We start from the raw sequence: 72,089 nt of genomic DNA, 5'->3' as shown, positions 1-72,089 counted from the left end.
TCCACTGAGGTTCACATACGTATACCCAATTTCAAATACTAACCATAAAGTGAAAATTATTTACCACTCTGAAAAGCCATGAGTCAAGTCAAGCAATGTCTTCTTCCACGTTCACAATATTAAACCTCTCCTCTAAATGTGAGCACGTTTTACCATAACTTAGGCTCAAGGCTGTACTTTCTCTGCATCTACTGTTAGTGGCGACAAGCGTCGTAAGACTATCTCTGTAAGAAGTTCCTGAGCTATCTTTGCAGTACTAGTGGCTCCTACAGCCTTGTGTTACTGGTCGTCCTCAGACCCAGTGGCTGAACCATTTACACAAGGCAAGAGCTACCTACAGGTAGCAACTCATTAAAGCTTGTGAGGCAGAGCAAAGAAAGAAAAAAAAAAAAGCTTTGTGCCTGAGAATCCTACAGACTACAGTAACTACTTTATTCTCTAAACACCCTCTTACCAGCAATAATCATCCCTACACCTTTTCAAGACAATGATAGCATGGAATGCAGACCCAGTTCTACACCCTCAATGCCAGAAATTTTTGCTACTTAGCTACTACTCTCTTCAAAGTTCATCTCTTGAAGCTTGGCTATCTCCCACTCATAATATTTTCTCTTGGCACAACAGAATTCCTTCTTTTAACTACTCCATTAAGAAGAGATAAAAGGGCTTTCAGCTTTAACGCTGTATCATCGGAGTTCAAATAAATATTCACTAATTGAACAAGTTGAAAAATGGGTTAAAGCAAAGAAAAAAATTTTAATTACAACTTTTTAGAAGTCAAAATTGTACACTGGTGAGTAAATATGAAAATTTTTGTTTCATATGCCTTATAAAATTCTGTCAAAGAAAAACAGTATAACTACTAGAGTGAAAAGAAAATTATCTTAATTAAGAAACATTAGCAAAGGAACAAAAATTCTCAGAATATCAAAACTATAATATATAAAAGTTCCTATCAAATAACTCAGGCCAAAAACAAAAACAAAACAAAACTTCATACATGTATTGTCACACCTTTTTACGCCGGGTGGTGTACTCACCATATGTCCCAACAGTACTGGGATCTACTACCTTCTTTCCAGCTTTCTAATATACAATGTAGGCTATATAATATGTTCACATATAAGCACTGCCCAACTACATCCACTTCTCCCTAGATGACTTATTAATACATCATATCAGAGCACATTTTGAACTGATTTAATATAGACACCAGTCTCTCAGGAGTCTCAACTAACTCACCAAGCAGGTGAGCATTTAAATAAATACAAATGGATGAAACTCATCTGGTCTTCCTCCCTTGACAAATTTCATTGTCAGTTTCCTATGGGACTCTATTGAGATAATGAATCATAGGCCAGTTTTCCAGCTCTAGCAGCTTGTGGACCAATATTTTCCATGGACAAAATCCACCTCCAATCTGACCACGAGCAAACTTCATTTTCGTATTTTCTGGCATCATTATTGGATATTCTACAGAAGTACAGCAGAAGCTAAATATAAACACCACTATAAGAAAAGTCAGAGCGTTCTCACGAAATTGTTTTCAGAACTGCAACAAGCAACTACCTACCTCCCACCAAGTACAAGAAAATTTAAATGTATTAAAAATCCCTAAACCTTCCTGTACCAAAAATGCAGGCCCTGAAATCAGTTTCCAATCAGCGCTGAAATCTCTCAAGCAAGCAAAAGTTCTCCTTACCATTAATTAGTGTAATGAGGCTGGCGTTTCTCTCCACTTTGAAGGAAACCTTCAACTCCGCAAGTGACCACCTACATTTCGGTACATTTTCTAAGATAATCTTGAGAGGTACAAGAATACATAAGTACCTGGACACACTGCCCTGGGATCAGAAACAAACTCTGTCAGTCCAGTCCCCTAGCATCCAGCCACCTTCCGCTGGCCGGTGGCCCCTTTCCACATGCTGACGCACTGCCCAGCACTGCACCGCTGGCGACCAGTGCAAAGTACTAGGCCAGTCTCATAAACTTTGACTCAGTTATCAGGACACTGAGCACCCACACCTGGACAGAGGATTTTCGTGGCCAGGCGGTCAACTCCAAAGCGGGGCATTCCCTGCAGGTAGAGATCTGCCCCGGACGCAGCCCATCCCAAACTGCAAAACCACAAGCATCAACAGCAGGAGTGGAGCGAAGCGCCGGGCGGAGGCAGGGGGAGCGCGAGGGCGAGACGCGGTCACGAACAGAAGCCTGAGTATGGGTTAAAAAAATACCCTAACCACACGCCCCCCGGACGCAGGGCTGCTAAGACCGCGAGCCCGGCAGCAAGCAAGGCGCCGCGGCGGAGGCGGCGGCAATGTCAGGAGGGCACAGCTGGGGGCAAGCGCCCAAGTCCCCATCCCGCCCCCAGGTGAGGGGCGCCCCGACTCCGCCCGTTCGCCCGGGCCAGGAAGAGCGACCAGCAGACAGAGCCGTGGGGTCCAGGAAGCGACCGACAGTCCCGAAACACCCGTGCCCTCTTCCCCATGGCTCTCGCATCCCGTCCTCGGCCCGGCCCCCACATCGACCCTCCCCCGGCTCAGCCCCGGCGCCAACACCCCGGCCCGGCCCGCGGCTCCTGGCCGCCCGGCAGCCCGCCGGCCCCTACGAGGCCGCCCTCGCCTCACCTCCTCACGTCTCCGCGGACAGGGCCGGAACAACTCTGCCGGGCGCCCGCGTCCCACCCACCGCCCCGCGCTCAGCGGCCGGGCCCGTCCCGTTCACTCCGCAGCCGCCAGAGCCCAGGGAGGGCGGAGGGAGCAAGGCGGAGGGAGTGGAGAAGTAGGGGGAAAAGAGGACCGCCCGGCAGGAAGAGGCGAGGGAGGGGGCGGGCCGAGGAGGAGGCGGATCGGGAGCGCGCGCGTCCGGGCCCCTCAGCGAAGCGTGCGCGCTCCTGAGGGCGGAGGNGGGGTCGGGGGGGTCGCGGGGGCCGGGGGCGTGAAGACCTTACAGAACCCGGGTTGTCAGCGTGGGGACCTGGGAAAGAGCGAGAAGCGGTCGCCGTCCCTCAGAACCTTCCGGAGGGGTAACCGCGCCTGGAGGGGTAACCGCGCCAGGGCCGGGTGGGCTCACGGGCCTGCCCAGCGGTTAGCGAGTTCTTAGAGAATTATAAGTTTGGGGCGACTGTGTTCCCGCTCATAAACTGGTTTACATATTTTCACTCCTAATGCCCAGTAATCCTCAAGGAAGTCACCTTAAAGAATACTAACTTTTCTCGCCAGTTACTCTTCTTTCAAGGTGTCTTGTGTGCTTGTCAGGCGCTCCCTTGCAGGTTCGTTCTGTGGGACTCGGGAGACTGAAGAGGGAAAACACCTGCAGTGTATTTATATGAAGAAAACTCAAATCTTTCTGTCCTTTGGGGTAGTAAATTTGGGAGTGCAAATTAATAAAGATAAAATATACCAACTCTTTTTCCTTTACAAATATTGTATACTGATCCTTGAATTCTCAGTATCCTCCTTCGGAGATCCTGCAGCCAAAAGTGAACTGTAAATTTTCCTAATTTCCATAGTACTTTGTTTCTATAGGTTTGAGGCACCGAATATATTCAACCTTATCTAGGTAAATCTGTGCGATATTTTATCCCTCTAGAGAATCTTTGAGGAACTGCTTCATTCATTTTTACATTTTCCACAGTGCCTAGCATAGTGCCTGACTCTAGAAAGTACTCCATAAATGTAATTACATGAATAAATGAATATAGTGCAGCAAGAGTTAAGTGTATGTCCAATGATTTAAGCTCTAGAATAAATAGTTTAAAATTCTCCCTTCTGCCCTACTTCCCCTGCAATTTCCCCAACTAGATCCAAAAACTACCCTGAGAAATACAACATTTGTCCAAAGGGCCCTCGCTCTTTTTTTTTTTTCTTTTTCCTGATTTAAATGTCTAGAGATGCTGGGACATATCAAGAATGTTGCAACTATTTTGTGTTTCCCCTATCTTCTGGGCTCCTTCCCTGAAGGTCCTCTAACTTCTGTATTCCAAGAGTTTATGTAGCTCTGCCTGACTCAATAAATGCCAGAATTTTGATATTTAATAAAATTACAGTTGGAATAACTAAAATCATCTGTATGCATTAATAAATATGCCAAGAAGTACCTATTCATAAATAAGCTGACAAGTACTGGGCCTCTACTAAATAAAGTACTAGTAAAGTTACATTGGGCACCATGAGGAAATCAACAGAGGAAAAAGACTCAAGTTTCTACCTTCTGGTACCTTCTAACTGAAGAGAAGCTTTTTGACAAAAAGGGCAAACTCTGTCCCATGGCCACACGTTACACCTCTAATCACCAGGGGTCATTGTGGAAAACTGAACTGTTCCTCACAATAGAACTTAGATAAGAGATGTCACAAGAGAACCTAGATAAAAGATGAGTCACAAGAGAACCTAGATAAGGGGCAGTGAAGGTGATTCCTTACAAACTTACCCTCATCCTCAGGAAAACAATTCTAAGTACATGCCAAAGAGTTAATAAAAAGCATTGTTCCTTTAATGAGTGCTCACTTCTCTCCCCTCCATGACTTCCTTTGCAATAAGCATATGCTAGCAGCCCTAATCCTTGAAAGGACTAAAAGCTCTCACTACACAGGAGGGTATAAAATATTCTAGCATGGCTCAGAACAGGACAGAAACTAGTGGTCTAGGTCCAGATCTAACCTACAAACATGTTTTGTTTGGCCTGCATGGTGCTTATACAAATTAGCCAAAGTTAAAAATTAAAACCAGAAGATTTCACACGCATTCCAGCTTCTCTTTAAAAAGTGAAAGGGGTAACGGGTTGTCTATCTTCAGCTCAGACCATGATCAGGGGGTCTTAAGATGAATGTCAGGCTCTCTGCTCTTATGAAAAGCAAAAGACTTGATGATAGTGGACCTCTATTCTCACATGACAACAGGCCACCTGCAGAATACTCATTGTCTCCTTCACTTTTTCTGTATTCCCTATTTTACCTTTCCCTGTTTCCCTCATGTGGGTCTGCAGCTCCCAATTTAAAATTTCATAATATCAAAAACAGGAAACAAGTTACACATTGAATAAAATGAAAGAGTTTAAATCACAGTATTTAAGGGGGTGAAATATTATATTTCTTTTATAATGGGCATTATTGGTTAACTCCCCAGCATGCATTTCTACCCCTCCGCAATTGTGACGCAGCTAATGATTTGAATAGGAAAAGGCCCAGTTCTAGTCCCGGGTGTGCGCCCTAATTGTTATCTGTAACCAGCCTAATCTGGTCTCCACCTAACTCTGTCAGTATTCAAGGATCTAATGCAAATGTAAATTGGTCCAATCATAAGGGAGACCAGATCTCAGGTTTATTTGCAGAAGGATTGTGCTCTTGTCTCTTCCTTTGGCTAGTGTGATAGGTGGATGTAAGTCCAATAGTTACTGTGGCCACTTTGCTACCATGAGGGAAGCCAGCCTGAGGATAAAGCTGACACATAATTGAACAGCTCAAACCCACGTTGCAGCCTACCCCTTCCTCCAGATTTAGTAAGTTCCCTGAGCCAATACATTTTCCTGACTATTTTTAAAAGTTCAAATTTGGCTTTTTATTGCTTGCAGCCAAAGTTAAGATTTCCATACACATTACAAAAGAAAAGGCATTACCTGATTCTTCTAAGGATACATTTTCAATGAGATGAATAGGTAACAACCTACCTGGTAAAATTGTAAAGGGTCTTGAAAGGAGCCATCCCCCAAACTCTCCCTCACTAGGTTACTTGATGCCCTGAGAATCCCTCACTACACTTTCTTTTTGTTAACTTTAACCTAAATCCTGTGCCCTCTTTAAATCTACTTTCCCTGAGAAGAGGACTTCATGACTCTAATCAGTAAACTTGTATAAATGAGTTTATCATACAGTTTTTCAGTGGTTTTTTACTAGTGGGAAGATTAGGAAAGACACCAGGAATCTGAGAGAGCAAATGTGTCATAGAGGAGACTAGAGACACAGAAGACAAACTTTGATGTTTCAGTTTTATGTGGGGCTGAATTTCAGAGTAATTCAGGCAAATCATACTAAGCCTATATGATAAAGCAAACCTATATTAAAATCACACTTTAAGACTGAATAATATATGTAGGGATCAGAAAATTTCCTCAGCAGTGGAGGAGGTAGGCAAAGCCACAAATGTCTCTGAAAAAGAACAGCTAATGTACAACTTTTGTAATTTGATAAGAAACAGAAAGAACATGGGCCAAAAACTGTTTTTCCCATACCTTGTGGCATGTATCCAACATCCATCTCATCATTAGAGCCTTTTACTCTGTTCTAGAGCAGTGGCTCTCTTTAATACATAACAAAATCACCCTGGGACTTCATTAGAAAACGTGGAGCTCTATGTTCAAACACTAAGAGATTCTGGGACTTCTTTTATTTTAACTTTTTATTACAAAAATGTTTAAGATCTTAAAAAACTAGAGAGAATGGTATAAGTCTTCAGATGCCAATTACTCAGTTTGAAAAATTATCAACACATGGCCAATCTCCTCTTCCCCACCCTTCATGTGGATTTCACCCATTAATACTTCATAACATAGTTCTCAAAAATAAGAATTATTTTTTTTTGCAGTCAATAAAATCCAGAATGTGGTAAACAGGACAGAACACCAAATTCCTTCAACAAATAAATTGCATAAACAAAAATAGGAAGAAGATGTCTTGAACTTGCTTGGATATTTTAACAGTTTCCTGAGGTATAAATGCCATACAACAGACTGCACTTTATTTATTTATTTACTTACTTATTTATTTCCAATATAGTTAATATAGTGTTATATTAGTTTCAGGTGTACAATATAGTGATTTAAAAATTCCATACATCACCCAGTGCTAATCACCACTAGTGCACTCCTTAATACCCATCACCTATTTCACTCATTCCCCTACCCACCTCCCTTCTGGTAACCATCAGTTTGTTCTCTGTAGTTAAGAATCTGTTTCTTAGTTTGCCTCTCTCTCTTTTTTCCTTTGCTCATTTGTTTTGTTTCTTAAATTCCACATATGAGTGAAATCATATGGTATTTGTCTTTCTCTGACTGACATTTCACTTAACATAATACTCTCTAGCTCCATCCATGTCATTGCATGGCTGAGTAATATTCCTCTGTGTGTGTGTGTGTGTGTGTGTGTGTGTGTGTGTGTGTATCTCACATGTTTTTTATCCATTCATCAGTCGATGGACATTTGGGCTCGCTCCATAATTTGGCTATTGTTGATAATGCTGCTGTAAACATTGGGGTGCATGTACCCCTTCGAATCTGTATTTTTGTATTCTTTGGGTAAATACCTAGTAGTGCAATTGCTGAGTTGCAGGGTAGTTCTATTTTAACTTTTTGAGGAAACACCATATCGTTTTCCAGAGTGTCTGCATCAGTTTGCATTCCCACCAACAGCACAAGAGGGTTCCCCTTTCTCTGCACCCTCGCCAGAGAACACAGGCAGTTAAGTTGTTCCCTGTGTTGTTGCTTTTAGCCATTCTGACAGGTGTGAGGTGATATCTCATCATGGTTTTTATTTGAAGTTCCCTGATGATGAGTGATGTTGAGCAACTTTTCATGTGTCTGTTGGCCATCTGGATGTCTTCTTTGGAGAAATGTCTTTATGTCTTCTGCCTATTTTTAAATTGGATTATTTGTTTTTTGGGTCTTGAGTTGTATAAGTTCTTTCTATATTTTGGATACCAGCCTTTATCAAATATGTCATTTGCAAATATCTTCTCCCATTCAATAGGTTGCCTTTTAGTTTTGTTGATCATTTCCTTCAAGTAACAGAAGCTTTTTATTTTGATATAGTCCCAAAGTTTATTTTGCTTTTGTTTCCCTTGCCTCCAGAGACATCTCTAGAAAAATGTTGTTATGGCCGACGTCAGAGACATTACTACCTGTGTTCTCCTCTATGATTTTTATAGTTTCAGGTCTCACATTTAGGTCTTTAATCCACGTTGAATTTATTTTTGTGTATGGTGTGAAAAAGTGAAAAAGACACATTCTTTTGAATGTATCTGACCAATTTCTGCACATATTTAATGTATTCAATTTGACACATTTTGAAATATGTATATACCTATGAAATCATTGCAACAGTCGGAATAATGAACCTATCCATTACCCAAAAAAGTTTCCTTGTGCTTCTCTGTAATTTCTGTCTCCTACACTCTCTCCCATCCTCACATAACCACTGATCTGCTATCACTATAGATTAGTTGGCATTTTCTAGAGTTTTCTATAAATGGAATCATACACTGTGTGTTCTGTTTTGTGTTGCTTCTTTCACCTGGCACACTTACTTCGAGATTCATCTGTGTTGTTGCATGCATCAGTAGTCAATGTGGTTTTAGTCTTCCAGTGTTTCCCACTCCTATTGGGCTTCAGCATATACTTGGAGTCATCTCCCCCTCATGCTCTGCTTTTCTGTTTTCTTTTTTATAGAACTTGGGAATTTCCCCTATCTTGCTTTCAAAATATTGAAACTGGTAATATATATTTTCTTCAATTTTTTAGATTATTATCTAGCATTCTAGATTTGATTACTTTTACTTAACAATGTAAAAAAATGGTTAAAAAGTTACTCATTTTTAACAATGTAAAGAAACTACTGAAAAGGAACTCTATGTTTTAACAATGGAAAGAAAGTATATAGTCAAAGAGGGAGCCTGCCTCTGTGTTAATGTTGCGTCAGCCATTTTCACAGAGTTCTTTTTCCCTGATGCATTCCTTACACCAAGCACACAAACAGAGCTTTGGCAGTGACCCCAAGTTCCCTTGAAGTGCTTGCCACAGGCCTAGAATTTAGATTTTGGACATATCAGAAATATTCCTTAAATACATATGTTTTGCAGAGAAGCAACTTGAAAAATTACAAATAACTCTCATGGTAAAGGGAGGAAAATTACTACTTTCCTCTTCTGAGGAAATGCACGCCCTCTCCGCCACCTCCCACCCCTCCCCCCAAGACATTTTGTAGTCCCTTTTCCCTTTGCCACATACAAAATTAGCTGCAAATTTGGGGGAAAGAACAGTTTATGTCTAAGTTCTATTGGAGTCTACCTAACCTAAAAATAAAGGAGAATTATTAAATGAAAAACACTGTTGCTTTAGAATGTATTGGAAGATCCCTAACACTTGTCCAGTTTCAGAAAGATTCTTACTACTCATTAATTCTTTGATTTAATGACAATAGCAGTTTCTTGTGGAAGATCATTAGTTTATAATGTTTATACCTACATACACCAATGCTAATAATTTCAAACTCTATACCAAAATCCAGGTTTTTGGATTATTTTTAATAAAAAGTGTGTCCTGTGATTATATTCCTAATATCTTAGCTCATAAAGTAGATGGTTTGTAAACGGATGTTCACTGTGTTATTTTCTATGCTTTTTGGTATATTTTAAATTGCATAAGAATTTTTAATTTAATTCCACCATCACTTTCTGCCTTACTTTGGATACATAACTTTCAATCTCTTTTATGGAATTAACATCTTTCTCTTCTGTGCCCCCACAACACCTGGTACATACTTTCTTACAGCTAACCTGTAACACTTTCATACATTTAAAATTTTTCATGACTACCTCCACTAGATTTTAAATCTTTGAAGACAAAAATCATGTCTTTTTCTTCCCCTAGTACCTAACATTCAGTTAATGTTTATTGTATGAGTAATAGCATGAATGAACACATTCACAAATTTGTTTTAGAAATTACTGAGATGCTTCTCTTCTCAATGAAGCAGAGAACTTAAATAAATATAATAAGTTACTGAGTTTCCTACTAATTGATCGTAGTCTTTCCTTGGTTACAAGTGACAAAAATGTTCTGTTCACAGAGAAAGCAAGCATTTATAGTACAAGTAAGGATCTTTATCAGTAATTCTAATTTGATACTAATCAAGGTTTGACCTAACCATTTTATTAGAAGAGTCCTGATCTCCCTTGCAGCCATGTATTCTGACAAAGAGAAGGAACTGAGACATTTTCTTCAAAGAGAAGGAATGGGCTCTTCTCCTTTCTTCCCGCCTGCTACCTGGACCATAGATATGATCACTGAATCTAGCAGTCATCCTGAACCAGAGTACAAGAGCTCACCATGGGAATGGTGAAATGATGAACTGGAAGGATTTAGCTCCCTTATGACTTTGTAGAAGTTCCAACCCACCTGAAATGCCAACTTCCAAAACTTCTTTTGTAGGGAATGAAACTTTTTATATGTAATGTGTTTTTATTATTTTTGGTTTTACTCACTATAACTGGACCTAATTCTAACTAGTGCTCTTACTCCTAAACCTTATTTCAAATTCATACTCCTTAATTGATACCCATGATTTTAGAATAGAGAATTAAAATAGATTCATAATAGGGTGCCTAGGTGGCTTAGCTGGTTAAGCGTCCAACTCCTGATTTCAGCTTAGGTCATGATCCCAGGGTTGTGAGATCCAGATCCAGCCCCGCATTGAGCTCTGCACTGAGCATGGCGCCTGCTTGGGATTCTCTCTCCTTCTCCCTCTGCCCCCCCCCAACATGTGTCCTCGTGCACTCTCTCTCTTTCTCTCAAATAAATAAAAAAATAATAACATAGTTTCATAATAATGTAATTCCTTTAAAATTGATATTTTTATTTGGATCTATCATATCTAGAAGGATAGCTGTTACAGAAAGTTTGGATGAGATAGCTGGTAATTATTCATCTTGATAACCTTGACTAAAAGGTATATTTTAATTTTTTTTTAAGTAATCTCTACACCCATTGTGAGGCTTAAACTTACGACCCTGAGATTGACAGTCTCATGCTCCACCACTTAAGCCAGCCAGGCACCCCTAAAAGGTATATTTTAAATACATTATGCTTTGCTAATCTTCTCACTGAAAGTACACTGCATTTTCTTCCTACTTTAGGAGGACTGATTTTTTTTCATTCAAATTTTACATTTATTTCTTCCACAGAGCTTTTTTCTACATTCATTTGTTTCAAGATTCTACTGTAGTGACTGGTGAATGAAACCAATACTGAAATTATAACATTTTCATTTTATGAATTTGGGAGTACAATGTGTAGTTCCTCTTAAGATTTGTACCTGCAAGTTCTGGAAGGTTTCCACTAATCGTACAGTGGAAAATCTATGTATTTGTTACATTGAGGTAGTGTGACTTGTGAGATATAGTCAAAACATAACTGTTCTCTTGACATGAATTCAGAGGGTAAGTTTTTCCCCCATGACCAATTTGAAAATTCCAGCAAGTCTTATGACCTTTCTGCTCCTTTATCTTAGAATCACTTTAAATCACAAAATTCAGCCTCAATTTGACATTTAGAAAGGAAAGTCTTAGAGAAAAGGAATGTGGTCAGCTGTTTTTTCTCTTTCCTATTTACTTTCTTCCCTACCCAGTAGCTGCTGTGATGGAATCTCTGGGCTGCAATTCAGAGAGGGACTAGGGATCAGGGGGCAGAAAGGTCTTACTTGGCTGGTTCTACAGTGAGATGACCTGTACTTGCTGGGACTGGCAGATGTTTAAAACTGATTCTTTGTCTTGTGGGAACTTTTGTGAGTTCCTCAGAGACTCATGCTTGGTCAATCAAGCTCTAACCCCTCCAACAACATCTGACACAGGACATATAGTTTATTCCTCTTGGGACTACTCCTCCCTTAGATGCAGATTTTTTTTCGATATCCACACCATACGGTTCTTTCTGTTAGAGACCAATTGACATATCAGGCAGTTCTCTTGGGTAGAAGTCAAAAAGATCTCTGGACTGGCTCTTTCCCCCTGTGTGGCCCACATCTGGTCTGTGGGAAGCTTTTGCATCATTTGTCCTGACAAATTCTGAGACAGCTTACTGGTCCCAGTGCAACTGGGCATATCTTCTGCAATAACATAGAGTCTGCCAAGCCATCACTTTCTGGTCCTCTGGATTTTCCGGAGAGTCAGGTATCAGTCCTTTATACCCCATCTTTTTTACTGTAGTTTTCTGAACGATCCTATAATAATCCCTACTATTAGGCCAGAGGTAAAAGGGCCAACGCCTTCCCCTGCTCTACCTTAGTGGGGGGGGTGTAGGATGCACAACATTGTTTTATCTAAAGAATACCACTCACAAAAGCAGTCTCGCTTTCCACTGCCTGACTCTTGTGGCTTTTAAGAACCATCTAACCAGTGGAAATTTGTTTTGAATTTTCTTCTGGGTGGTCTGGTACCTCACTCTGAAAAATCACACCTGTTGCATTGGAGGGGCTTCTTTGAAAATTTTCTATGCAACTTCCTTGTTACATCTGTTAACAGCTTCAGGATGCAAATAGTCAGACTTTCAGAGACATGTTTAACTAAGAGAGAATTAGCAGTTTTCCAATAAATTATGCTTTAAAATGAAATCTTTTAGTAGAATAACAGGAATACAAAATGATAAAAAAAATAAACACAAAGTAGTCACTGATATGCAAAGTAAAAGTTGGTATTTTTCTCTCTAAGCAGTAAATTTATCAATAGTTTATTTGAATTACCACATCCTCTTCCCCACTCCACAATGAATACTTTCAGACCTAGGAAACTTTCTTTTAACAAACCCTGAATTCTTCATCTCAGAGTAATAAAAAATCTTTTGGAATACATATTTGGCTCTCCTCTTTAAATCAAACACATCTTTGAAAATCGAAAGCCCTTCTAGGTATATATGTAGTTGCTTCAGTTTGTGGAATAATTCCAATGACTGACTACATTACATAGCTTGCTACTGAATTACATTTCTACATAATTTAAATTTTTCTTATCCAAAAACTTTCCTTCTAAGTGGATAAACAGAAAGAAGAAAAGGAAAAGTATAAGCACATAATAGATTTGTGTCCCTGACATGATTCCCTTATTATTTTTATCTCTAATTGGAATAATATATGACTTTACTTACCCCCAAACTCTGTCTTTTGTGGGATATTACTTCAAAGCCTTCCCCTTCCTTCTTGACAAAGCTTTCTGTATCATCTTTATTTGGTCATTTTAATAGTAAACATTCCCATTCATTCTGAACAAATATTCACTGAATACCTCTTAGGTTCTCGGTGCTGAGATATAGCAAAAACCATGAGAGAAAAAGTCCAGGATAACTTGTAGATACCTGTAGAAAACACCAGCAGTTAAAAATAACTGGGGGACGCCAGGGAGGCTCAGTCGGTTAAGGGTCTGCCTTTCACTCAAGTCATGATCTCGAGATCCTGGATTGAGCGGGGAATCTGCTTCTCCCTCTTGCTCTGCCTCCTCCCCATTGCTCGTGCTCTGTCTCTGTCAAATAAATAAATAAATAAAATCTTTAAAAATATATATAGACATTATAATGTCAGGTGTTAATAAATCCAATGAGGAAAAATAAAACTGTGTTGAATCACTATATTGTACACTTGAAACTAATAAAACACTGTATGTTAACCAACTGCAATCAAAATAAAAACTTTAAAAAAATTTTTTTAAATTTATTAAATAAAACATTGTAAAGGAATAGGAAGTGCCATTTTAGGTAAGGTGGTCAGGAAAGGCCTCTGTGGGGAAGTGTTAGAAAATCTATGATGTGGGGCGCCTGGGTGGCTCAGTCATTAAGCGTCTGCCTTCGGCTCAGGGCATGATCCCAGCTTCTGGGATCGAGCCCCACATCAGGCTCCTCTGCTGGGAGCCTGCTTCTTCCTCTCCCACTCCCCCTGCTTGTGTTCCCTCTCTCGCTGGCTGTCTCTATCTCTGTCAAATAAATAAATAAAATCTTTAAAAAAAAAATCTATGATGTGAGAGTCAGTTAATACAAATGGCCTGAAGTGGCAGATTCTTTGGTGTGCTCTAAGAACAGCAGAGAAGCCAGTATGATTGGGGCCAGTGATTGAAAGAAAAGTGGTAGGAGATGAGATTGGGGGAGTGGGAAGAGCTAGCTAGTGGCCAGGATGATAGAGGGCATTTGTAGACCATGGCCCACCTTTAGAGTGTACAACTTAGATTTCATCCCATGTTGATGGAAAGCCATTTTAAGTAGAGGAGTGACAAGATTGGTTCTATGCTTTAAAAAGATCACTCTGGCTGTAGAGTTGAGAACTGACTATGGAAGAACAAGAGTAGAAACATGGAGATCATTTAGAAAACTAGTTTAGAAGACCAGATAAAAGGTGATGGTAGCTTGAAATAAAGGTGTATTGGGAGAGATGGGAAGGGGTGATTGGATTCTGGTTGTATTTTGGAGATAGAACCAATAGGATTTGCTGATGACCTGAGAGTTAAAAAGGAGTCGGGGCTGATTTTAGGAGTCTGACTCCAGCAATCAGGTAAATGGTGAGAACATTGGGGAAGGGACAAATGGAGTTGGAAGACTGTACATAATCTAAAGTTCAATTTTACATTTTAACTTTGAAAACTATTAGCCATCCAAATGAAGATTTTGACCTCAAAATTGGACAAATGATCTTGGGTATAAGCTAGAGAGAGAGAGGAATCTCAAAGACTCATCAACATATGAGTCTTTTCCTTTAAAAAAATTTTTTTTCCTTTAAAAAAAATTTCAAACTTACAGGAAAGTTGCAAGTACAGCATAAACAACTTCATTCCTTAATTATTTGCGTCAATGTTGACTTAATAATGACCCAGTGAGAATGGTATTCCATACCCCATCACTTCCTAATACTTTAATGTGTTTTTCCTGCTTAACCACAATAATACCATTGAAATCCAGAAATTAAGGCTGCCATATCACCAACATCTAATCCTAATGACCTTTATATCAAAAGGATTCAGGGGTGCTTCTGTGGTGTAGTTGGTTAAGGGCTGACTCTTGGTTTTGTCTCAAGTCATGATCTCAGGGTCATGAGATCAATTCCTGCATCGGGCTCTGCGCTCAGTGCTGAATCTGCTTGAGATTCTCTCTCTCTCTTTCCTTCTCCCCCTCTTGCTCGTGCTCTCTCTCTCTCAAATAAATAAATAAATCTTTAAAAAAAAAAAAGGATTCAGTTCAGAATTATTTTCTTCAGTCTTTTTCATTCTGGAACAGTTTCTTACTCTTTCCTTGATTTTCATGACCTTGCTACTTTTCAAAATTACAGGGAAGGGAAAGGAGCTGAAAGAAAGGAAAGGGAAAGAGTATATGCATATGGTTTGAAAAGCCATGAAACTGGCTGAGATCTCCCAGGGAATAAGGACAAATAAAGGAGAACTGAGCCTTGGGGAACCCCACCTTTGACATTCACGTGTCCAAAAAATGAGGGGGAGCCAACAAAGTAGACTGTGAAGAAGGAGCCAAGGAGATAGGGTGAAAACCAGGAGATGGAGGTCTCTTGGAGGCCAACATAGTATGTATTCAGAAAAAATCAACTATGTTGAATACTACTAAGAGGTGAAGCACGATGAAGACTGAGAACTCAGCGTTGAATTTAGAGATATGGAGGGCAACAGTAGACTTGATGAGAGTATTTGCAGTGGAATGATGAGGGCATAAAGCCTTATTGCAGTGAATTCAAGACTGCAAGATGATTACATGGGGACAGTACACTTATAAAATTTTCTTTCCAGTTTAATCCTATAAAGAGGATTAAAGAAATGGGGCAGTGCCTAAAGAGGGATGAGAGATCAGAAGAGGGTTTCTTTTATTGAATTAGGGATATTAAACATATTTCTCTTCTTTTCCTTTCCTTTCTTTCTTTTTTTCTTTTCTTCTTCTTTTTTCTTTTTTCTTTTTTTTTTTTTAGTAGGCTCCACACCTGCATGGAGCCCAACACAAGGCTTGAACTCACAACCCTGAGATTAAGACCTCAGATGAAATCGAAAGTTGAATGCTTAACCAGCTGAGCCACCCAGGCATGCTATTAAATATATTTCTATGTTACTGTTAATGATCCAACAGAATGAGGAAATCTGATTCAGGAAAAAGATCGGATAATTTTAGAAGTGAAGTTCTTGATGGGCAAAAGGGAATAGGACCCAGAGCACTGAAGGAGGGGCTGGATTCAGACAGTAACAGGAACAGTTCAGCCTTCATGGTAGGAGGGAAGGTAAGATGCAGGGAATGGGTAGAATTAGTGGTGAGAAGTTGTGAAAGTTCTCTGCTGACTACTTCTTTTTCCTCAGTGAAATAAAAAGCAAAGTCATCAGCTAGGATGGAGAAGAGAGGAAGAGACTGGAGAGGAATGGCATCATCTGGAAAAGTGGGTGAGTCAAATGACTACAGAAATGTAAATAATGGCTGGACAACATTGAGAACCCGCTTGAAACTTGGGGTCACAATTTTAAAGTGAGTCCAGTCAGCATGATAATATTTTTCCTCCAGTTGATTAGACTGAGTAGGTGAGAAGTTGTATTATACCAGGAGTTTTGCCAAGCAAGTACCAATGGAGAAAAGGGTGAGGGTGTTGAGGGCATAAGCTCTGAGTGCTCACAGTACAAATTGTCTCATGAAAGAATTTATAAAATATTATCCACACAGTGTTAAAATGCATTTTAGTAAAATTTAAAATATTTATAAAGTAGTTTCACCATAGTAATGTGTGTGGATATATACAACACGTAAATATATAAATAAAATATTATCTTCTCAATTGCCAATTGCATTTGGAGACAATATTGTTCACGTGCACAGAAATTACAAATACTAAATAAATTCAGAAATTGATATTATTGTCATCACTGATATTTTCACTATACAACTATGGGCTCTATAATAAATGGCTCTTGTTCCTTATCTCAGAACTGAATACAGTTTAGGAAATCCTGAGCTAAATTTTTACCTTTGCATCCAGGAGGCAATTAACTTAAATGTTTTGGTCCACCTCACCTCTGTTCTGTCCTGAGCCACAAACAGTTCAAGTAGCAATTAGTTCAATAGTTTTATTTTCTCATTCCAAAGATAGTGTAACTAAGCCAATAGGGAAACCCATTGGTACTGACTATGTGAGAATAGTTACAGGTCTATCACGCATGGCTCCACTTCTGATATCCAGGTGTGCCTCAGGCCTCAGTCCTTTTCAGAACTGGATGGGTCAAGATCTTTGTATGTATATTCATTCATTCCCTCACAGTTAATTGAACACTATCTTGTATTGGCTCAGTGGAGGCAAGTAAAAATGAATATGCTATGCTTTTTACCCTCAAGAGGTTTTCCCAAATCAGCCGGATGAGACACGCACATGAAGAATTCTATAAAGCCGTTTGTGGTGAGTGTTAGGTTGTTGATACCAAGTGAATGCTACAGTTACACAGAGTGATTGTTCATTCCAAATGGAATGAACAAAGAAGACATTAGAGAAGACATGGTGTTTGAACTGGGACTTGAAGGATGGCAGAATTCTGAAAGGGAGAGAATAGAATTAGAAAGCATTCCAGGCAGAAGGCATGGCATGAGAAAAGCATGGGAGGTAAGGAGGGAAAAAATGGGTGGAAAGAATAACATGCTTTAGATATCATTGACAGTAAGACCAAAAATCCACTCGATAAACTTTAGATAAAGTAGGATCTGTTTAAAAAGAAAATCTCACAGATTCAAGAACAGGCAGGAAATTTGTCTGGGCCCCACAAATGTGTAGAATAAGGAACTGGAAAGTTAAAAGCCAAGATTAATCTTTCCTTCATTTCTATTTTTCAATCCCTACTTCTTTTCTCTCTCTCTCTCCCTGGTGTGTCAGTTTGGGGCCTCCAAGAAATCAACACCAAGATATGCACACAGGAGGGAAAAAACACCCTATCTCCTAGCCCTAGTTCCCAACAACTTATCAGAGTCTCTGTGATCCATTTCCAATTTCCTCGAACGGAGAATTAGAATCACACCGTTTGGGCCAAATATCTACACAGCTATTCCTGGGGATTATGAGGTTATGTGGTACAAACATGGGAGCTAGGCCTATAGTACAGAAGGGGCTAAGGATAATGTGTAGTTTGTTAAGAAGGAGGCTAGGCAGAGGGATAGAGGCATCTCTGTTTTCAAAAATACTTGAGTTGGAATATGAAGATCTGGGTTTGAATCACAAATCCAACATCTATTACCTATATGATTTTTTTAGCTAATAGATCCTCCCTGTATACGGTGCTTCCTCATCTAGTAAAGGAGGATTAATAATTCTTTACAAGGCGATTATAAGAATTAAGCAATATAATAAGTATGAAAATGCCTTGAAAATTGTAAAGCCCTATACAAGAACAAAGGGCAGAAGGATTAAAGAAAGAATAAGTCGTCCTGATTTGATAAATCGGGTTTTTTTTTTTTAAATAGTGGAATGCATGCTGAATTCAAGCAAAAAATGCGGAATCAGAGAATCTGTTAGGAAGCTATACAAATAATCAATCTGTAAGGATGTGGTAACAGGTCATTTCAGGGATGAAAGGCAGCCGTGGTAAAAGTACAATAGTAATAGTAGTAATAAAATTAAGATAGAATAGTATTAGAATTGAGACAGCAGTGGAATTAAGTGAGAAGGTGGATGTGAAAATAATTTTGGAACTTTATGCAATGTGAGCCATCCCATGCAAATTTACTCCTCCAGACTCTGGATAAATTTATGAAAAAGGAAAGAGACTATATTTCATTCAGTAATACTCTTCTGGGAGTGCCTGGGTGGCTCAGTCAGTTGAGCGACCCACTCTTGACTTCCACTCAGGTCATGATCTCAGGGCCCTGAGATCAAGTCCCAGGTTGGGCTGTGCACTCAGCATGGAGTCTGCTTGAGAGATTCTCTCTCTCCCTCTCCCTCCCCCTCCCCTTTTTCTCCTTCCCCTGCTTATGCTCTCTCTCTCTCTCTCTCAAATAAATAAATAAAATCCTTAAAAAGGGGGGGCACCTGGGTGTCTCTGTCAGGTAAGCATCTGCCTTCGGCTCAGGTCATGATCTCAGGGTCCTGGGATCGAGCCCCACATGGGGCTCCCTGCTCAGCTGGCAGTCTGCTTCTCCCTCTCCCTCTGCCCCTGCCCCTCCATCGGGTTGTGCTCTCTCTCTCTCACTTTCTCTCTCTCAAATAAATAAATAAAATCTTTATTAAAAAAAAAAAAAAGGAATAATCTCCCGGAAAGAGAATTGAGCTCCTTGCACAGGAAACTCATCTGAAGAAAAGAAGATTTTAAAAATGTTAAAATGATACCTTTGAGTTAGAATTAGCCTCCAGGGATAGAGGAAATTTGTTCATGAGAAAAAGCACAAGTAGATGGACAGGTATGATATAGTTTTGACTGGTACCAAAAGACTATCTTGCCCAACGATATATTCCATTGGTCATGTTATGGTGGATAATGTTTACTGTTTTGAATTAAAGACATTGAAGCTTTCTGTCTTTTTTTTTTTTTTTAATTTGACAGAAAGAGAGAAAGAGCAGCAGAAGGAGAAGTGGACTCCCTACTGGCCCGATGCAGGGCTCAATCCCAGAACCCTGGGATCATGACCTGAGCCGAAGGCAGATGCTTAACCAACTGAGCCATCCAGGCGCCCCAAGGCATCTATTAAATATATACATTAGCTTGGAATAATTCAGCAAGGAAAAGTAGATCGTTATAAGATACAAGCAGAGGAGCCCACTAATTAGAGGGGGAGATTTTTAGGGACACAAAGCTAGTTGAAAAATATCACCTTAAAACTAATCAATTTATCAGAGTATCTGTCCTATCACCTAGAAGGAAGAGAAGGAAAAGCAATGAAGACAGGAGAATTTTGCCGCAGAGGCAGGAGATCACAGATGGCCTCAAGCTGGGATTGACAACGTCTGAGAATTGTTGTACTGTCATGACTCATCTCCCACCCTTCACCCCTGGCTGCTGCGTGTCATCTGAAGCAGAACATTGGGAAATACCCCAGGAGAATTGTACCCTGGATTTTAGGCTCTTCTAACAGTAGAAGGAACTAGAAAGATGGTGCTATTATATCCTGAGATAGGGAAAATTTCAGGACTACACCTGAGGTGGAAGGAGACAGAATCAGAAATTAAATTTTGGATGCATCAAGTTTCAGATGCCTATCAAATAGTGAAATGCAGGGTCATACAGGCAGTCATATGTGTGTGTATAGAGATATTTATATAGAGATATTTATTTATATATTTATATTTATGAGATAAGAGTTCAATCAGGTGAGGATCCTGAGCCACAGATAGAAACTTGGGATTGCCAGTATATAGAGATAATATTTAAAACCATAAGAACGAGGGGTGCCTGGCTGGCTCAGTTAGAAGAGCATACAACTCTTGGGGCGCCTGGGTGGCACAGCGGTTGAGCGTCTGCCTTCGGCTCAGGGCGTGATCCCGGCATTGTGATCGAGCCCCACATCAGGCTCCTCTGCTATGAGCCTGCTTCTTCCTCTCCCACTCCCCCTGCTTGTGTTCCCTCTCTCGCTGGCTGTCTCTATCTCTGTCAAATAAATAAATAAAATCTAAAAAAAAAAAAAAAGAAGAGCATACAACTCTTGATCTTGGGTTCATGAGTTCGAGCCCCACATTGAGTGTAGAGATGACTAAAAGAAAGAAATAAACTTAAAAAAAACAAAAACATAAAAAACCAAAGCAATGAAAATGAGGTCACCGAAGGAGGGAATGGAGACAGGGAAAAGAAAAGGACCAAGCCTAGAGCCCCAGAGCAGTTCAGTGATTGGAGACTAAGAGGATGAACTCGCCAAGGAAACTCAGACAAGTGGCTTGTGAAATAGAAGGGAAATCAGTTTAAGTGTGGTGTCCAGGGAGTCAAAGGAAGACAGCAGTGTTTCAAGGAGAAAGGAATTCTTAGCTGGTATTGAATGCAGCTGATAGGGTCAAGAAGATAAGAGAATTTCAATACTAGTTTTGAGTTTCAAGGAAATGAAGGTAACAAAGCCTTGGCTTTTTAACTCACAACAATAGAGATGATGATTTCTTGCTGCCTTTAGATAAATATATGGCACTATCTTCAAGAAAATTCTAATCAGAATATTCACTGAACTTGCTGCAGTTTCCAAATAGTCACATTTACTGAGTGTCTTTTATGAAGAAGACCCTGTGCTAGTTGTTGGGGAAACAAAGATGAGTAAGCTATGGGAACTGACTTGAAAAATAATCATTGCTACTATATTCTGAATACATAAATAGGTGTTCCACATTATGTAAGGCACTTTATAAATACTATCTCATTCAATATTAAATGTGCCGGGTATTTTTACACTCTTATTTTTTGGTTGATTTATTTTTTTATTTTTTTATTTTTAAGTAGTCTACACCCAATGTGGGGCTCAAACTCACAACCCCAAGATCAAGAGCTGCATGCTCCTCCAACTGGTCCAGCCAGCCGGCCCCCCATACTCATTTTTAAAATGAGAAAACTGAGGCACAGACCAGTTAAATAATTTGACCAAGTCTCTTAGGCACTAGTAATAAGAGTAGGAACCAGGTGTGTGTATGAGTATGTGTGTGTGACTTCAACAGCCATTTAATTAACTCATGGTTTTATGGGTCAGCAGTTGGGGCTGGGCTTACATGGGGAGCTCCTCTGGTCTCATTGGACTCATTCATGCGTTTACATCAAGAGTCTGCTGGGGAAGTGGGGGTGACAAAGCCATATGTCTGTCTCTTGTCTTCCAGACAAAGTCATGTGTCTCTCAACTGGCACACAGTGTCACTTCTACCATATTTTGTTGGCCAAAGTAAGTCACGAGGCCATATCCAAGGTGTGAGGAGACTGCTCGGTAAATACGTCCACAACATCTTGCATTCAGCTGGTGTTCAGCTTATGAAGCAGACAAAAAGAAAACTTTCAATTTTAAACTATACAGACTCCATTCAATGAAATCAACAGGTAAATTTTATTCCTCATCTGCTAAGGGTCAGGAAACCTCAAACCATCCATTCTCATCTTTGGTTTCAGAATAGCAAATGAGGGAGCAGGAAGGTGGGGCAAAAGAAACTCAGCTAACCCCAAAAAATCTCCTTTAAAGAGATCCAGAACATCATCAGAGGCCTGGGCCAGATACTCAGTCACCTGAATTGAAAGCCACATGCTCTTCACTTAGGGGTAAAGAAAGACTTACAGGCCTTTGAGAGGGCATGGAGACAGCCTCCTTTGACTCTTCCCCCTCCCAAACTTAACAGCTTTTTTAAGATTTAAATGATGTGGAATGAATTGCACGTATCTAAAAGTGTACAATTTGATACCTCTTGATGTATGTATATACCTACGAAACTATTGCCGCAGTCAAAATAATGAACTTGTCCATCACCCAAGCTTTCTCATGCCCCTTTGTTATCCCTCCCTGCTGTCCTTCCTCTCCACCCCTGCCCCAGGCAACCACTGATTTGCTTTCTGTCACTATAGACTAGTTTGCATTTTCTAGATTTTTATTTAAATACAATCACACATTCTTTTTTTAGTCTGGCTTCTTTCATTCAGGATAATTATTTTGAGATTCATCCATGTTGTGTGTCTCAATAGTTTATTTCTTTTCATTGCTCAGTAATAATCCATTGTATGGGGGTGCCTGGGGGGCTCAGTAGGTTAAGAGTCTGCCTTCTGCTCAGGTCATGATTCCAGATCCTCTGCTCCGTGGGGAGTCTGCTTCTCCCCCTGTCTCCCCCACTTGTGCTCATGCTCACTCTCTTTCTCTCAAATAAATAAGTAAAATCTTTAGAAAAATAATCCATTGTACAGGTATATCACTATTTATTTATCTGTGTACCTAGTGATAGACTTCCTGGGTTGTGGAAGTCAGATTTTCTAAACTCAGTTTTGTTTTACTTGAAAGTCTGTGATTTTATCTACTATGTAATAAGTACACTTTGTTATGGACCGAATTGTGTACCTCCCCCAAAATTCTCATGTTGAACCTCTAACCCTCAATGTGACTATATTTGGAGATAGGGCGTATAAGGAGGTAACTAGAATTAAATGAGATCCTAAGTTTGAGGCCTTAATCCAAAAGAACTGGTGTCCTAATAAGAAGAGGAAGAGGGGAGCCTGGGTGGCTCAGTCAGTTAAGCATCCAAATTTTGGTTTGGGTTCAGCTCATGATCTCAGGGTCCTGGGATGGAGCTCCAGGCGGACTCTGTGCTCAGCTCAGAGTCTGCTTGAGATTCTCTCTCCCTCTCCCACTGTCCCTTCTGCTCATGCTCTCTCTCTAAAATAAATAAATATATCTTTAAAAAAGAAGAAGGAGGAGGAGAAGAGGAAGAAACACCAGCACATGCACACGCTCTCTCTCTCTGCACAGAAAAAAAAGGCCAGGTGAATGCCCAGTGAGAAGATGACAATCTGCAAGCCAAAAAAAGAGGTCTCGCCAGAAACTCGCCCTGCTAGCACTTTGATGTTGGACTCCCAGCCTCCAGAACTATGAGAAAATATCTGTTGTTTAGGGCACCCTGTCTGCGGTATTTTGCTATGGCAGTCTGAGCAGACGAATACGTACTTCAAGTGGAAAGATTAATGATTTCTCAGTTTCAACAGCTGCAAAATGAACCCAATATCTTACCCCACCAAAATCTGGTCCCCTATTAGCATGTGTGATCTCTCTGAATGGCACTACCATTTACTCTATCAGGGAAGTCCAAACCCCAGATGCTCTCGTTAACATTTCTCTCTCTCTCTCTCTCACCTGTTCCCCCATCTCTCCATTCTATTAATTTCACTTCTGGCTAGTTCTTGAACCCAGCCACTTCTCTTTTCCTCCATAGCCATCTCTGTACTTCAAGGTACCATCCTCTCTTACTTGGACTAGAGTCACAGTGCCTGAACTGATCTCTCCCTATCCACTCGGATTCATTCTCCACATGATAGCCAGAGTTTTGATTCAAAACCAAAACCAGTTATCACCCTTCTGCCACAAACAGTTTCCAAAGCTCCTAGAATAAAGACCAAGTTCCTTAACTGGTCTGTGAAGCCCTTCATAACTGGCCTCTCTCTCCAGCCTTCCTTTCACTAGTTCTCTCCCTCCTTCTCTTCAGCCACACTGGCCTTCCCATTCCCTAAATGTGCATATGCCTCCCAGCCTCAGGGCTTTTGTCCACACTATTTCCTCTACCTAGACTCTCTCTACCCTTCTGTTTGACTTTACCTCTATCCTCACTTCCAGAGAAGCCTTCTGGAACTTCTCTGCCTATGACAACTAACCTGTTATACACCTAAAATTACACTGGTAATTTACATCTGTCTGTGTAATTCTTCGATTAATGTCTGCTTCTCCAGCACCTAGCAGACATATAAATATGATAGGATTTCTTATCCTGATATGCACAAATCTTTTAGAAAGGTCCATGGATGCCCTGAAACTATGTAAAATTTTTCATGCATTAGCTAGCTGTCTATTTTTCTGCAGAGAAGGGCCACAGTTTATATCATATTCTCATCCATTAGGAGGAAATTAGATTAAGCAGTTGGTCCATTTTCTTATTTCTTGTTGACCTGGAGCTCCCTATTTAAAAGCAGAAGAGAAAGGAGAGATGAATACAAGAACTAATGCTGTTCTGCATTATAATGTAAATTTCTTTTTTTTTTAAAGGATTTTATTTATTTTTTTTGTCAGAGAGAGAGAGTGTGAGAGCACACAAGCAGGCAGAGTGGTAGGCAGAGGGAGAAGCTGACTCTGTGCTGAGCAAGGAGCCTGATGTGGGACTTGATCCCAGGACCCTGGGAACATGACCTGAGCCAAAGGCAGATGCTTAACCCACTGAGCCACCCAGGCATCCCTATAATGTAAATTTTCATCTCCATTTTTATGAGGGCTGTGTTATGTGGATAAATTAGGACAATGGTTCTTTTCCTCTTTATTGGTACTGCTCTGAAAATTGAGGTTTGTCCTTGAGACATCAATGTGTGTATATGTGCATGATCTGAGGATTATCTCCTAGGTCCTTAGAATACTGAATCTCTTTCTAGACTCTAGACTGTGCAACTAAACTTAAAATGGAAATCCCACATGGAACTCCCATCCCTTTCCCATGGTATTATTCTAGACTGAAACAACCAAGATGAGGAAATGTGCTGCTGGGGAATATTCAGATCCATAGGCTATTAGGAGGGATAAAGAGACTATGGATTAGAGTCTATGATCCAAACAATTAGCAGCAGAAAAAGGAAGGGTATTCTCTAACTGTTCAGAGAATTCCTTCCTGAGCAGCAGAGTGCAGGTAGGTGAATCCATAATAGATGCCAAGGATGGTGATTCTAATGAGTGGGCGAGAGCAATCTGTGGTTTGGGTTGTGCCCTGTGGAGGGAAGCATAGAGAGCTCTGGTGAGAGCACTTCTGAGCCACATAGAAGGAAAGAAGGCTATGAAGGAATGCTTCCCATAAGAGAAGATATCTGAGCTGTCTTTTGGATTAATAACATTTTTCATAAACTGTTTCGCAAAACCAATAGAAATCTTGATGAGCAGAATTTAGGGAACTGAAGCATAGGTAAGTGAAGATATTTCCCCAGAGAAAATATGAAGCATATGGTCTGACATCTGATTTGGCAATATGACAGAATATTTGAAATTGGGACTCTAGAAAAAGAGAGCATATGGTCACTCTAAGCATAGGGTGTAGCTTGGGAGAAGGCTCTAAGGTGTGAGAGGAATGAGCCAAAGACAGGATGACTGAATGCACTGAGATTAAGCAAATGTCTAATGTCATCAACCTTGACTGCAGAGAGTTAAAAATAAAGCTAAGATATTAGAAGGCCACCAAGATCCCCTGAAGAGTTTCCTGCCCACTATCCTCTCTCTGGTGTGACTGATATTAACAAGCCTCACCAACAACCAGCAGGTAGGCTTTAGAAGTGGGTGATGATGGATTTTGAGGTAATAAAATATATGAGGGCCAGCAAAAAGCAGCAAAGTAATAGGGAAATAGGCAGCAAATACTGCTCCAGAGATACTGATTATACTTCCTCTAAACGCTCACCTTGAGACAAATACCCGCATTGCAACTATTTTATTTAATAGCTTAATATGTTCCTAAAACTTATTTAATATATTCCTCAAATAGAAGAGGACACAAGATGTACTTTCTTATTTTTAAAAGGGAGACAATATTTTTAACCTAAAGAGAAAACAATTGGGATTAAGTGCATTTTGGTACTACCTGCTTGACTTCTTTCTACACAAGATATACATTCTTCAGCATCTATATTTATAATAAATATAAATATTGTATATTAATATGGGGAGAAAATAAATTTCAAAAATCTAAGGACTTTTTGAGAGGGGAATAGAGTGAAAATCAACTAGAAACCTATTTCGGGGAGGTAGTAATTTATAAAAACGAAACAGCTAAAACCGAACCAAACCAAACTAAACAAAATAGCTAAGCGGTGATGACGGATCAAAGAATGACAATTTTTAGAAAGGTTGGTAATTATTTTCAGAATTTGAGCTTACTTTTTTGTACTTCAAAACTAAGTGGTTAATCTGAAACATCCACCTTGAAGAAAATGGGCACTTTTTTATAGGAGCAAATAATTCAGAAATGACAGAATGCAAGACCAAAAAATATATTATAATGTGTAGCCTCCCTACTAACCAGTAAAACAATGAGACATTTCTTTGTTTACCATATAAAGATTAAAAAGAAGGGTAATACTCGGTGCTATTGAGGGTGCAAGTCTCAGAGACACCTAATGGGAGCATAAAAGGCATGACTTTTCTGGGAAGCACTTGGGCAAAATATGAGAAAAGTCAAAAATGAGCACAGCTTCTGATGTAAAATATTTATTTTGGGGAAATAATCAGAAAAACCTGCAAGGATAGGCTATATAATTTTTAATAGTATTATTGATAAAAGCTAAAAATGTCCAAGAGTTCACTGATAATACATTCTGGTACTTCTATATATTATAAAGTGTGCAATCATTTAAAATACCTATATGCATATATATGGAAGAAAATTCACAATACTAATAATAAAACAGGTTTTGAAATAGTGTATATAGTTTGATCCCCAATTTTTTTTTGAAGAGTTTATCCATTTATTTGGCAGAGAGAGAGAGACAGCGAGAGAGGGAACACAAGCAGGGGGAGTGGGAGAGGGAGAAGTAGGTTTCCCACTGAGCAAGAAGTCACACATGGGGCTCAATCCCAGGACCCTGGGATCACGACCTGAGCCAAAGGGAGACGCTTAATGACTGAGCCACCCAGTTGCCCCTATATGACCCCAAATTTAAAAAATTGTATAGCTATAGGGACCCTTGGGTGGCTCAGTCAGTTAAGTTTCTGACTCTTGGTTTCACTCAGGTCATGATTTCCGCATCATGGGATCGAGCCCTGTGTTGGGCTCCGTGCTCCTTGGGAGATGGCTTGAGATTCTCTCCTTTTCCCTCTGTCCCTCCCCCTGCTCATGCTAAACAAACAAACAAATAAATAAATAAATAAGCTCTTTAAACAAACATTCTATAGCTATAGACATGAATGCTTCCATAAAAAGAATGCCAAAATGTGAGCAGTGGCAGAATTATGGATGCTTATTCCTGTTTGTCTTCTTCTATTTTCTACTTTTCTTTAATAAAGAGGTACGATTTACAGAACAACATTGTAATAACCATTTGATGAACAGAAGTATCCTCTCTGAAGTTTGTCTCTCCAAAGGACAAAATAAATCCAAGCACAGGTATGTGAGGATGTCATGAAGGTAAAGCTGAAAGAGAGGTGTGTATGTTCAGGAGGGATGGCCTAGCTATCAGGAGAAACAACAGAGAACTTCACATATGTTCCAAAGATGAATAGTTGAGTGGCTTTTTTTAAGTCACCACTTCCTTCTGGTCTTTTTACTTTAAAAATTTTTCACCTTGAGAAATAAGCATTCATAAATTTCAGGGATATAGGATGGGATGGGAAAATGCAAAGATTTTTTGTCAGCAACCATACTTTTAAGTGATTTTACATTGTCAGTGTTTATCTCATCACCAGGAGGAGATGGTTCACAGCAGCCTCAACCACGAGAAAGATCTCAGGACTTCAAAAATACGGTAAAAGGGATGCCTGGGTGGCTCAGTCAGTTGAGCATCTGCCGTTGGCTCAGGTTATGAGCCCAGGGTCCTTGCTCAACGGGGAGCCTGCTTCTCCCTCTGCCTGCCACTCCCCCTACTTGTACTCTCTCTCTCTCTGTCAAATAAATAAATAAAATCTAAAAAGAAAATACGGTAAGAATACTTATTATTGATGCTTTTGCTACACCTTTCAAAATTAAAAGGCTTCACTAACATCGGATAGGGTCTGTAGTAACCGTAGGAGTTGAACAACATAGGATCCCTGTGAAACACAGGTTTCGAAACTACTTCCACACAAAGGTGTCTGTTTCAGCTGAAGTTCTTTGTAACAGGAACAGAGACCAACTCTCGCTGATTTAAGCAGAACAATAGTTAATTAAAAGGCTATTGGGCTAGCCTTCCATAGATTTTTTTTTTAAGAAAGGGTGTTGGATGGCTCACAGAACTGCTGGAAGCACTAAACAAGCCCACTTGAAGCTAAACAGCAAAGATAAACTGCCCATAGTACCGACCTAATGAGGAAGCTGGTTAGAGTAACCAACCCTCCTGGTTTTCCTGGGACTGAGAGGTCTTCAGGGATTCAGACTTTTCCAAGCTATGACTGAAAAAGTGCGAGGCAAACTGTGACAAAGTGGTCAGCCTACAGCTGGTGCGACAGACATCACGCACTTGATGCCCTTGGGCCATTTCTGCAGTAGAAACTGTTGCTTAACAGTAACTGTACTGACACTAGAAGAGAGACAGTGACAGAGGGAAAGATAGAGAGAAACAGCTTTTATCTTCTGCTCTGAACCAAAGGTCTGGCGGAGATGTCTGATTAAAAATCCTATATCACATGCCTGCCCCTTAGCAGCTAGGGACGCAGAGAAAAAGACTCTCTGACATCTTCCACTTCGTTTTCGGGAGACATCTTTGCATGTCACCAAGATGTTCAAGGTGAGGAATTCTCTAAACATAAAGAAGCTGGGCAGGTGGCCCAAATAATGACCAATTTCTGCTACAGTATCCATTTTTTTTCCCTAATCTAAGAACACAAAGGCAATCATTCGTCTGGTGTATAGTGGTTTCTTTGACTTAAAATTAAGTGTTGAAAGTCCGATTAACAGAATGTTACTGTAATATTATCTTAATTATTTGGCCACACAACAGTTTATGCCTGTTATAAACATTAATCTGTCTGATGAACATAATCCTATATTTGAGTTGTAAAAAATTTAATCTTTCTGACTTTTGCTCATCATAGAGGATTGTTTCATTTCCATTATTTACCGAAATTTTTTTTCTCTATTGTTTCTAATATTTCTAGAGGAGACAAATAGTTACCCAAAGGCTACAGCGTTTGCCAAGAAGTGATGGGCCTTAATGGAAACCTTTTATCTAGGACAAACCTTAAGAACAGTAATGGACAATGTGTTCTGCATAGCTCTTTAGCTTTCACTCTTACATTTATTGTGGTCAAGTGATTTGAGCAAAGGATTTCAAGTCAGTGCTCATGTATCTTCCTTAGCTGTTCATTTCTCTTACAGAATGACCTTGAACTATCCCATTAAGATTTTTTGTTTTGTCTTCATATGCTGAAGTATAAAGTAGGAATGCCCGTAATTAATCAAAGATACAATGTTTACTGATAGATAGTAAAGAATGAAACAGTGGAATAAGAATTCTGGTCCTGCCTTTCATGATGTAGTTGTGAGGTCTTAGCTATGACACTTAAGTTCTCAGGTCTCAGTTTCCTCAATCTATAAATGTTAATAATGCCTGCGTTATTTACTTCATAATATAGGTGGAACAGCATTTTTAAAAGTATAGAGCAGTGAATACAAAATGTTAGTATTGAATTACATCTTCCAAATTTAATGCTAAAAATGCAGACTGCTTCCTTTGATTTTACCTAGAAAATATGTCTCTGAAAATCAATTTAAAATTAAGGAAGCTAATAGACTAGTCCTTTTAAGTTTGTGGTTATCTCCTGTATGGCAGATTTTTAAATAGTAATTATTAATGCCGTTTTCTTACACTTGCTATTTCCTAGAATCCATTCTTTCCACAGTTTTCTGAAAATATTTATAGTCCCTGAGGTCCTGGGATGCTCTTCTGAAGTTTCTCTGTACTTTGTTTTTGTTTTGTTTTGTTTTGTTTAAGTCTAAGATGTCCAAGATAAGATTCCATACAGGAAGCAACTATTAAAGCAGCAGAATTGTTCTACTTAAAATAACTGCCCCCTATTGGATGTATAAAACATAAATTTCATTTATGAGAGGGAACAAATGAAGAGGGGAAGAATCCATTGGATGAGGTTGCTTGACAAATACACCATATCTACTTTGTCAGAAATTACCAAGTGCCATAGGATTAGGAAAGTGCTTACACACCCCCTATGAAGAGCCTCCTTTGTTTCCTTGATCTCTGGTCCTTTAAATAGTGTCTTGATAATCTCATATGAACTCTCTGGAGCTGTGAATTTATAGATTAAAAACTGCTGATTTAGAATGACCATGTGATTAATCAGGACACCAGAAATACAAGCAAGCAGACACCATGCTTATTCTGGCAGCTTCATAATTTGGGCTCTTTAGTAGGAAAGAAGAGCTCAAGCCCACTCCTTTATAAAAGTTCTTATTATATCTCAACCTTCACTGTCTAAACCTAAATAGAATTCCTTTCTATTTTTAATCCCCTTTTAACAAAGTGAAAGCTGAATTTACACACCAGTTTTTGTCTTTTATCTATCAACACTTCAGTCAAAAACCAATTACGCTGCCTGTTAATCTCAAGTGGGATAAACCCTTCTGACTTTTTCCTCACACCTTTTCTGAGTGTATTTATCACAAAAATTTGGCAAATGATCTGATTTAGAAGAGGTGGTGCTGCCTGTTTCTCTGGGTGACCTTGGACAAATCTCTCAGCTTCTTTTTCTAGAGAATGTAATTTAGTTGATAAAGAACTGTGTGATCTGTCTTGCCCATAATAAGCACTCAAAAAATTTTTGTCGGCTTATTTCTTGGCCGAGTGGCAGAGTCTACTTGTAAAGTTAAATATTCAACTCAATATCATTTATAGTTCACTAATATATAAAGGAATTTGACTTACTTCTTTGTGAGACTTAAACATGCAAAATCCTACACATTAATACAAGTAAAATGCAGATGATGCCACACCATCTCTGAAGGAACTAAAAAGATGTATAAGAATCCTTGATCTCAAGGTCTTACAGGCCAGTAATGACTTGTTACAACTGCTTACACATTTTAAAAGATTCAATTCTGGGTGCCTGGTTGGCTCATTCGGTGAAGCATCTGCCTTCTGCTCAGGTCATGATCCCAGGGAGCCCCATTGAGCTCCCTGCTCAGCAGGGAGTCAGCTTCTCCCTCTGCCCCTCCCCCTGTTCCTTCTCTCTCTCATTCACTCTCTCTCTCTCAAATAAATATATGAAATCTTAAAGAAAGATTCAATTAAAAAAACAATTGATCGTTCCCACCATGTACAAGACATGGTAAAAAAAATAATAACTATTGCATTGTCCTAAATAACGTCTCTGAAATATTGTAATAATCAATTAACTTTTGTCATCATTTTTTTTTTTAAGATTTTATTTATTTATTCGACAGAGATAGAGACAGCCAGCGAGAGAGGGAACACAAGCAGGGGGAGTGGGAGAGGAAGAAGCAGGCTCATAGTGGAGGAGCCTGATGTGGGGCTCGAATCCCATAACGCCGGGATCACGCCCTGAGCCGAAGGCAGACGCTTAACCGCTGTGCCACCCAGGCGCCCCTGTCATCATTTTTAAAAAAGCGAACAAGTTAAAAAATGTGAACAACTTTAACAAGGTATGTTAAAGCAAAAAACACTCCTCAGTCTTTCTACCCATCACCCCCCTGGTATCAAAGACAATTACTTTCAAGTTGGGGGCTTTCTTCCCACATACCTCTATACTCTAAATCGCATGCCTATATTGCTACTCACTCTTTTAGTGGTAGATAATCCCTATCGGCTTTCCTCACCCCACCACAATTAAACACATACATATACAATCAGTTCCCATTTCTCACCATCACAATATAGTGATTGGATAAATATATGGTGTTTGTATTATTATAAAAATATAAGTTGTTGAAAACTAACCTCTGTGATTCAGAACCAAAATATAATGCAAAGACAGAGTTTGGGATAAAATAGAAATGGAAGGAAAGCTTTCAAACTCATTCTAGGAGGCCAGCATTACCTTGATTCCAAAACCAGACAAAGACCCCACTAAAAAGAGCCTTACATGTCAATATCCCCGATGAACATGGTTGCAAAAATTCTCAACAAAATACCAGCAAATTGAATCCAACAGTACCTTAAAAGAATTATTCAGCACCATCAAATAGTATTTCTTCCTAGGCTACAAGGCTACTTCAATAGTCACAAATCAATCAACGTGATACACCGCATTAATAAAAGAAAGGATAAGAACCATATGATCCTCTCAATAGATGCAGAAAAAGCATTTCACAAAATACAGCATCCATTCTTGATAAAAGCCCTCAACAAAGTAGGATGGAACATACCTCAACATCATAAAGGCCATATATGAAAGACCCAGAGCTAATATCATCGTCAATGGCGGAAAACTAAGAGCTTTTCCTCTACGGTCAGGAACAAGACAAGGATATCCACTTTCACTATTATTTAACATAGTACTGGAAGCCTTAGCCTCAGCAATCAGACTACAAAAAGAAATAAAAGGCATCCAAATTGGCAAGGAAGAAGTCGAACTTTCATTATTTGCGGATGACTCTATGTAGAAAACCTGAAAGACTCCACAAAAAAATTGCTAGGACTAATACGTGAATTCAGCAAAGTCACAGAATATAAAATCAATGTACAGAAATCTGTTACATTTCTATACACCAATAACGAAGCAGCAGAAAAAGAAATCAAGGGATCGATCCCATTTGTAATTGCACCAAAAACAGTAAGATACCTAGGAATAAACAAAGAGGTAAAAGGTCTGTACTCTGAAAACTATAGAACACTTATGAAAGAAATTGAAGAAGACACAAAGAAATGGAAAAACATTCCATACTCATGGACTGAAAGAACAAACATTGTTAAAATGTCTATACTACCCAAAGTAATCTATGCATTTATGTAATCCCTATCAAAATACAAACAGCATTTTTCACAGAGCTAGAACAAACAATTCTAAAATTTGTACGCAACAAAAAGACCTCAAATAACCAAAGCAATCCAGAAAAAGAAAAATGAAACTGGAGGCATCATGATTCTGGATTTCATGCTATATTATAAAGCTGTAATCGTCAAAACACTATGGTACTGGCACAAGAACAGACACATAGATCAATGAACAGAACAGAAAAGCTAGAAATGGACTCACAACTATATGGTCAACTAATCTTCAACAAAGCAGGGAAGAATATCTGATGGGAAAAAAGTCTCTTTAACAAATGGTGTTGGGAAAACTGGACAGCAACATGTAGAAGAATGAAACTGGACCACTTTTTCACACCACACACAAAAATAAATTCAACATGGATTAAATACTTAAAAGTGAGACCTGAAACCATAAAAGTCCCAGAAGAGAACACAGGCAGTAATGTCTCTGGCATTGGCCATAGCAACATTTTTCTTGACACATCTCCTGAGACAAGGGAAACAAGAGCAAAAATGAACTATTGGGACTTCATCAAGATAAAAAGCTTCTGCACAGCAAAGGAAATAATCAACAAAACTAAAAGGCAGCCTACAGAATGGGAGAAGATATTTGCAAGTGACATATCTAATAAAGGGTTAGTATTCAAAACCTATAAAGAACTTATCAAACTCAACACCCAAAAAACAAATAATCCAGCTAAGAAATGGGCAGAAGACATGACTAGATACTTTCCCATAGGAGATATACAGAGGGCTAACAGACACATGAAAAGATGTTCAATATCACTCATCATCAGGGAAATGAAAATCAAAACCAGATGATATGCCACCTCACACCTGTCAGGATGGCTAAAATTAAGAACACAAGAAACAACAGGTGTTGATGAGGATGCAGAGAAAGAGGACCCCTCTTGCACTGTTGATGGGAATGCAAATTGGTGCAGCCACTCTGGAAAACAGTGTGGAGTTTCCTCAAAAAATTTACAAAATAGAACTACCCTACAATCCAGCAATTGCACAACTAGGTATTTACCCAAAGGATACAAAAATACAGATTCAAAGGAGGGGTACATGCACCCTGATGTTTACAACAACATTATCAACAACAGTCAAACTATGGAGAGAGCCCAAATGCCCATCGACTGATGAATGGATAAAGAAAATGTGGTACACACACGCGCACACACACACACACACACACACACACACACATACACACTGTAATATTTCTCAACCAACAAAAAGAATGAATCTTGCCATTTGCAATGATGTGGATGGGGCTGGAGAGTATTATGCTAAGTGAAATAAGTCAGAGAGACAAATATTGTATGATTTCACTCATATGTGGAATGTAAGAAACAAAACAGATGAACATATGGGAAAGGGGGGAAAAGGGAAAAAAAGAGGGGAAACAAATGAAAAGAGATTCTTTTTTTTCTTTTTTTTAAGATTTTATTTATCTATTTGACAGAGAGAGACAGCTGGCGAGAGAGGGAACACAAGCAGGGGGAGTGGGAGAGGAAGAAGTAGGCTCCCAGCAGAGGAGCCTGACGTGGGGCTGGATCCCAGAACGCTGGGATCACGCCCTGAGCAGAAGGCAGACGCTTAACCGCTGTGCCACCCAGGCGCCCCTGAAAAGAGATTCTTCATGATAGAGAACAAACTGAAGGGTGGTGGAGGGAGGTTGGGGGGGAATGGGCTACATGGGTGATGGCAACTAAGGAGGCACTTGTGATGAGCATGGGTGTCGTATGTAAGCAGTGAATCACTGAATTCTACTCCTGAAACCAATATTGCACCATATGTTAACTAACTAAAATTTAAATAAAATTTTTTTTAAAAAAGAGTTTGGGATAAAGAGGAATAATTGTTTTATTGCTTTGCCAGGCAAAGGAGGCTGCAGCAGGCTAATGCCTTCAAAACTTCAAACCTGCTGGGAGGAAGGGGCTGAGGGTTTCCTAGGGAAATACAGGGTCTAGCCAATTTTTTAAAAATATTTTATTTATTTATTTGTCAGAGAGAGCACAAGCAGGCGGAGTGGCAGGCAGAGGGAGAAGCAGACTCCCTGCTCAACAGGGAGCCCAATGTGGGACTCAAACCCAGGACCCTGGGATCATGACCTGAGCCAAAGGCAGATGCTTAACTGACTGAGCCACCCAGGCATCCCAGATCTAGCCAATTTTCACAGGAACTGTGTATGTGCTGCCAGTCTCGTTAGTCACGTATTTAGGGTAGGACCAGGTTCCTAAAACAAAAGGCTAAGAAGGGAGGAGCGGAGGTTTGTGGAAGAGAGAGAAAAGGTTACTTAGTTTAAAATAGAGCTTTGCTAAAGCATTAGTGCAGCCACTTTGATTTTTGTTCAACTTTATGCTGTTAAACCCTTTCAATGATGCTTTCAGAGCAGTGATATAGTCAACTATATCAACTATTTTTTCCACCTGCAAATGTTTTGCTTTCCCTGGAGTTAATAATTTTCATGTATGTGTTTGCTTAATTGTCTATCCCTAATTCCATCAAACTCTGCCAAATGTTTAAATTTATTAACATATTCTATCAATTTTATCTTCAAAATATTTCTGTCCCAGGGACTCTGACCTACTCCAATTTTGACTTGTAATGATAGCATCCTACGATCTCCCTTAGCAAACATCTCGGGGGTTCCTTTCTATTTTCTCCTAGGATAGATCTCCTGTTTTGTTGAAACATAACCTTCAGTAACTTCATGAGAAAGGATACCTGGGAAGTAAATTTTTTGAGATCTTGCATGTCTGAAAATATCTTCTTTCCCTCTACATGCATACTGGATATAGAACTCTAGGTTGCAATTAATTTTCCTTCAGAATTTTGAGATCATTTCACCATTGCTCTCTGCTTTCTAGTATTTCTACCAAGGAGTCAAAAGACACTCTGATTCTTGATCCTTTGTATGAAGCCTCTTTTTTTTCTTTTTGGAAGTTTGGGGGATCTTCTCTTCATCTCTAGTGTTCTGAAATTTCATAATAATATGGCTGGGTGTGGGTCTTTTTTCATCCCTGGTGTATACATGCAGCGAGATCTTTCCATCTGAAAACTCATGAGCTTCAGTTCTGGGAAATTTTTGTGAATTATCTTTTAATGCCTTCCCAATTGTTTTCTTACTTCTCTGTCTGGAACTCCTATTATTCAGATGTTGGACCTCTTGAACTTGTTCTCTGGATTTCTTTTCTTTCTTCTCATTGCCTAGCTCTTTGTTTTTTTGCTCTACTCTCTGGAAGATTCCTCAACTGGAAATTCCAACGTTTCTGTTGAGTTTTTCATTTATGCTACCATGACTTTAATTCCAAAGAATATTTTTATAATCTGAATATTGTTTTGATGTAACATCTTGTTTCATGAATGTAGTGTCTTGTATTTAAGGTTTTTTTCTCCTTGTCTCATTGCTATTTCCTCAAATGTTCTTTCTTGCATTTATTTCTTTGGGGTTTTATCCTCCTTTATAAGCTTTCTTCAACTTTCCATTACTCAATTTTTTTGTTTGCTCATATTTAAGAATAGGACACTAAGAGCTAATTGAAAGCTCTAAGTATACAGATGGAGCTAGAGGGTATTATGCTAAGTGAAGTAAGTCACTCAGAGAAAGACAAAAACCATACAATTTCACTCATATGTGGTATTTAAGAAACAAACAAATGAGCAAAGGGAGAAAAAGAGAGATAGAAAGAGACAAATCAATAAACGGACCCTTTAAAAAAAAAGATTTTATTTTTAAGTAATCTCTACACCCAATGTGGGGTTCAAACTCACAACCCTGAGATCAAGAGTTGTGTGTTCTACCAACAGAGCCAGAGAGGCACCCCCAAGAAACAGACTCTCAACTATAGAGAACAAACTGATGGTTGCCAAAAGGGAGGGTGGGGAGATGGGTTAAATAGGTGATGGGGATCAAAGAGTGCACTTGTGACGAGCACAGGGTAAGGTATGGAATTGTTGAACCTTGATATTGTACACCTGAAACTAATATAACACAGTATGTTAACTAACTGGAATTGAATAAAAACTTTTAAAAAAATAGAAAGCTTTAAGTATATGTCAGCTCTGAGTTTTATGACTGGGTTGTGTGTTGAGGAATCCCTGAATTGGTATCTTTAGCTTTCTTCACGGGATGGTCTGTTTCCCAGAGATCTTCCTGTCTTCCCACAGGGTCTAGGCCTAATTGCCAATGTCTTAAAGTCAGATGGGATTAGAGGACTCAGGACTCAGCATTCATATACACTCACATTCCCACGTGTCTGGTATATATTCCATGTTTCACTGTGACTGATGACCTTGAGACCAGACACTCTCGGTTTTACCCTCCCCAAATAAGTCTCTAGCCTATGGTGGGGGCAGGGAGTAAGAAACAAGATTTAGCTATCTGATCTTTCATTAGCTTTCATCAAATCTTCCATTTTTAACATTCCCCCAACTTTTATTTCCATTTTCAGAGGTGCCTGGTCCTGATAATCCCTGGCATTTTAAGCATTTCTGCAATGCAAATCAGTTTAGTTCTTGGGTTTTCCCCTCCTAGGTTAAGAGCTTGCTTTCTCTGGACTCCCCTTGGTAACCACCAACCTATCTGCTTCATAGCCTATGAAATGTCATTGATGTTGTATATTCTCCTGTTTTCTGGCTTGTCAGTTTCTGGTCTTAACTTTTTTTTTTTTTTTTTTACTAAGTTTTGGTGGAATTTCTGAAGGGAGCAAAAATTAGATGCATGTGTTTCCTTTTACTGAGAACCCCTAATTTATTTTTTTACTGGGAGGCTAGTGAATCAAAGGAATTTAATCAAAAGCAGAACCATCATAGAGAAGCCCTCAAAGACTAATGTAGCTCTCTTCTTGTTCCAGTAGGCCCCAATGAAGAAGAAAAAATAGCATGTTACTCCACACAAACATGGAGGCCTATTAAAATACAGGTTGGATGAAGCATACTCCTAATCAATGAAATATTTTCTTCTGCAATATTGATTTAGACTGCACTCTTAGTAAAAAATAGTACCTGCTTTTTAATTAATATACTTATTTTTACAGCAGTTTTAAGTTTATAGAAAAATTGTACAGAAAGTACAGAGAGTTCCAAATACCACCTTCTCCCCCTACATAGTTTCTCCTATTATTAACATCTTGCATTAGGGGGATACATTGTTACAATTTATGAACCAATATTGATATACTATTAAAGTCCATGGTTTCCTTTAGGGTTTATTCTTTGTGTTATATAATTTTTTGGGTTTTGAAAAATGCATGATGTTATGTATCCAACATTACAGTATCATACAAAATAGTTTCACCACCATAAAAACCCCCTTTCTTCACCTGTTTAATCCTCTGTCTTCCCTTCTCTCCAAATCCCTGACAGCCGCTGATCTTTTTACTGTCTTGACAGTTTTGCCTTTTTGACACTGTCCTGTGATTCCTATTCTACAGTATGAAGCCTTTCACACTGACTTTTAACACTTTTAACACTGCCAGGAACCTTAAACAATCAGCTAGAGAAACTTCTTTCTCTGGGTCCCTCTCAAAGAATCTTTTGTGTTCATCTGAAAATGGGTTAGAACAGCAGACCCATGTGATATATATGTTACCTCCAAAATCCAAGGGGGCTCACAAACGAAAGTTGATTCTTGAATAATAGGGGAGTTAGGGACACCAACCCTCACACACAGGTAGAAGTCTGAAGTCTATATAACTTTTGACTCCCCTAAAACTTAACTAATGGCTATTCTTGACTGGAAGCCTTACCAATAGCATAAACAGTCAACTGAGACATATTTTGTATGTTATTTGTATTTTATGTGGTATTCTTACAATAAAATAAGCTAGAGAAAATATTAAGAAAATTATAAGAGAGAGAAAATACTTTTACAGTACTGTACTGTATTTACTGAAATAAATCTATGTATAAGTGGACCAGTGTAGTTCAAACCTGTGTTGTTCAAGGATCAACTGTACTGTGTCTCTTTCTTATGGTACAGAGAGTACCAAACTGATCTTCATTTTAGAGAGAATATCCCAACTTATCCAGGCCAAAGTGCAAGTAGTTCTGAGCCAGTGATGTCCAATGTGTGGCTGATTATAATGTTATATAGAAAACATGTCAAGGCTTGTTAGAAAAATCATAGCAGGACTTTGACACAAAACAAAGCTATAATCTCTTATTTAAAATTAGGGGCACCTGGGTGGGTTAAGCATCTGCCTTCAGATCAGGTCATGATCCCAGAGTCCTGGGATCAAGCCCCACATGGGGCTCCCTGCTCAGTGGTGAGCCTGCTTCTCCCTCTGCCCCTCCCCACCACTTGTGCTCACATGCTCTCTCTCTCAAATAAATAAACAAAACCTCTAAAAAAATTTTTAATAAATAAAATAAAATTATGTAATATATAAAATATAATAAAGTTTATATATACATGTGTGTATTGTATATATTATATGATAATATTATATTATATAATACATATAATACACACATCTATATATTTTCTGTAACAGCCTGTGGCTTACTACTGATCCCTGATGGACCGTGAGTGCATACCCCTGGGATACCTGGTACTCATTATGAACTTAGTATTATCTAACTAGACTAAAGTCAAGCATCAGCACACCATCATCAGGTGGAAACAATGTAAACAAGACTATATCCAAGCAGGCTCCAGGTTATAAGGAAGTTATACGTGCAGTGGCCTCACATTCCCAGCATGTCTTTTCTGACTTCTCTATCACACTTCCCACATCCCATTTCTGTAGCCTCATGGGTACTTCCTTATGATCACTTGCCTGAAGAGGAAAAAAAATCCAACCAAGTTTATAGAAAGCTCTGTACAGTAGGGTCGCTCTCACTCTAAATGGACTTCTGTGGTGTTCAGTTCCATTTGGGTGAACCCTGAAGGACAGTTCAAAAGAGAGATCCTTCTAGGGGGAAAAACTTCAAGAACTATGACTCAGTGGGTATTCTGTTTCTTGCAACTGAAAATATCCTACATGATATGAATTTTCCATACAACATTATTTCAGATAAATGAACTCTGTGCGTCAATAGTTTGACATCCATTCAATTTACAGGTCTTGTCTTACACCCAATCACCCAGAAGCAGTTGGTGCAAGTCTTATAGAACAGTGACATGCCTATTGAAGACTCAGTTACATTGCCAGCTAGGGGACCATGCTATATTGAGGTGCAAAGCTGGGGTGTGGCCCCACAGGATGAAGTAAACGCTCTAAACCTTTGATGAATGTATGATACACTTTCTCCTCTCCAACAAGCAGAAGAGTGAAATTGGGGCGATGCCTCCCACAGTTTAACCAAATGAGCCTTGCACTAAGTGTGTATTTCCTGTCCCAATGACTTTGGGCTCTACTAGTTTAACAATTTTAATAATTAAGGTAGAAGTACATCCAACAAGGACACAGAATTTTGTAGCATAGACAAGTAAAAATGCCTTTTAATCAGAAAATAAAAGATCACAATTTAGATGAGAAAACAGGACTACAGACAGCAGTTCGAGACTCATCAGGTACCAGATATGAAGATGTAAGAGCAGATTAATCCCCTGAAAGAGACTGCAGACTAAGCAGCCGACCAAAAATTGAGCCCTGGGAAATCCTGCAGTCAAAGGCTGGAGGAACGAGAACAGGCTGATGCAATCACAATAAAACTCAATGAGGCATTTCCAGTTTTAAATGGTATTTGGCTAGCCGCCCCTGACTCAGCCTCTCCCAACTGCTGCCTGAAACACATAAAAAGACGAAGAAAAATGATAAAATTCATACCAATGCAGATCATAAAGAATGACAAGCCTCTTATTGCCAGGAGGAATTACCCCAAAGTATGAGGCTGATGAAGATGGATTCAGGAAAACAGTTGGTGGCCCATTCGTGCGCTGCCTCATTATACAGAGCAGATCCATCCATCTGAAAGAAGACAGAGAGGTTGAGCCTCCTTTCCCCACTGTCAGCTTGCTGACTCAGGATGCCAGGCTCCATGCAGAGCTGCAGACTGAGCAGCTGGCTCCTTTGTGGTGCCATACCTTGCTTTTTGGTATGGTCATGTGGCAGGCTATCATCTTTCTATGTGTATCTGGAGACTGCAACTTCCAAAATTTGGTGGGGAAGAATGAGGTAGGAATGGAGAGCAGGTGATCGTTGACTGTGTCCTGGCAGATTTGTCCCTAGGAACAAAGTGTATAGGCAGAGCGCTGGTCACAATGCTTGCAGAGCTGATGATAGATCACGGATTCCATTGATCGGGTTTGTCAGAGAACCAGCTAGCTCCTGTACCTCAGGCAGTGACATTTGGACCACAATATCCTATCACAGTATAGCAGAGCCGTGTAAAACAAAACCACTGGGAATTACTATGGACATGGACATATTGATCTGTCCTCTTGTTAGGGATCTGAGAGTGAAACCACAGGAAATCTGTATTTCCTGCCTGGGTGTATGATGGCTATACTGGATATAGATGGGAAATAAAGAAGGGGGGAAATTACCCAAACTGACCTAAGGTCTTAATTCCCCCCAAATCTAGCACTATGAAAAGCTATGTGTTTTATTTCCTCAAGTTAATATCCCTGGCTCTGCCTCCAGAACCTACTAGCTAAGGTCAGTCTTGCCTGAAAATCTTGAAAAAGATCCAATTCTTGAGTTCATCTTCCCCCAAAGATTTCATGTTTCAGATTATTATTTGCTTCTCAAGGCTCCTTGGCAAGGTTCTTAGATGCGAGCTCCCCTTTGCTCCCTACCCACAACTGTTGGCCAGCTCTCTCTCCTGGCACACAATCTGTCCCAAATCCTCAGAATTTTTGTCCATATCAGGCGCTCAAGCCCTCTTCTTGCCCAAGAAAGACATACAAAATGATATCGAAACGGGAAAAGGAAAATAATCCAGAAGAATCAGAAGATTTGCTTATCTCTGAAAGTGACTTTCATCTAGAAATCTGTTTGACACCATCAATAAGAAAGCAAGAAGTTATGGCCTGTACAAAAGAGACTCAGAAGGAACAGAAGTAGAGAAGATGAGCTAAAACCCAAACAGAATTAAGAGTATGTCTGAGGAGTAACCCAGAAGAATCTGGACGAAGTAATAGTAAATCAAAGATAAATTGATAAAAATGTTTGGACCTAAAAGAAGATTTTAAAATAGAGGAAAATGTGACACAAAATAAATGGAAAAAACCTCTCACTTCTAGACATATCCTAGGGGGAAAAATGGATGATAAGAATTTTGTAAGCATTCAGGCAGACATGAAAGCAGATTACTTATAAATGACCAAAAATCAGGTAGTCCTCATTTAGAACTTCCATTATAAGAGAGTTTGTAACAAAGTTTGGGGGATAAAATTTGAAATCCAAGGGGTGCCTGGGTGGCTTAGTTGGTTAAGTGTCCAACTTTTGCTCAGTTCCTGGGATGGAGCCTTGTGTCAGACTCCATGCTCAGTGGGGAGTCTGCTTGAGGATTCTCTCTCCCTCTCCCTCTGCCCCTCCCCTGCTCATGCTCTCTCTCTCTCTTTCAAAAAATAAATAAGTCTTTAAAAAAAAAAATCCAAGCTCCTGTTTAAGTGAGAACTGAGTGTGAATCAATGTGTTTAGGTGTGATGGCAAGAGAAATACGTGAGAGGCTTCAGAATAAAATAACACTCTTATTCTCTTCCTTAAAGAAATCTGGTGCATATATTCAGCTAACTAATAATGAAATCAAAATAAATGTTCCAAATAAGGAAGTTGTGCTGTAAAATATGGGCATTGGACATTAAACCCCATTAAATATTACTTATGCATGCATTCATTCATTCATTCAATAAACAGGTATTTATTGACTTGCTATTTATTCGTTAAGCATTGAAAATGCAGCAGTGAACAAGAAGACTATTGTCTTGGAGCTATGGGGAAATAAAGAAATTCAACACATAATTATAATCAAGTATGCGCTATAAAGCATATAAGTAAAGGGAATTGACCTTAATTTAAGGGGTTGAAGAGGACAGACCAAGGGAAGTGAAATTTTAGCTGAGACCCAAAAGGTTGCTGGGAATTAGCCAGGCATACAAGAGGAGGGGAGGGAATGTTTTAAACAAAGTGAAGGGCTCTTACAACAGGACATTTGAAGAATAGAAACATGTTCACTGTGGCTGGAGCTTAAAGATCAGGCTACAGATCATGAGCATATGGCATGCTAAGGGGTTTGGTTTTTGTCCTAAAGGTAAGTCAAGGGATATTATGGCATAGTTTAACAGGAAGAGTAATCAGATTTGAGTGTCAGAAAAAATATTTTTTTCTATGTAGATAAAGGATTGGACTATAGCATAGATAAATGGGTGGATTTGAGAAATTTTTATAAAAGATATTTAGGAGTAAGAATCAACAAAATGATTGAACATTGCAGGTGAGGGGGAGAGTTAAGCATGATTACTAGTTTCTAGCAGGGGTTACTGGGTGATACTATCACTGAGAGTGGAGGTAATGGAGAATCAGGTTTACGGGAGAGTTCAGTTTGGGACATTTTGAGTTTGAGGAACCTAGGAACCATTCAAGTGGTGATTCAAGTAGGCAACAGGGCATATGGATCTGAAGCTAAAAGAAAGATGTGTCCCGATGTGCAGATTTTGGAGTTGAGACACAATGGTCAAACAGATTAAAAAAAAAAAAAAAAGATTAGCACAAGAATGTTTACCGCAGCTTTATCCATAATAGCCCCAAACTTGAGACCACCCAAATGTTCGTCTATAGGAGAATGAATGCACTCACTATGGTGTGTTCCTGCAGTGGTATACTAATCAGCAATAACAAATGATGAACTGCGGATACACATTATAAAACAGATGATTTCGGGTTTTTTTGAAGATTTTATTTATTTATTTGTCAGAGCGAGGGAGAGCACATCAGGGGGAGTGGCAGGCAGAGGGAGAAGCAGACTCCCCACTGAGCAGAGAGCCCAATGCAGGACTCGATCCCAGGATCCTGGGATCATGACCTGAGCCCAAGGCAGATGCTTAACCGACTAAGCCACCCAGGTGTCCCAAAATGGATGATTTCAAAAACATTGTGCTGAGTAAATGAAGTCAGACACAAAACACTAAATACTTTACTAATCCATCTATATGAAGGTAAAGAATATATAGAACTAATCAATACTGACAAAAACCAGAACAATTGTTGCCTGGAATTTCTGGGCAGCAAGGGGTGGAGGGGAGAGGACTGAGGGGCTTAAATAGAAATGGACTGGAACACACTTGCTGTGTTGATAGGATTATCTTGTGTTTGTCTTGACTGGGGTGTTTGTTACTTGGGGGTGTACATTTGTCTTAACTGATCTACCCATAAGCTCTGTTCATTTACTGTATGTAAATTATGCCTCAATAAAATTAATTAATGAAAAATAATTTTTGCAAAAATTTTAGAAAATTTTAGTGAAATTTTCAAAAATAATTTTTTTCAAATTGACATTATTTACTAATTTGCTGAGAAAATAAAAACACTCAGAAGAGTATTTCTAAGGGTGCCTAGGTGGCTCAGTCGTTAAGTGTCTGCCTTCAGCTCAGGGCGTGATCCCGGGGTCCTGGGATCGAGCCCTGCATCAGACTCCCTGCTCTGCTGGGAGCCTGCTTCTTCCTCACCCACTCCCCCTGCTTGTGTTCCCTCTCTCGCTGGCTGTCTCTCTCTGGCAAATAATAAATAAAATCTTAAAAAAAAAAGAAGAGTATTTCTACAAGTTTCTATCATATCTACCCATCCTACATTTGTGCCCAGATACTATCTTTCCTCCTGTTCCTAAAAATGAACTGTCTGGGCTCCTAAAGCCAACCCCTCCATTTGAGCACTGGATTCCATTCTATCTCATCTTACTTCATCAGGGACATTAGGACATTTCTCCCCTCACCCTGTTGCACATCAGTTCTTCTGTATCTACTGTATCATTCACATGATCATAGAAACATGCTGTAAAACATCCCATCCTGAGAGAAAGAGAGAGATCCTCCTCTGACCTGAAATCCTCTTCAGCTCCCACTTTATTTCTCTACTCTTGTTATAACAAAACTCATCAGAAACATTGCCTACATTCTGTTTATGAGTTCTTTCCATGTATTCTCTTAAACCTACTCCAATCACAGTATTGCCCCCATCATTCAATTCAAACTGTCTGTCAAGAACAGCAATAAACCTTATGTGGCCAACTCCAATGGTTAATTCTCAGTTAATTGATCTCTTTTTTTTTTTTAAGATTTTATTTATTTATGCGACAGAGACAGAGATAGAGACAGCCAGCGAGAGAGGGAACACAAGCAGGGGGAGTGGGAGAGGAAGAAGCAGACTCATAGTGGAGGAGCCTGATATGGGGCTCGATCCCATAACGCCAGGATCACGCCCTGAGCTGAAGGCAGACGCTTAACCGTCGTGCCACCCAGGCGCCCCTCTCTTTTTTCCTTGAAACACACTCCTCACTTATGTCTAGGAATCACAGTCTTCCTCTTACCTCATTGGCCGTTCCTCTTTTGCAGATTCATCTTCCCCAACCTGATCTCTGGATGTTGGGTTTGGCCCTTGCACCTCTTTTCTTCCCTATCCACACTCACTTTCTTGGTGAGTAACTGACCACAGCCAATCTTATGGCTTAAATATAATTTATATGTGGATGATACCCAAAATTTAAAAACATCTACCTCCTCAAAATCCACATCAAGATTCTCACCAAACCTTCAAGCCCACAACAATAAATTCCCAGTATAGCTCAGAATAAAAATGGCAAGGTCTACTTAAGGGGAGGAAATACCATGTGCACAGTAAACTTAGCAGTTAAAAGACAACTTGTATTGTCAAAAATCTGGGAAGCATATTTAGAGTATATTATAGAGGTCTTCATCCAAAGGAAAAACAATAAGGTTGGGTCTGGACAAATTCATTAATATAGGTGCTGTTACCTAGGGTGGAGATTTAATATGTTTGTCCAGTCCCTGGGTGTGACTCTAACAATTCGTGTGGTTGGTAGTGGGCCTGGCTTCAATGGTGGCCCAGAGATGAAACTGAAATGCCAAAACCTCACTGGTGTATTGTAAAAATTAAACCTCAGTCTTAGGGAAATGGACATATTAAGGCAGAGATTCTCTGTCACACACTAACCTCCTGGGTGCCTAAATGCCATTTCCTTCACCAAAGCATTAATAAATTCATAAGTAGGAAAGATTTAATTAGTCAATAAGTGCCTTAGTGCTGGGAGCTTCAGTATCCTTGAAAAGCCCTGTATTGGCTATCCTCTGCAGGTGATGATTATGGTGGGAAATGTTGCCATGAACTTGGGGGTCTGATTTCCATATAATAGTGGGATAGCAGGCGAGGTGCCTGGAGGAGGTCAGATGGCAGCATTTAACCATTAGAGACAAGATAGATACAATCACCATATTAAACTGCGAGAGGAAGTGTTAATTGTTTTAACACAAAAGATTTGTGGCCATAATTAATGATTATGAGATCCCTGGGAATGAAATAGATGTGCAGTTTCTCAAAGCTTAGTTTTGGAAAAATCCTAGGTCTTCAGAGTGATATATTGTTAAAACTTGATGTATTAATTATATGCAGTATTAAGAGTTTTTAAAGATCTTACATTTTGAATTTGTTCTTCTAAAAATATTTTTAAATATTCAAAGATGATCAGTATATACAATTATTGAAAAAAGCAGGACATAAAACATTATGTGCAATATTATTCAGATCCTATTAAATAACGCATGTGTGTATATACATATGTATGTATGTTATTTTTTTAAAAAAGACTGGAAAGGACTTCTCGTTTCAGACAAGATAAGCAAAAGAGATCTGATTCACACTCCCACCTAAAATAACTGAAACAAAACATAAAAACAACAGTTTCTAGATATTGGCCATCAAGTAATCCAGAAGAGTGATTCCTAAAATAGGGAAACAAACAAGGTGAACATCACCTTACTGTCTCAAGAGAATTCCAGGCCAGAGCACAGGAAAAGAGAACTTGGGTGGAGCCAGCAATCTTCCCTTTAGTTGAGGAGACAGAGCAGGGACCACAGATAAGCTGAGGCAGTTAGGGTACGCTAGGACAGTATTGGAGAAGAGAAATACAGTAGAAAGTACTGGAAGTCTGCAGAAGGCTCCCATTCAAGTTTTCAGCTAAGTACTGATTAGAGCATGTTTATGAAGAAACTAATCAAGGCTAGGGAAGAAATTACCCAAACATTGCAGAGGACACAATTTCTGGGACTCACATAGAACTAGGACAAGTAAAAAATTTATGAAGGTAGGGGGTGCCTGGGTGGCTCAGTCAGTTAAGTGTCTGCCATCGGCTCAGGTCATAATCTCAGGGTCCTGGGATTGAGCCCCATGTCGGGCTCCCTGCTCAGTGGGGAGTCTGCTTGTTCCTCTGCCCCTCCCCCCACTCATGCTCTCTCTGCTCTCGCTCTCTCTCTAATAAATAAAATCTTTTAAAAAAATTATGAAGATAGAAAATAGTGGGATTTTAAAGATGAAAAATCATAATTCATGGGGTATTGCCTCAGTAGTGGGATAAAAATTAGTTCTGGATTAAAGGTTACTCTGGTCTCATCTAACAAAATTAAAAGCAAGTTTTAAAAGGATCAAAATATTTTTAAGTGACTATATTCAGAACAGAGCTCAAGAACAACTGTAGGAATGCAAGAAGTTCCATCAGCCAACAAGGGAGAATAACAATGTGTAGCATCTGCTTAAAAAGTATCTGACACAAAGAAGGTAAGCAGAAAAAGTTAATAAATAGAAACAGATTGAGAAACAAGATAGATGATAAAAATTATTAGACAAGAACATTAAAAGTTATTATTAGATTTTTTTTAAGATTTTTTTTTATTTATTTATCTGACAGAGATAGAGACAGCCAGCGAGAGAGGGAACACAAGCAGGGGGAGTGGGAGAGGAAGAAGCAGGCTCATAGCAGAGGAGCCTGATGTGGGGCTCGATCCCACAACGCCGGGAGGGATCACGCCCTGAGCCGAAGGCGGACGCTTAACTGCTGTGCCACCCAGGCGCCCCAAAAGTTATTATTAGATTCTATATGTTCTACAGGGTAGGAAAAATTGATTATTGATAAGTAGAAACATGGAAGATAGTAAAAAGATCCACACTGAACTTCTGGAGAAGATGGAAATCATAACAGATTAGACACTACAGAAGAAAATTTTTGTGAAATTGAAGGGATAGTTACAGAAATTATCCAATATAAATTTTCTGTGTGTATGTCCAGATTTAAAAAAAGACTGGGAAAAAAATGAACAGAGAATCAGCTGTGAGATAACTTTAAGCAGCCTAAGATGTATGTAATTAGAATACTTGAAGGAGATTTAACTTCAAATATGAATGAGCAGCTGGGAATCATCAGACATTTGAGGAAAACCTTTAACATGGAAAAGACCAATAGAAATAGTCGAAAGGAACTTGGAGAAGAGTGATTCCTAAAATAGGGAAACAAACAAGGTGAACCTCACCTTACTGTCTCAAGAGAATTCCAGGCCAGGAAAAGAGAACTTGGGTGGAGGCAGCAATCTTCCCTTTAGTTGAGGAGACAGTAACAGAAAAAAAATCCCATTAAAAAAAATGTGATTGGACATTTCCTAAGTATATAGGAAATTACTAGAGAAATAATGCAATAAAATTTCCCATAGCTGAAGGCCAAGTTTTAGGACTGAATTAAACTCATTTTGTACCCAGCATAGCAAATTTAAAAAACCCACATGAAGGCACATCATTGTTGAATTTCAGACGTGGGATTAAGAAAAGATTGTGAGAGCTCTTAGAAAGATAATAATAAGTCACATATAGAGGGGTAATAACCAGAATATTTTCAGACTTTTCAACAGCAATAATCGAAACTAGAAAACAATGAAGCAAGAACAACAATATGAGAGAATATTATTTATAACCTAGAATTTGATCCCCACCAAACTATCAGTCACGTGTAAGTATAGAATTAAGATATTTTTAGATGAGGTATTTTGAAAAATTACTTCCTGTGCACCCTTTCTCAAGAAGATGCTAGAAAATGTGTCACTAAAAAGAAGGATGAACCAGATGGTACACTGAAACTGGAGAGTTTAACAATGGGACTATTTTAGAAGGTGCGGACAGGGTTTGGGGAAAGCAGGAAGGAGAAGTGCAGCACTCTGAATCTATTAACACACTTAGGGCCGAAGGGGCAAGGCAAGAGAGTGGTTACCGAAACCCAGAGACAATGACATATAAAGAGGGCTACCTGACAGAGGCTGTGGCTATAGAGAGAGGGAAGGAGTCAGGGGAATAAATACCCCATCTTCACTTTCCCCCCTCCCTCAGATTTAATGCTGTGTCTCCCATTGACCAAACCCAATCAAAGGCCAAAGAGAATTATGCCAGTATCTTAGGGAAAGCACATCACAGAGTGGGGAAAAGAGGGGAGGAGTTGAGGGGGAAAGGAGGGCAACTGGACTACATCCAGTGCAGAGGGAGATATAAGACCCAGGAAACGGGGTCCAATAAAGCCCCAACACAAAGAGATTTCTCAACTAGATGAAACGAAGTCCTGGTGACTAGTGCAAGGCGGAATCCAGATTGGAATGAGACAGTGGAGAATTACAGGATGATTATCTTAAGATTTAAAGAAAGATGGGGTGCTGGGTGGCTCAGTCATTAAGCATCTGCCTTCGGCTCAGGTCATGATCCCAGGGTCCTGGGATTAAGCCCTGCATCGGTCTCTCTGCTCTGCTGGGAGCCTGCTTCTTCCTCACCCACTCCCTCTGCTTGTGTTCCCTCTCTTGGTGGCTGTCTCCCTCTCTGTCAAATAAATAAATAAAATTAGGGAAAAAAAAAAGATTTAAAGAAAGAAAGAGAAAAAGAAACCCCTGGATCTCCCCATACATTTAATGTTCTGAAACGATGTTTAAATTCTTTCTAAGAGTCGGGAAAGAAATTTGTCATAATCATGTAGCAAAATAAGTGACAGAAACCGGCAACTATTAACTCAAAGAAAATAAAAACTAGTACCAAAAAGGAAAAACAAGAGTCCTCAGACTTTGTTGAACTGTGAGTAGTGTATATATAAAAGTCATGATAAAAAATACTGAGTATTTTTCTAACAATGACTAGATGAGGGGATTGGAGAGAGGGGAAGTATAAGTTAATATGTGCCTAATATGAACGTGGGGGTGGTAAACATTAGCAGATAGGCAACTCTCAACACTGAAATATTAAGAAATTGCACTATAGCATGTTACTTAGAAATATGAGCTTCATACCAGAGCAGCCAGCTGAAAGGCTCAATGGCAGTGATGCTAGCAAGTGGACAGAGACGACAGCTTTGGGGGAGAGATGGGACCAGGGGTTGCATTTTTCATTACAAGCCTTATATTACTATTGGGTCTTTTAAACTATGTACATGCATGAATGTGATAAAAACTTAAAATAAAAAACCCCAACAAGCAGCCATCCAAAAAAATGATATCTTACCGTTTGTGTGACATGGATGGAACCAGAGGGTATTATGCTAAGCGAAATAATAAGTCAATCAGAGAAAGACAATTATCATATGATCTCACTGATATGTGGAATTTAAGAAACAAGGTAGAGGATCATAGGGGAAGAGAGGAAAAAATGAAACAAGATGAAACCAGAGAGGCAGACAAACCATAAGAGACTCTCAATCATAGGAAACAAACTGAGGGCTGCTGGAGGGGAGAAGGGTGGAGGGGTGGGGTAACTGGGTGATGGACATTGGGAAGGGTATGTGTTGTAATGGGCGCTGTGTATTATATAAGACTGATGAGTCACTGACCTGTACCCATGACACCAATAATACATTATATGTTAATTTTTAAAAAGAGAAACTTAAGATTTTTCTTTTGTTAAATAAAATGAAATTAAAATGTGGCCAACTCCTTTACACTAGTATGGTAAAAACAACAACAACAAAAACCTACTTTGTTTTCTATCTTCTTCTATTCCATGATTTCCAAGTTTTTTTTTTCCTCTGTGCTCCAGATCCTTCACATGTTATTAAATAAGGATTACTCACAAATGAGGAAGAGCTAATAAAAAATGATTGATAAGTATAAACAAGCCCCAAAGGATTGGAATCAGGCTAAGCCCTTTTGGCTGAAAATTGTTAGAATGTGAGCTATGAAAAAGCTTTATAGAACATGGGGATCTTCTTCCAAAATTTTCTTTCTATAGATAGATTTTTATTAAACAAATACATTCTGCAAATGCTGTCAAGTAGAGCAACAATCAGAGTGGTCCTCCCCATGCATTCACTGCCAAGGAATTCAATAGTCAAGACCAAATTTGCTTCAGCTAAAAATGAAAATAATAAAATAATAAAAGTTAATGATAACTGAGCAGTTACTAAGTGACAAGCATTGTGACAAGCTCTTTATTTGCATTATATCATTTGAATCCTCACAATTATCCTAGAAGTTGGGTTTGACAATTTCCCCATTCTACATACAGGAAGACCCTTTAAAAGATGAGTAACTCGTTTGAGGAAGTGACAGTCTCGATTTAAACTCAGATCTGTCTTACTCAAAAACCCAAACTCCTGTAAACTTCTACTATATTTTGAGCAAAACCAAAAATGGCAATCTGTGGGGTGGGAGTGGGAAAAGATTAGCTGTCACTCTGGCTGCTAAGCCTCAAGGCAAGGCTATAGGAGTGGAAGAGAAAATTATGAGGACCAATGGAAACCGCAAAAGAATGGTATTACTTTATAGAAAAATGCCACAGTAGATGCTCACATGAACACTGCTAGAACAAACCAGAGTACATATAACTTAATTCACCAAACACTTATTGAATAACCTCTGAGTCTCACTGAATTGGGTACTGGAAATAGAATTTCTTTGTGTATAACATAACATAATGTACTTAGAAATGAGGAATAGAGGCACTACAAAATTAGAGGCCCTGGGGCGCCTGGGTGGCACAGCGGTTGAGCGTCCGCCTTGGGCTCAGGGCGTGATCCTGGCGTTATGGGATCGAGCCCCGCATCAGGCTCCTCTGCTATGAGCCTGCTTCTTCCTCTGCCACTCCCCCTGCTTGTGTTCCCTCTCTCGCTGGCTGTCTCTATCTCTGTCAAATAAATAAATAAAAAATCTTAAAAAAAAAATTAGAGGCCCCTCTATCTCTGTCAAATAAATAAATAAATAATCTTAAAAAAAAAATTAGAGGCCCCTTGCTATCCTTAGAACATTCAATAATTTGTTTCTTAGAAATTAGTTGTTATACTAAGGCTATTTCAATAGAGGGCACTAGGTGACCAGGATAGTTTTGAATTAGGTGGCAAAATAGTTAATAGAAGAATCTTTCAGAACTGTGTAGTCATGATTTTTAAAAGCATATCAAGTGTTCCCAAAATGGTACAAGCCACAAACCAAAGAAAAGAGGTTTGATACATGAATATTGGCAAGATCACTAAGATCAATATTCTAGATGCTTGCGCAACTATAGATCTTTTTGAGTGGTTTCATTTATAAAATCACTTCCATTACTTATCTGCAAATCTCTATTAGGGCCACCAGGAAATGTCAGTTTAGCATACCTAGCACTTCTGAGAGATGGCAAGGCCATAAGAAGTCGAAAGGCTAGAGTTTGAGAGCACCTCCCCCCCTTCTACTAATGATGTGGCCTGGGGGCAAATTACTTAATCTTAGTTTCCATGCCTTTAAAATAGTGATAATTTCTCCCATGCTTATGAAAGTGCAAAGTTGCAAAGTGTTGTAAAAATGTAAGATAGTAATGAAGTACAAAAATATTTTAAAGAGTATAAAGTATTAAAAGTCAAGCTAGTAGAAAAAGAAATTCCATAAACTATATGAGATCCTACATACACACTCTTTGGATTCCAGGCCTATGAAGGTTGCCTTTGGAAACTTCTGGCAGTAATGTACTTGCTAGTCCAGACAGAGGTAAAAAGCAGAAATCTACAGTCACAATTTCAAAACACTTCCTCTAACCCCTTCTTAAGATTTCTCAAGTCCCGGGGCGCCTGGGTGGCACAGCAGTTAAACGTCTGCCTTTGGCTCAGGGTGTGATCTCGGCGTTATGGGATCGAGCCCCACATCAGGCTCCTCTGCTATGAGCCTGCTTCTTCCTCTCCCACTCCCCCTGCTTGTGTTCCCTCTCTCGCTGGCTGTCTCTATCTCTGTCGAATAAATAAATAAAATCTTTAAAAAAAAAAAAAAGATTTCTCAAGTCCCTTTTCCATAACCCCCCCCCAAGAAGAAATACAAATTAATTCATGGAGATCTGCTAAAAGATCTTTTATAATGTAATCACCTCTATCGCCAAACTTTGATTAGTTTGCATGGACAAACTTCCCGGCTCGGGGAGAAAACACATTCAGCTGATAACACTTTTCATTTCCTTAAACACACTCATACACACTCAATTTGCATGCCTAATTAGTAGTATGGTCATTTGCCATCACTTCCAAATTGCCTTGATGTTTCTGTAAGCATGTAGGGTATGATTATATTTTATTTGTGTATGCAAAAACTAAAGAATAGAAAGATCAAATGATTTGCTTAAAATGACATAATATCGACCATGGAAGTCTGCCTTCAAATCCATTATAGAACCACTAGAAACTACTGAAACCACATGGAACTGCTGGAAAATTAGCCTCGTAAGTTCTATTTTATCTATCTTATTACTCATTTGTTTATAAAATCAACAAATATATTTTGAACAGCTACTATATGCCAGGCCCTGTGGAAAGTGCTGGAGATACAATAGAGAGGGGGTAGAAACCCAACACAGTTCCTACACACCCATGGAGTTTATAATTTAGGAGTAAGACGGACCCAAAAAACTGTGAGGAGAAAAATAAAACAGTTACGAATTGTAAACATTCTGTAAAGGAAATAAACATGAGGCTCACAAGGAAAAGAACAGAGGAAAATGATCTTAGAGAGGGTGTTCAGGAAGAGCCAGGACAGAAAAAGATGTTGACATTCAAGCTGAGACCTGTAAGGAGAGGCAGTACTGTGGGGGTGCAGCTCTCCTGAGAGAGGCAATGAATTGCATGTGCAAAGACCCTGAGGAAAGATCTTGATCTACCTGAGGAACTAGAAGAAAACCAGACAGAGCACAGCCAGCAAGGGGAGAATGACTTGAAAAATTAGGTCGAAGTGATAAGTTGAGATCAGATCATGAGTTTTGCAGACCGTGGTAAGAGTTTGGATTTTATTCTAAGTAAAATATGAAGTCACTGAAGGAGTTCAAGCAGGAGAATGACATGATCAGATTTGTATTTTAAGAAGATTCTTTTTCCTGCTAAGAGAAGGTTGGAAAGCAGCAAGACAGGCAACAGGGAGATAGGATAGAAGTCTAATGCAATAAGTCTCTCAGACAGATGACCACGAGCTCAACAAAGGTGGTGATGGAGATGAAAAGCTGCTCATGAACTTGGGGTGTGTTTAGAGACACTCATCATTCTACTGGCTATTAGTAGTTTTTTTTTATGCACAGTACACATTAGGCAAAAATACTCAAGATAAAATCTTTTCGATTGACAGGATGAATTCTTTTATTTCTTTCAGAGAATTCAAAGCTCTTTTTTTAAAAAGATTTATTTATTTGGGAGAGAGAGAGAGAGAGAGAGGAAGAAAGTGGGGGGAGGGCAGAGGGAGAGAAAAACTTTAACCAGACTGCACACTGAGCATGGAAACCAACTTGGTGCACTCCACGCGGTGCTTGATCTCACAGCCCTGAGATCACGACCTGAGCTGAAACCATGAGTCAGGTGCTCAACTGACTGCACCACCCAGGTTCCCTGAGAATTCAAAGCCCTTATCAAGCACTTTAGTCAATTTGCCAAATATTAATTGAATGCCTTCTAAGTATACAGAAATGAAATTTGAGAGGTGATACTCCTCTTTAGATTGCTTACCCAGGGGGTGCCTGGGTGGCACAGTGCTTAAGCGTCTGCCTTCAGCTCAGGGCGTGATCCCAATGTTTTGGGATCAAGCCCACATCAGGCTCCACCGCTATGAGCCTGCTTCTTCCTCTCCCACTCCCCCTGGTTGTGTTCCCTCTCTCGCTGGCTGTCTCTATCTCTGTCAAATAAATAAAATCTTTAAAAAAAAAAAAAAAGATTGCTTACCCAGTTTGGAAATCAAAAGCACCCTGAATTAAACAATTAGAAAATAACCTATTGCTTAATACAATACTAAACACTAAGCGTAGAAAATAAGTTCTCAGGAAGAACAAAGGTAAAATAATTTGGACTATCAAGGTATCTTTATGGTTCTAAAATTGGAGATTCTTTCTGGAATAATAGAGATGCACAAAGTTTAGGTAAATGAACACATTCAGACAAGGAAAGGATTTGAGTAAGATTATTGTGGCAGGTGCTTTTGAGAGTTTCTGCTCAGCTCAAAATAATTCTCCCCCTTTCTCTCAGAACTGATCCTCCCTCCACAGAAACAGGCACCTGGTAGCCTTGTTTTACTACATGATTCCTACTCTTCATGGCAAGATTGATTAGATTGCATTGGATGCTTGACCCAAACCACGTCAGAGCCAATCAAATTCTCTATCTCAGAAATTCTGAATTGGGATTCAAAATAGGCAGGTTAGTCTCTGTGCATGACTACAACCGTAGCATATAAAATCCTTGAGGCAGGGAAAGTGGGGAAAGCTGATCTGCAGAGAGAATAAGGAAGAGAAAAATCTTGATTTCTTGGTTCTAGAGTCTATGACACCCTTCCAGAGTCTCTCATTTCATTCTTGTCCTTGAGTTTTGTGAGACAACTCCATATTCTCAAAATAATTATCCTATTTGCTTAAATCACATTAAGTTAGTTGCTATTACTTAGAACCAATATGCCTTGTCCAAGCCCAGTACAGTCATGAAAATAGGAATGATCATGATGAAAAGACAGGACTAATTATAGCAAAAGATGGTTCTAGACATAAAATATTGAGGAGGAAAGAAAAAATACAAGGCTAGTTACCTTCTTTAACAAGCTTACAATTGGTGATGCATGATAAACAACATGCCAGAAGAGTAATGACTCCTCATGGATGCTGATATCAAAGATTCTTTAGGCAAAGAATGTAAATGACATCCTCAAACAGCAAAGGGGGTCATAAGTCTGCACTCACATACTCCAGAGGAAGTGTTAATCTCTGGAAATTAATTTGACAATTTCTTAAAATGGATATACTCTTTTCAACAAACAGGATTTATGAAGTTCTTACTATGTGTCAGGGACTCTTCTAGATACTGGAAATGAAGTACTAAACAAGTAAGATAAATTTTCTGTCTTCATAGAACTTACTCTTAGGGGAGAAAAAGGGAGAAATAATAAACAGTAAATTAGTTACTGTATGGCCCATAATTTCTAGGAATTTAACAAAGTAAATAATCAAATAAATGTACATAGATTAAAGTACAAGGATATTGATATGTTGCAATATTAAAGAATTGGAAGCAACCTAAATGTTCAATAATAAGAGATTGATTATATAAATTATAATATATCCAATATATCCAAATAGTAGAGCACTATGTTACAATTTAAAAGCATTTATTTACTACATGCAAGGTATTGTTCTAGTGTTTTACATGTAGTAATTTATTTAATAAACAGGGACATCCTAAAATAGGTATTTCATTATCACCTCCATTTAATGGATAAGGAGGCTGTGGGATAGAGAGACTATGGTATGCAAAGTTATATAGCTAAAAAGTGGGAAAGATAAGATTTGAACCCAGAAAAAAGTTTGATGCTAGGGGCTATCCTCTTAACTACACTGTCTTCTGAAAAACATTACAGTATGGGGAAAGACTGATACTGTAATTTTTAAGTTAAAATATTCAAAATAATGATCTAACTTCACATATAATTTTAAATTAAATTATGTATATATTTGTGCCCTAAAAAAGAATTAGGAGATATTCCAAAATACTAACAAATCGTTTTCTCCAAATGATAAGATTATAAGTTTTTACTTTTTTTTTCCATCTTTTTTACACTTCCAAAACTGTTTTGCACTTAACCTAGATTACTTACTAAATGGAGTAGATTTTGTGCTGGGGCTTGAAGGATAAGGAGAAACTAAGTAAGAACTGGCAGAAAAGTAAATGGGAGGAGGTTTTAGGATTGCTACAATGATTCCTTCAGTGAATCAGAAAGCAGGGGAAAATCTAGTTTCCAGAAGTTGCTTCGACCAAGATGTTTTTAAAAAAGAGTTTTGATGATTAACATTTAGGGAATTTTCTTTGTCATTTTTAAAAAACGAAACTGAGACGAAGAGAAGGAAGTTTACATCTCCACAAAAATTAACGATGGAGGGGTGCCTAGGTGGCTCAGTTAAGCATCTGCCTTTGGCTCCCGTCATGTCCCAGGGTCCTGGGATCGAGCCCCACATTGGGCTCCCTGCTCAGCAGGGAGCCTGCTTCTCCTTCTCCCTCTGCTATCCCCCTCCCCCGACCCCCATTTGTGTTTTCTGGCTCCCTCTATCTCTGTCAAATAAGCAAATACAATCTTAAAAAAAAATTAATCATGGAACTGGAAAAAGAAAAAAGTTCTTCTCACACACCAGGCACTTGTCTACCTGGCTAATATTGAGAAAGGGGTTTTCCAGGATGAAAAAGGCAGTTTCGGGGGGAGTCTCTGCTAGAGAAAAACATTAGGACACTTAGATTGACCTGCGTTTGAACAAATGCAGCACGAATAAGAATGACTAGACATCTTACATGCATTGTCAACCATCCATAAAATGGCTAATGTTGGTACTTGATTTCAAATTATTTTAGAATTGATAGTGCCTGCTGTTATGGAAGTTTCTGAATAATTTGGCAGTGGTTCAGAAAAGGAAATGGAAAAAAACCTTTATCTAAATATCTATATATTTGACACTTTTACTGTTCTGTGTGGGAGTTACCTGACACAAGAAGTTGGTAGGCTGTTATATTTCTCTATTCCTGTTACATTTCCAATCATACAATGCACTTTTCTGAATGTCTCTAAAACAAAATGAATAAGATCAAAAACGTTTCTCCAGAAAGCCCTAAAGTTGAGAATCAGTAGAGACACAACTTGGAAAAAATTGATGTAATTTTGTAATCATTCTCTGGTCTGACAGTCATTCAACAGGTATTTATTAAAAACCTATAAAAGCAAGACACCCTGATGGGAAACTCCATTGTATAGACATAGTCATGGCCCTCAAAGAGTTTGTCCTTAGTAAAGAGATAAGTAAACAATCCTATACAGTTCAAGGCAGCTGTGTTTAGAGTACTATGAGTGGTATGGACCATATTTTAAACCATTACACAAGTGGAAGGAACTACTTCTAGACAGGACAATTGAGTTTAGATCTGAAAAATGGTAGAAATTCAATAAACAAAGATGAGGGGTAAAGAGTACATTCTCATCAGGCTCCTCCACTATGAGCCTGCTTCTTTCTCTCCCACTCCCCTGCTTGTGTTCCCTCTCTCGCTGGCTGTCTCTATCTCTGTCAAATAAATCAATAAAATCTTTAAAAAAAAAAAAAGTACATTCTAAGCACTCTGCTGGGTGTGAACACAGAAAACCATGGCATATATTAATGTTGGTGCCAAAACATAGAAGATTTTGAATTCCTGACACACTACCAAGAACATACAACCTCAGTTCTTTCCTCCTGTTCAGCTCCAAGAAATTGAAAACTAGACCAACAACCTCTAGAGAGGAGATTTAGAAGACTTTGAGATGTCTTTCCAGGACTATCTGAGTTGTCCAAAAGGAAAGACGTAAAGATACCAGCATTAGGGGTTCCTTAACATGGTAACCAAAAGCAGCTCACTGCATAGTAAATTTCTCCCAGTTGACAAGACTTTATTATGGGCTCAGAGTTTACACTCAGTTTTTTGTGGTTTAAGACAGGTGAGAAAAGACCACAGTTATCAGGCTTTCTGAGGAACGCTTCTAACAAATATGTAAAGATAACCTGGAGGGAAAAGAGGCTATAGGAACAGAAGGATACTCAAAAAAGAAAATCCTCATTAATATCCTCAAAGAAATAAGAGAAAACATTGCATCCATAAAACAAGAACATCATGCCACATAGAAAGAGCATTCATGATACAAACAAGACAAAACGAAACAAAACAAATCGGCTCTTGTAAATTAACTTTTGAGAACATAAATGAAAATTTTAATATCTGGAAGATGATGCTGTGAAAAAATAAGTAGAGTGAAAAGCAGAGCTAGAAAAAAGAGAGAGGGGAGAAGAATTAAAGGCCTAACCCAGATGGACCAACATTTGAGTAATTAGAGCTCTAGAAAACAAGAACAGAGAAAATGAAAGGGAGGAAATACTCAGTGGACATATTCAAATTGAATTGAGAGAGGGCAATTTTGGGGGCATGTGGGTGGTAAAGTCAGTTGGGCATCCAGCTCTTGGTTTCAGCCAGGGTTATGATCTTGAGGTTGTGGGATCAAGCCCTGCATCGGGCTCTGCACTTAGTGAGGAGTCTGCCTGGGATTCTCTCTCCCTCTGCCCCTCCCGCTTGTGCTCTCTCTCTCTAAAATAGATAAATTGTTAAAGAAAAAAAAGAAAGAAAGAAAGAAAGAAAGAAAGAAAGAAAGAAAGAAGTGAATTTCTAGACTCAAAAGACTTACATAGTGTGCAGCACAATCATTAAAAAGACCCATAGGAAGGCACATCAAGAAATTTCAGAATCCTGAAGACAATGAAAAATTCTACAAGCTTCCAGAGGTAAAAATAGGACATAAACTATAGATCATGAATTAGAATAATTTTGGACTTCTGTGGTAGAATTCTAATTCAAGATTTCCTATCTTCTGTATACATGTGTACTGTGAATATGTGTACCATGAATATGATGCATTTCACTCCCATAATTAGGTTATGTTATATGGCACAGTTGATTTTAAGAAAGGCTTGACCTGATCAGCATTTGAAGAGCCTTTAAAGCCCAGATGTCCATCGACAGATGAATGGATAAAGAAGATGTGGTATATATATACAATGGAATACTACTCAGCCATCAAAAAACCCAAAATCTTGCCATTCACAACAATGTGGATGGAACTAAAGGGCTTTATGCTAAGTGAAATAAGTCAGTCAGAGAAAGACAATTATCATACGATCTTGCTCATATGTGGAATTTAAGAAACAAAACAGAGGATCATAGGGGAAGAGAGGAAAAAATAAAACAAGACGAAATGAGGGAGGAGACAAACTGTAAGAGACTCTTGATCATAGGAAACGAACTGAGGGTTGCTGGAGGGGAGGGAGGTGGAGTGTTGGGGTAACTGGGTGAGGGACATTAAGGAGGGCAAGTGATGTAATGAGCACTGGGAATTATATAAGACTGATGAATCACTGACCTCTACCTCTGAAACTAATAATACATTATTTGTTAATTGAATCGAAATTTAAAAAATTAAAAATTAAAATTAAAAAAATTGAAAAGAAAGAAAAAAGGTCATATTGTAGAAAGATGCACAAAGTATGCCATTTATGAAATGATACAATTCTACAAAACAATGTTATATATTGTTTATGGATACAGACATAGGAACTAAAAGTATAAAACATGCATAGAAATGATAAGGATCAAATTCAGGGTATAAGTCACCTGGGGAATTGTATCAGGGAAGGCACAGTGGAGCTTCAACTCTATCTGTAATGTTTTTATTTTTCAAAGCTTTTTTCAGGTATAACTAACCCAATAAACTGCACATATTAAGTGTAAAAAAATAAAAATAAAAAATAAAAGAGACTTTAAAAGTGTTGGGCTCTTCCTGGCAAAGTAGAGTCTCCATAACTGGCTTTGAAGATGAGGAGGCAGCAGGACAAGAAATGCAGGCACCTCTAGGAGCTGAGAGAGGTCTCTACCTGGCAGCCAGCAAGGAAATGGGGATCTCAGTCTTACGAATACAAAGAACTGGATTATGCCATCCCCCTGCATAAGCTTGGAAGTGAACTTTGCCCAGACTCTCCGGACAAAAATTCTGTCCAGATAATATCTTGATTTCAGCCTTGTGTATCTTGAGCAGAGAACCCAGTCATGCTGTGCTCTGATTTCTGACCTACAGAATTGTGATCCAATAAATGGATATTGTTTTTTAAATTTTTGGTTTTTTTTTTAAACAAATCTCTCCATCCAACTCCAAGATCAAGAGTTGCATGCTCTACCGGCTGAGACAGCCAGGCACCCCAATAAATGGATTTTCTTTTAAGCTGACAGGTTTGTGATTTGTTAACAAAAATAGAAAACTAATACAGCTTCTCGGCAACAACGAAAGCTATTCAACAATGGAGACCCNAAGGAGACCCCCCCCCCCCCCAAATTCTGAAGAAAAGCTATTTCAAGCCTAGGATTATGTATCTAACCGAACAACCAATTAGCTGTGAGAGTAAATTAGGATATTTTCAGACATACAAGGTCTCAAAAATTTACCTCCCAGGTACTCTTTCTTAGGAAGCTACTGATGTGTGTGCTTCACCAAAATTAGAAGAAAAAAATAAAATAAGAAAGAGGAATATGTGGTGTACAAGAAGAGGTATGAGGAGAATTCCCAGAATGTTGGTGAAAGGAGACAGTAAGATGACATGCAGCAAATAACTGGTTCACATTGGAGCAGGTTAAAATGCTCTGGGGACATTTTGCTGTGAAATCAAATTGAAAGAATATCTGATATTAGGGGCACCTGGTTGGCTCAGTGGAGCATGCTACGCTTGATCTCGGGCTTGTGAGTTTGAGCCCCATGTTGGGTGTGGAGATGACTTAAAAATAAAATCTTTTTTTTTTTTTTTTAAAGATTTTTTATTTATTTATTTGACAGAGATAGAGACGGCAGACACTTAACGACTGTGCCACCCAGGCTCCCCTTAAAAATAAAATCTTAAAAAAATACCTAATATTATATTTGAAAGGGATCCCATAACGCCGGGATCACGCCCTGAGCTGAAGGCAGACGCTTAACCGCTGTGCCACCCAGGCGCCCCAAATCTTTTTTTTTTTAATTTAAAGATTTTATTTATTTATTTGACAGAGAGAGACAGCCAGCCAGAGAGGGAACACAAGCAGGGGGAGTGGGAGAGGAAGAAACAGGCTCCCAGCGGAGGAGCCTGATGTGGGGCTCGATCCCAGAACATTGGGATCACGCCCTGAGCTGAAGGCAGACACTTAACGACTGTGCCACCCAGGCTCCCCTTAAAAATAAAATCTTAAAAAAATACCTAATATTATATTTGAAAGGATGGAGAAGAGATCTGGATAACTGGCAAAGAGTTGAAGGTTGAGTTATTGATTAGTACATAAAAAACTAACTGTATAACAACAGTTTCAAAAAAGACAGTTATTGATATTAAGGAGAAAAAAGTTGTACATAGTTGTCATAGTTTACTACTAGACTAAGCTGTTAATAGTTTTTATACAATCGTAATAGAACATTTGATTACAGGGGCACCTGGCTGGCTCGGTCAGTGGAGCATGTGACTCTTGGTCTCGGGGTTGTGAGATCAAACCCCACACTGAGTGTAGAGATTACTTAAAAATAAATAAAATCTTCAAAAAAAAAAAGAACATTTTATCACAGTGAGATGTCAATAGGACCTAAAGCCTGAAATTCAGAAGTAGAAAGACAGCATGTATATAGACCTAGAATTAATGAGAAAGCTGGAAAGTGCTGCGTCTGCAGAGAAATAGCTGAGATGGGACAGGAACTGTTCATTTTAGTTTTAAACCTTATGAAACTACTTTTCTCCTTAGAAACATGTGTATCTTCAATAAAAATAAACATTAAAAAAAGAAGGATATAGTGAAAGGTATCTCTACAAATTAATCAGATGTAAATGGCTTTCTTGAGAGGAAAGCTGACAACTCTCTCATCTTAATAAGGTGTTTTCATGTTAGTGTCCATTTAAAAAAAGCCAAGAGGTTTTTATTTTGTTTATCAAACAATAGAGCATGATGGTAAATTTTTGAGCAGAAGGGAACCCATTTGTTCTGGCAAGTGGGGATGAAAAGAAACAGATTGAAAATGGCTTAGGAAATAGACGTAACAGAACTTAGTGATGGATTGCTAGATGGATGGGGGCAGTGATAACACAGAAGGTGTGAGAACGGGAAGGGTCAGGAATGGTTCCCAGGTTTCTGCCTGGGAGGATCTGGATGGCTGGTGGTACCACTTCCTGAAATAACAGACATAGAGAAGAGATAGAATTGGAGAGACAAGAAAGAATGTAAGTTTGATTTGAGACATGGTCAAATAAAGTACCTATGGGACATCCAAGCAGAGAAGACAAACGGCAGCTAGGTCTAGAGAACAAGAGTTCATAAAAAAGATTTGGCCTTGGAAAGGAATATAATATATATATTATATATAATATATAAATAAGATGAGGGGAGCAGAAAAATCCCTTCCTAGGGACACACCTGCTTTGCTAAATCCATGCAGAGGGGCCACACTTCAAAAGTCTATGGGAAGGCTGACAATTACAACTTAGAGAAGCTGAAAAGTGCTAAATTAACTCTAACAGGAGGGTATATGAAGGGTTAGGAGAAAGTGAGAGATGGGGTAGCTGGTAGCATTTGAGGAAGGGGGAAAATGTTCAACTGGGAATTTATTTATTTATTTATAGAATTTTTTTTTTTAAAGATTGTAGTTATTCATTTATTTGAGAAAGAGAGGTAGGGAGAGAAAGAGCAAGGGAGGAGCAGAGGGAGAGGGACAAGCAGACTCTGCTGAGCATGGAGCTGGACAGAGGGCTCAGTCCCAGGACCCTGAGATCATTACCTAAGCCGAAATCAAGAGTCAGGCACTCAATTGACTGAGCCACTCAGGTGCCCCTCCACTGGGAATTTAAAGTTGTTTGTTGTGTAGGATGTCTTATCACAACTCACCTTCTTCTTTTCATGAAATCTTTAGTAAAAACTGGCTTTCCTTCTCAGCATGTTGTGGAGATTTGTTTTTGTGGATGTGTCAAAAAATAATTTGTGTCTCCAGATTTGTATAGGGAGAAGCCAGACATGGTCCGTGGAAGGATGGCTACATGTCTATAGGGATCATCAGCAAAGTATTAGGGGAAGCACTTGCAAATGTCTGTGGTGATGACTAATACCAAGCAGAACCCAAAGAAGTCACTGTGGTTATGCAGGAAGTGCTCTGAATATCTTGATTTTTTTGAAAAATGTTTTTTTGTTGTTGCTGGTGGTGGTGGTGTTCCTCTGTTCCTCCATTACTGCTGTTTTTGTATTTTTTTCATCAAGAAATAATTAACATATAACACTATATTAGTTTCCGGTGTACAACATACTGTAATCTCAATTCCTAACAAAAAATACAAAAGATAGAAAGTAGGGTCCACAGTCAAGAGCAAATGAAAGAGAGTGTTATCAGGAAGGGCGGAACCAACTAGACTAAGCCTTGGGAGAAAATGTTAAGAAGGGTGTGAAGAAAAAGGAACCAACCTACTTCTTGAGTCAAGGGGCAATGTTATTTCACTGGTCCTGCCTTTGTGTCAACAGAAGTGTCCATCAACTGTGGTTTGTCAATATCCTGCCCATGTTCTAACACCACCACCTTCACACCCGAGGCTCTTGCTCTGCTCTCCTTAATCCCAGCACCTGTCAGTAGCTGAAATTACATCATATACCAACTGATTTTTTTGTTTGCTGTCCATGTCCCTCACTCTAAGGCAAACTCTCTGAGAACGGGAACTTTGTCTTCAATACTCTGTCTTGAATTGTACCTGTCATGTAAAAAGTACTCAGTAAATACTTATCATTCAATGAATCAATTAATATCTTGTTTCTGCCTTTTGTCAGAAATGACCTCTGGATTAAAACAAGCAGCAAAAAATTGATGAAGAAGGAATTCAAGGGCAAAGCAGTGTAAGTTTCTATCAAGGTCTTTGAAGTAATGATAATAGAGATTATTTTTGAACACCAAGCAGGTGTGGCTTGGAGCACTGTGCTAACCACTTAACCTACCTTATCTAATATAATCTTCAAAGCAACTATTATTATTCCCATTTTGTAGATAAATTAGAAGCTAAGCTCCCAAAGGGTTAGGGAACTTGCGCTGTCTGGCTAACCTGCATGCCAAAGCACAAACCCAGGTCTGTCTGGCTTCACAGCCTGTGTCTTTAAGCTGCAATTCTGCCTTATGAAATTGAAATAACATTTCCATACTCTATTTAAATTCCTTGAGGCCCAACCAAATTATTTATCAGGATCCTAAAATTTTTAAACCGCTTTTTGTAATTATTGAGGAATTAGGAAAAATGGGCTAGGTATTAGAAGACTGGTGATGGGTAAGTGTATTTATGATTTTTTTTTGTAGTTATGATTTTTAAGAAGACTGGCGTGTATAATGAGGGACCACAAAACTATATAGTTTAGTTGTACTATGTACATAACATTCTTGGTACTTGAAGTACCTTTAGACTAGGCATTTCGGTTTCTACACTACCTACAGCTTCCTGCTGGCTTCTCCCATACGTATTTTGATTTTCTGCCTGGCCCCCAAAGAAATTTCAACATATAACCCCTGAAAACTATAGAAATCTGTCCCAGGAGAAATCAAGAGCAAACACATTACTTAGGATCATTTTAAAAAGAAGTAGTAATTGATCATTAAGAGCCATTAAGGTTTACTATAAACTCATAAGACTAAATTCATTTTCAAGCTTATTATAGTGATTCTAAGCGATAAGGAGTGGTGGCAGCAGAAATAGAAAGCAAAGTGTAGATTTTTTAAAACCTCACTCTCGAATATCTTAGAGGGAAATACATCAGAAACTGAAAACAATGTTTGCCTCTGGGAAGGGAATGAGAACTCTGAAGAGGGCGGGGAAGAAGACTTACTTTTCATTGTTGATCCAGGGGTGCACTTTGAATTCTATAGGTCTAAGATTTCATAGGTGCTGGAGCCCTTGCTGAGAAAAAAACAGGAACCATTGAGCATACAAAACAGAATCTAACCAAATGGACCCGACCTTCCTAGTTTTTTGAAGATTCTCTGAGATGATGCTGAAACCTTCTCCCCAGCCTTTATTGTGACAGAGAGAAACCAACTGCCTTTGTTCCCAATTACCACATGACACTGAATTCAGCTGACTGTTGGAATCCAAGCTCAGCCATTCCCTACACATGACTCAGCCATCATTTGTCTTCATAGTGCATCTTGTCACGTTGAACCCATTAATTCACCACTTAACAAAAATTTGCTCCCTTCCTCTTTTCAAGGTAGTTGGCTGATTTTCTTCAGTTTCTCAACAGCAATGAGAAATAGATTTTTAGTCTGTGAAGGTCCCCTTTCTTACTTTACCTTTGGTTTTCCATAGACTTGAAGCTTGAGAGAACAGAATTAAAATTTCAAACCATTGTTCTGTTTAGCTATTTGTCTTGAATGGTTTTGATATATGCTTGTTTAGGAAATACTGAATTTCTGACTTTTTAACAACAACAAAATGCATCAAAAGATGTTATTAAATTGTTCCACCTTTACTGAGAAGTAAAATATAATTATTAGAGATAAAATAACATATATACATGCTAGCTGGGGAGAGGGCAAGAGTGAGAGAGATGGGGGAGAGTAAGAGGAAAGCTGGAGATGGGGGTTCTTTATCTGATAGCCTATTTTCCTCAGATCTTTTAAAAAACATTAAAAATATTTCTACTGACAACCAACCACAATTTTAAAGCATAAAATATAGACAGTACAATATACCACTGCTGCATATATTAAAATAATGTACTAATAAAAAGTTCTTCTCTGTATATGCTTAAAGATTTATGTATTTTATTTTCTTATTTTTAAGATTTTATTTTTTTATTTGAGAGAGAGACAGAGAAATAGAAAGAGCATGGGGGGCAGGGAAGGACAGAGGGTGAGGGACAAGCAGACTCCCCGCTGAGCTGGAAGCCCAACCAACACCCCGAGATCATGACCTGAGCCAAGGTCAGACGCTTAACTGACTGAGCCACCCAGATGCCCTAAGACTTACCTATTTTAGTATAATTACTTCCTAGTTTTCTCTTCCTCCAGGGAGAATTTTTGACTATCACTTTTTTTAAAAAGACTTATTTATTTATTTGAGAAAGAGAGTGAAAAAGAGAGGGAGCAGGTGCATGGGGGGCAGGGCAAAGAGAGAGAAGCCAACTCCCTGCAGAGTGGGGAGCCCAATGCAGGGCTCAATCCCACAACCCCAAGATTGTGCCCTGAGCTAAAACCAAGAGTTGGACACCTAACTGACTGAGCCACCCAGGCACCCCTGACTATCATTTTTTCGTGTCCTGTTAACTGAAGTTAAAATATAGTCTGAGTGCTTTTCTTTCTCCTGGAAGTATTGTCATTGAACTTCCCCAAATTTAACACCATAAACCTGAACTAAGCAAATTTGGCATCATGCTTAAAACCTAAGAATGGGGGCTCCTGGGTAGCTGAGTTGTTAATCTCTTAAACTCTTAGCTCAGGTCTTGGTCTCAGGGTTGTGAGTTCAAGCCCTGGGTTGGGCTCCATCCTGGGCATGCAGCCTACTTTAAATAAATAAATAAACAAACCAATAAATAAATAAATAAAACCTAAGAATGATTGTTAACCAAGGTAAATATACTCAAAAAGCACAAAATGCAAAAGTAATGTGAATTGAAATACTCAAAGCCCTGGAGAGTCGATTCCATTAATTTCATTTCTTAGAAGTGAATTCTCTGGGTTATGGACTGATTGAACAGATCCTTTCTTCCTTCTCACTTCAAATATAGTTGCACTTCTGCCACAGCACTGCTCGTTTTCTTCTTCCCATAAGTATCTGGGAGAAACGAAAAAAAAAAAAGAACCAATATTTTAACTCTTGAACTTTCAAGAGGACGGTACTCTATATGGTATATAGTGAACACGGCGGCCTGCCAGGAATATCCACTGCTGACTCACAACTTCGAAGCCAGAACTCTCTGGAAATTGCTGTCAGCTGATAAAAGCCACTCTTCCAGAAGGTCATGCTCCCTTCCTGGGATAGTTCTCAACCAATAATAGGTCAATGAGAAGTTATAAAAGCTGCCCTCTTGTCTCAAGGTGGGACAACTCTGAAGGGACTTCCAGCTCCAGAACTTCTTGTGGGATCAGCTGAGGCCTCTGCTGTGGCTTCACCGAAGATAAACTTCCCCCATTGCCCTCACTCCCCGACTGCATGCTCCCTGAGAGTAGTCCTCAGTAAGCCTTTGTCCACAAATTGCCATCTAAACTTTGCTTCCGGGGAAACACTGGAAACCATATGGGATGATTCCCGCACACACACACACACCCCCGCCCACCACAGACATGAACAGATTTACTGATACATCTGTGTTCTTTTTCTCATCATTTCCCTTTAATTTGCTAGTGTTTGTTGTTGTTCCTTTTAACTTCCTGTAGCAGCATGTTGCGGAACTACCCCAGGACACAGGATCTTAACAGTAGCAGTAAAATGAAAGCTAGATTGTTCCTTGCCTATTTTATAGCTATCCAAAACAATATTCTTGACTTTGTGAGTTACGGGAGAAGATGGAGTCCATGAAATTAAGTAAGGCTGATGCATCGTCATGAGAATCAAACTCATGATCTTGGCATTATTTTGCCATGTTCTACCCAACTGAGCTAATGAGCTCACATAGAAAATTTAGAAGTGCGATTTTAAGACTGCTTCTGTGGATGCCTGGGTAGCTCAGTCAGTTAGGTGTCCGCCTTCGGCTCAGGTCATGATCTTGGGGTCCTGGGTTCCTGCTCGCCTGCTTCTGCCTCTGCCACTCACCCTGTTTATGCTCTCTCTGTCAAATAAGTAAATAAAATCTTAAAAAAAAAAAAAGACTGCTTCTGGCAATCTTGCTATCCTTGTTGGTGACAATCATCAAGATTAATGCAAAAACTGTATTTTTGAGAGCTTTTACATTTCTCCAATAGATTCTGGTTGAAGAAGGCAGGTTGATCGCATGGATTTGTTGCCTCTCCTGCCTAAGACTCCACCTAAAATTAAGAGAACTGGGCAAACAACAGCAGATAAAAAAACTTTAACAAGTTTTTGAAAAACTGAAATCAGGTAAAGTAGTGGTAATTGATTCTGCAGAACAGAAACTGAATAGCCCAGGGGTAAAAAAAGTCTGTGGCCCTCCTGTGAAATAACTGGTTCCTACTTAATCATTCTAAACTCAGTAAACAGAACAAAGGGACCCAGATTCACTTGGGAGGCTCAGTTGATTAAACATCTGCCTTCAGCTTAGGTCATGATCTCAGGGTCCTGGAATCGAGTGTCACATCGGGCTCCTTGCTCAGTGGGGAGTCTGCCTCTCCCTCCCCTACTTGTGCTCTTTCTCTCTGTCTCTCTCTCAAAAATAAATAAATGAAATCTTTAAAAAAAAAAAAAAAAAGACAGAGACAATGGAGGGAAAAGAATACTCTTCTTAAAACTCCAAAACTCAGATAAAAAATTATATGACATTCATTTAAAATACAAAACAAAACAGAAACAGAGAACACAAATGATATCCTAGAAATAAAAAATATAATAGCCACAATGGTAATGTAATTAGAAGGGTTGGAAAAGAAAGTTAATGAAATCTCCCAGCAAGCAGAGAAAGATAGAAAAGAGAAAATAAAAGAGATGAAAGGATCCATGCAGAAAGACCAAAATGCAAATTGTAGAAATCCTGCAAAAGGAGAGAGTAGGGGCACCTGGGTGACTCAGTCAGTTAAGCTTCTGACCCTTGATTTCAGGTTAGGTCATGATCTCTGGATTGTGAGATGAAGCCCCAGGCTGGGCTCTGTGCTCAGTGCAGAGTCTGCTCGTCCCTCTCCCTCCCCCTCCTTTGCCCCTTCCAGCCCTCTCCCCACTCCCCTCTCTCTCTGTCTCAAATAAATATAATTTTTTTTTTTAAAGAACAGAGTAAATACAGATGAGCAAACTCTCACAGGAATAATCCTAGAAAATTCTCCAGATCCAAATGACAGGAGTCCACAAGTGGAAAAAGCCCAGGTACTCTGAGCAATGAAAAAAATTTTATACAAAGGTTTGTCACTGTGCAAGAGATAAAGAGAAGATTCTAAAAGCTTCCAGGGAGGAAAAGATGGGTCCTAGACAAACAAACAAGAGAGAGAACGACACCATAGTTCTGCTATCAGAACTGAGGGAAATGCCTGTCCAACCAGAAGCTGATTAAAGAAAAAGGTAATTGTTTCTGAAGCGATCACTGGGAGGTAGTCTGAGGGGGTGGAACAAGAAACCGCCGTTTGTGTTTCTAACTCATTTGGTGCTATTTGATTGATTGATTGATTGATTGATTGATTGATTTTCATGTATTCAAGTTTCCAGAAAATTTATTTCTTGTCCATCCGTCTCTAGATTTTACTAAGCATGGACTCCAACAGAAAAGGGTTGGGGATGAGATGGAGGAAGGCCTGGAATCCAGGAAACCGAGCACTGCAACCCTGAAGGAGCAGGCCTATGAAACAATCAATATGGCCTGACACAAGACAGACGCTTCCCCATAGGAGTTTCTAGGAAAACGAGAGACCTGGCTGATTCCCTGTTATATATGACAATTTGGGGAAAATGATGATAGATACACTGGGCATCTATTTGAGCCGTTGTAACAATTTTAAAGTCCTATTCTTTTTCTTTTTCTTTTATTTTAAAAGTACTCAAGAAGTGGGGCGTCTGGGTGGCGCAGTCTGTTAAGCATCAGGCTTTTGGTTTCAGCTGGGGTCTAGTCCTGCGGTCTTGGGATCGACCCCGCCTTGGGCTCTGTGCTCCGAGTGCAGAGTGGGCTTAGGTTTCTTTCTCCCTCTCCCTCCGTCCCTGCCTGCTGCACATGCGCTCTCTCTCTCTCTCACTGAAATAAAAAAATAAATTAAAAAAAAAAGGTTATCAAGAAATGCAAAAAGAAGAAATATAATCATAGTAGTTTGGAATACTGAAGTTAACAATACTTACATGGGCATAATATAAACACAGATTAATTGAAATAAAAATTATGGTTTAATTACATTGGAAGAGCAGGGAGTGGGTGGAGGGGTTGTAAAAGGATTTAATCCACTTTCTAGTAAATGTAACGAAGTCAGGGATTTGTCTGTTTTGTCAGCTCTGGCATTGCCCAAACACAGAGGTTCCTGGCATATAATAAGTACTCAACTAATATGTATCCATTTGTTACCATCTACTGTGCCAGGAAGTCACCGTTGCTGTCTTAAAAGTGGTAAATCAAGAGGAAACACTATAAGGCTATCATCTAGGTATGGGAATATATATATATATATACGAGAAGAAACAGCTAAAACGATTGAAAAGAAAAAAAAGTATTTTATTTTCTTAGGCAATCACTGGGAGGTAGTCTGAAGGGGTGAGACAAGAAACTGTCTTTATAACTTATTTGGTGCTACTTGATTTTTTAAAAATTGTGCATATGTAATAAATACTTTGGCTAAATTTTTTAATGAAGCAAGATAGATATGAGTTTAAAACAATTCTCTCAAATAAAATATTTTTTTTTAAAGAAAGTACTGAGCTATAGAAGCTGGACACAAAATGGTCCCAGGTCCTTTATTAAAAAAAAAAAAAAAAAAAAAANAAAAAAAAAAAAAAAAAAAAAAAGCCAAACAAAATCCCACTTGCTTTTTCGCCACCTTGGCAAAAGTTTTGTTGGAAAAGGTAAGGGTGACTGAGCCAATAAAACTCAAGTTTTAATGCATTGCACTTGAATGGCATGAGCTTATAATGAATTTAGAGAATGTATTAGCAGTGATTTATTTAGCATGGCTTCTGATTTAACTTGGCATTATGACAGTGGGCAAGGTTAAATTATGCCTTACTATGTAATTATGGCTATTTTAAGTTATTGTACTGCTAAGCAAATGACATATTTATTCGTTTGGTCCTGTTAAGAATTCTAGGCTACTTTTATTTATTTATTTATTTATTTATTTATTTTAAAGATTTTATTTATTTATTCGACAGAGATAGAGACGGCCAGCAAGAGAGGGAACACAAG

General features: G+C 39.0%; 1 protein-coding gene and 1 long non-coding RNA gene across 2 annotated transcripts in view; both read right to left on the bottom strand.

Moving 5' to 3' along the window:
- The window catches only part of RABGAP1L (RAB GTPase activating protein 1 like), a 741,419-nt gene extending 738,586 nt beyond the window's left edge, over positions 1-2,833 (bottom strand). Inside the window, exon 1 of the mRNA XM_034667692.1 lies at positions 2,628-2,833. The gene's annotated coding sequence lies outside the window, so the exon portion shown is untranslated. The remainder of the gene's footprint in view (positions 1-2,627) is intronic.
- Positions 2,834-12,519: 9,686 nt separating this feature from the next.
- On the bottom strand, positions 12,520-66,114 carry LOC117803559. Its single transcript, XR_004627512.1, has 3 exons — positions 65,937-66,114; positions 40,853-40,993; positions 12,520-13,277 (listed from the first exon to the last, which is right to left on the bottom strand). It is a non-coding gene; the product is annotated as an uncharacterized LOC117803559 (long non-coding RNA).
- Between the last annotated feature and the right edge of the window lie 5,975 nt (positions 66,115-72,089).

Source organism: Ailuropoda melanoleuca, chromosome 8 (genome assembly GCF_002007445.2).
Source record: "Ailuropoda melanoleuca isolate Jingjing chromosome 8, ASM200744v2, whole genome shotgun sequence".
In the NCBI taxonomy this organism is placed as follows: domain Eukaryota; kingdom Metazoa; phylum Chordata; class Mammalia; order Carnivora; family Ursidae; genus Ailuropoda; species Ailuropoda melanoleuca.
This window is presented reverse-complemented; position numbering and strand designations above follow the sequence as displayed.